Here is a 72,089-nt window from a genome sequence, read left to right as displayed (position 1 = left end):
GTGCCGCAGGGATCGGTGTTTGTCTCTCACTATGACCCAGGAGGGACCGGCGGAGTGCCGCAGGGATCGGTGTTTGTTTCTCACTCTGTCCCAGGAGGGACCGGCGGAGTGCCGCAGGGATTGGTGTTTGTTTCTCACTATGTCCCAGGAGGGACCGGCGGAGTGCCGCAGGGATCGGTGTTTGTTTCTCACTCTGTCCCAGGAGGGACCGGCGGAGTGCCGCAGGGATCGGTGCTTGTTTCTCACTCTGTCCCAGGAGGGACCGGCGGAGTGCCGCAGGGATCGGTGTTTGTTTCTCACTATGTCCCAGGAGGGACCGGCGGAGTGCCGCAGGGATCGGTGTTTGTTTCACACTCTGTCGCAGGAGGGACCGGCGGAGTGCCGCAGGGATCGGTGTTTGTTTCTCACTCTGTCCCAGGAGGGACCGGCGGAGTGCCGCAGGGATCGGTGTTTGTTTCTCACTATGTCCCAGGCGGGACCGGCGGAGTGCCGCAGGGATCGGTGTTTGTTTGTCACTATGTCCCAGGAGGGACCGGCGGAGTGCCGCAGGGATCGGTGTTTGTTTCTCACTCTGTCCCAGGAGGGACCGGCGGAGTGCCCCAGGGATCGGTGTTTGTATCTCACTCTGTCCCAGGAGGGACCGGCGGAGTGCGGCAGGGATCGGTGTTTGTTTCTCACTATGTCCCAGGCGGGACCGGCGGAGTGCCGCAGGGATCGGTGTTTGTTTCTCACTCTGTCCCAGGAGGGACCGGCGGAGTGCCCCAGGGATCGGTGTTTGTATCTCACTCTGTCCCAGGAGGGACCGGCGGAGTGCCGCAGGGATCGGTGCTTGTTTCTCACTATGTCCCAGGAGGGACCGGCGGAGTGCCGCAGGGATCGGTGTTTGTTTCTCACTATGACCCAGGAGGGACCGGCGGAGTGCCGCAGGGATCGGTGTTTGTTTCACACTATGTCCCAGGAGGGACCGGCGGAGTGCCGCAGGGATCGGTGTTTGTTTCTCACTCTGTCCCAGGAGTGACCGGCGGAGTGCCACAGGGATCGGTGTTTGTTTCTCACTCTGTCCCAGGGGGGACCGGCGGAGTGCCGCAGGGATCGGTGTTTGTTTCTCACTATGTCGCAGGAGGGACCGGCGGAGTGCCGCAGGGATCGGTGTTTGTTTCTCACTCTGTCCCAGGAGGGACCGGCGGAGTGCCGCAGGGATCGTTGTTTGTTTCTCACTATGTCCCAGGCGGGACCGGCGGAGTGCCGCAGGGATCGGTGTTTGTTTGTCACTATGTCCCAGGAGGGACCGGCGGAGTGCCGCAGGGATCGGTGTTTGTTTCTCACTCTGTCCCAGGAGGGACCGGCGGAGTGCCCCAAGGATCGGTGTTTGTATCTCACTCTGTCCCAGGAGGGACCGGCGGAGTGCCGCAGGGATCGGTGCTTGTTTCTCACTATGTCCCAGGAGGGACCGGCGGAGTGCCGCAGGGATCGGTGTTTGTTTCACACTATGTCCCAGGAGGGACCGGCGGAGTGCCGCAGGGATCGGTGTTTGTTTCTCACTCTGTCCCAGGAGTGACCGGCGGAGTGCCACAGGGATCGGTGTTTGTTTCTCACTCTGTCCCAGGGGGGACCGGCGGAGTGCCGCAGGGATCGGTGTTTGTTTCTCACTCTGTCCCAGGAGGGACCGGCGGAGTGCCGCAGGGATCGGTGTTTGTTTCTCACTCTGTCCCAGGAGGGACCGGCGGAGTGCCGCAGGGATCGGTGTTTGTTTCTCACTATGTCCCAGGAGGGACCGGCGGAGTGCCGCAGGGATCGGTGCTTGTTTCTCACTCTGTCCCAGGAGGGACCGGCGGAGTGCCGCAGGGATCGGTGTTTGTCTCTCACTATGTCCCAGGAGGGACCGGCGGAGTGCCGCAGGGATCGGTGTTTGTTTCTCACTATGTCCCAGGAGGGACCGGCGGAGTGCCGCAGGGATCGGTGTTTGTTTCTCACTATGTCCCAGGAGGGACCGGCGGAGTGCCGCAGGGATCGGTGTTTGTTTCTCACTATGTCCCAGGAGGGACCGGCGGAGTGCCGCAGGGATCGGTGTTTGTTTCTCACTCTGTCCCAGGAGGGACCGGCGGAGTGCCGCAGGGATCGGTGTTTGTTTCTCACTCTGTCCCAGGAGGGACCGGCGGAGTGCCGCAGGGATCGGTGTTTGTTTCTCACTCTGTCCCAGGAGGGACCGGCGGAGTGCCGCAGGGATCGGTGTTTGTTTCTCACTCTGCCCCAGGAGGGACCGGCGGAGTGCCGCAGGGATCGGTGTTTGTTTCTCACTCTGTCCCAGGAGGGACCGGCGGAGTGCCGCAGGGATCGGTGCTTGTTTCTCACTATGTCCCAGGAGGGACCGGCGGAGTGCAGCAGGGATCGGTGTTTGTTTCTCACTGTGACCCAGGAGGGACCGGCGGAGTGCCGCAGGGATCGGTGTTTGTTTCTCACTGTGACCCAGGAGGGACCGGCGGAGTGCCGCAGGGATCGGTGTTTGTCTCTCACTCTGTCCCAGGAGGGACCGGCAGAGTGCCGCAGGGATCGGTGTTTGTCTCTCACTCTGTCCCAGGAGGGACCGGCGGAGTGCCGCAGGGATCGGTGTTTGTTTCTCACTATGTCCCAGGAGGGACCGGCGGAGTGCCGCAGGGATCGGTGCTTGTTTCTCACTATGTCCCAGGAGGGACCGGCGGAGTGCCGCAGGGATCGGTGCTTGTTTCTCACTATGACCCAGGAGGGACCGGCGGAGTGCCGCAGGGATCGGTGCTTGTTTCTCACTATGTCCCAGGAGGGACCGGCGGAGTGCCGCAGGGATCGGTGTTTGTTTCTCACTCTGTCCCAGGAGGGACCGGCGGAGTGCCGCAGGGATCGGTGCTTGTTTCTCACTCTGTCCCAGGAGGGACCGGCGGAGTGCCGCAGGGATCGGTGTTTGTTTCTCACTCTGTCCCAGGAGGGACCGGCGGAGTGCCGCAGGGATCGGTGCTTGTTTCTCACTCTGTCCCAGGAGGGACCGGCGGAGTGCCGCAGGGATCGGTGCTTGTTTCTCACTATGTCCCAGGAGGGACCGGCGGAGTGCCGCAGGGATCGGTGTTTGTCTCTCACTATGTCCCAGGAGGGACCGGCGGAGTGCCGCAGGGATCGGTGCTTGTTTCTCACTCTGTCCCAGGAGGGACCGGCGGAGTGCCGCAGGGATCGGTGTTTGTTTCTCACTCTGTCCCAGGAGGGACCGGCGGAGTGCTGCAGGGATCGGTGTTTGTTTCTCACTATGACCCAGGAGGGACCGGCGGAGTGCCGCAGGGATCGGTGTTTGTTTCACACTATGTCCCAGGAGGGACCGGCGGAGTGCCGCAGGGATCGGTGTTTGTTTCTCACTCTGTCCCAGGAGTGACCGGCGGAGTGCCACAGGGATCGGTGTTTGTTTCTCACTCTGTCCCAGGGGGGACCGGCGGAGTGCCGCAGGGATCGGTGTTTGTTTCTCACTCTGTCCCAGGAGGGACCGGCGGAGTGCCGCAGGGATCGGTGCTTGTTTCTCACTCTGTCCCAGGAGGGACCGGCGGAGTGCCGCAGGGATCGGTGTTTGTTTCTCACTATGTCCCAGGAGGGACCGGCGGAGTGCCGCAGGGATCGGTGTTTGTTTCACACTCTGTCGCAGGAGGGACCGGCGGAGTGCCGCAGGGATCGGTGTTTGTTTCTCACTCTGTCCCAGGAGGGACCGGCGGAGTGCCGCAGGGATCGGTGTTTGTTTCTCACTATGTCCCAGGCGGGACCGGCGGAGTGCCGCAGGGATCGGTGTTTGTTTGTCACTATGTCCCAGGAGGGACCGGCGGAGTGCCGCAGGGATCGGTGTTTGTTTCTCACTCTGTCCCAGGAGGGACCGGCGGAGTGCCCCAGGGATCGGTGTTTGTATCTCACTCTGTCCCAGGAGGGACCGGCGGAGTGCGGCAGGGATCGGTGTTTGTTTCTCACTATGTCCCAGGCGGGACCGGCGGAGTGCCGCAGGGATCGGTGTTTGTTTCTCACTCTGTCCCAGGAGGGACCGGCGGAGTGCCCCAGGGATCGGTGTTTGTATCTCACTCTGTCCCAGGAGGGACCGGCGGAGTGCCGCAGGGATCGGTGCTTGTTTCTCACTATGTCCCAGGAGGGACCGGCGGAGTGCCGCAGGGATCGGTGTTTGTTTCTCACTATGACCCAGGAGGGACCGGCGGAGTGCCGCAGGGATCGGTGTTTGTTTCACACTATGTCCCAGGAGGGACCGGCGGAGTGCCGCAGGGATCGGTGTTTGTTTCTCTCTATGACCCAGGAGGGACCGGCGGAGTGCCGCAGGGATCGGTGTTTGTTTCTCACTATGACCCAGGAGGGACCGGCGGAGTGCCGCAGGGATCGGTGCTTGTTTCTCACTATGTCCCAGGAGGGACCGGCGGAGTGCCGCAGGGATCGGTGTTTGTTTCTCACTCTGTCCCAGGAGTGACCGGCGGAGTGCCACAGGGATCGGTGTTTGTTTCTCACTCTGTCCCAGGGGGGACCGGCGGAGTGCCGCAGGGATCGGTGTTTGTTTCTCACTATGTCGCAGGAGGGACCGGCGGAGTGCCGCAGGGATCGGTGTTTGTTTCTCACTCTGTCCCAGGAGGGACCGGCGGAGTGCCGCAGGGATCGGTGTTTGTTTCTCACTATGTCCCAGGAGGGACCGGCGGAGTGCCGCAGGGATCGGTGTTTGTTTCTCACTATGACCCAGGAGGGACCGGCGGAGTGCCGCAGGGATCGGTGTTTGTTTCTCACTATGTCCCAGGAGGGACCGGCGGAGTGCCGCAGGGATCGTTGTTTGTTTCTCACTATGTCCCAGGCGGGACCGGCGGAGTGCCGCAGGGATCGGTGTTTGTTTGTCACTATGTCCCAGGAGGGACCGGCGGAGTGCCGCAGGGATCGGTGTTTGTTTCTCACTCTGTCCCAGGAGGGACCGGCGGAGTGCCCCAAGGATCGGTGTTTGTATCTCACTCTGTCCCAGGAGGGACCGGCGGAGTGCCGCAGGGATCGGTGCTTGTTTCTCACTATGTCCCAGGAGGGACCGGCGGAGTGCCGCAGGGATCGGTGTTTGTTTCTCACTATGACCCAGGAGGGACCGGCGGAGTGCCGCAGGGATCGGTGTTTGTTTCACACTATGTCCCAGGAGGGACCGGCGGAGTGCCGCAGGGATCGGTGTTTGTTTCTCACTCTGTCCCAGGAGTGACCGGCGGAGTGCCACAGGGATCGGTGTTTGTTTCTCACTCTGTCCCAGGGGGGACCGGCGGAGTGCCGCAGGGATCGGTGTTTGTTTCTCACTCTGTCCCAGGAGGGACCGGCGGAGTGCCGCAGGGATCGGTGTTTGTTTCTCACTATGTCCCAGGAGGGACCGGCGGAGTGCCGCAGGGATCGGTGCTTGTTTCTCACTCTGTCCCAGGAGGGACCGGCGGAGTGCCGCAGGGATCAGTGTTTGTCTCTCACTATGTCCCAGGAGGGACCGGCGGAGTGCCGCAGGGATCGGTGTTTGTTTCTCACTATGTCCCAGGAGGGACCGGCGGAGTGCCGCAGGGATCGGTGTTTGTTTCTCACTATGTCCCAGGAGGGACCGGCGGAGTGCCGCAGGGATCGGTGTTTGTTTCTCACTCTGTCCCAGGAGGGACCGGCGGAGTGCCGCAGGGATCGGTGTTTGTTTCTCACTCTGTCCCAGGAGGGACCGGCGGAGTGCCGCAGGGATCGGTGTTTGTTTCTCACTCTGTCCCAGGAGGGACCGGCGGAGTGCCGCAGGGATCGGTGTTTGTTTCTCACTCTGCCCCAGGAGGGACCGGCGGAGTGCCGCAGGGATCGGTGTTTGTTTCTCACTCTGTCCCAGGAGGGACCGGCGGAGTGCCGCAGGGATCGGTGCTTGTTTCTCACTATGTCCCAGGAGGGACCGGCGGAGTGCAGCAGGGATCGGTGTTTGTTTCTCACTGTGACCCAGGAGGGACCGGCGGAGTGCCGCAGGGATCGGTGTTTGTTTCTCACTGTGACCCAGGAGGGACCGGCGGAGTGCCGCAGGGATCGGTGTTTGTCTCTCACTCTGTCCCAGGAGGGACCGGCAGAGTGCCGCAGGGATCGGTGTTTGTCTCTCACTCTGTCCCAGGAGGGACCGGCGGAGTGCCGCAGGGATCGGTGCTTGTTTCTCACTCTGTCCCAGGAGGGACCGGCGGAGTGCCGCAGGGATCGGTGTTTGTTTCTCACTCTGTCCCAGGAGGGACCGGCGGAGTGCCGCAGGGATCGGTGCTTGTTTCTCACTCTGTCCCAGGAGGGACCGGCGGAGTGCCGCAGGGATCGGTGTTTGTTTCTCACTATGACCCAGGAGGGACCGGCGGAGTGCCGCAGGGATCGGTGTTTGTTTCTCACTCTGTCCCAGGAGGGACCGGCGGAGTGCCGCAGGGATCGGTGTTTGTTTCTCACTATGACCCAGGAGGGACCGGCGGAGTGCCGCAGGGATCGGTGTTTGTGTCTCACTCTGTCCCAGGAGGGACCGGCGGAGTGCCACAGGGATCGGTGTTTGTTTCTCACTATGACCCAGGAGGGACCGGCGGAGTGCCGCAGGGATCGGTGTTTGTGTCTCACTCTGTCCCAGGAGGGACCGGCGGAGTGCCGCAGGGATCGGTGTTTGTCTCTCACTATGACCCAGGAGGGACCGGCGGAGTGCCGCAGGGATCGGTGTTTGTTCCTCACTCTGTCCCAGGAGGGACCGGCGGAGTGCCGCAGGGATCGGTGCTTGTTTCTCACTCTGTCCCAGGAGGGACTGGCGGAGTGCCGCAGGGATCGGTGCTTGTTTCTCACTCTGTCCCAGGAGGGACCGGCGGAGTGCCGCAGGGATCGGTGCTTGTTTCTCACTATGTCCCAGGAGGGACCGGCGGAGTGCCGCAGGGATCGGTGTTTGTCTCTCACTGTGTCCCAGGAGGGACCGGCGGAGTGCCGCAGGGATCGGTGTTTGTGTCTCACTATGTCCCAGGAGGGACCGGCGGAGTGCCGCAGGGATCGGTGTTTGTTTCTCACTCTGACCCAGGAGGGACCGGCGGAGTGCCGCAGGGATCGGTGCTTGTTTCTCACTATGTCCCAGGAGGGACCGGCGGAGTGCCGCAGGGATCGGTGTTTGTCTCTCACTATGTCCCAGGAGGGACCGGCGGAGTGCCGCAGGGATCGGTGTTTGTTTCTCACTATGTCCCAGGAGGGACCGGCGGAGTGCCGCAGGGATCGGTGCTTGTTTCTCACTCTGTCCCAGGAGGGACCGGCGGAGTGCCGCAGGGATCGGTGTTTGTGTCTCACTCTGTCCCAGGAGGGACCGGCGGAGTGCCGCAGGGATCGGTGTTTGTTTCTCACTCTGTCCCAGGAGGGACCGGCGGAGTGCCGCAGGGATCGGTGTTTGTTTCTCACTATGTCCCAGGAGGGACCGGCGGAGTGCCGCAGGGATCGGTGCTTGTTTCTCACTCTGTCCCAGGAGGGACCGGCGGAGTGCCGCAGGGATCGGTGTTTGTTTCTCACTCTGACCCAGGAGGGACCGGCGGAGTGCCGCAGGGATCGGTGTTTGTTTCTCACTCTGTCCCAGGAGGGACCGGCGGAGTGCCGCAGAGATCGGTGCTTGTTTCTCACTCTGACCCAGGAGGGACCGGCGGAGTGCCGCAGGGATCGGTGTTTGTTTCTCACTCTGTCCCAGGAGGGACCGGCGGAGTGCCGCAGGGATCGGTGTTTGTTTCTCACTCTGTCCCAGGAGGGACCGGCGGAGTGCCGCAGGGATCGGTGTTTGTTTCTCACTCTATCCCAGGAGGGACCCGCGGAGTGCCGCAGGGATCGGTGTTTGTTTCTCACTCTGTCCCAGGAGGGACCGGCGGAGTGCCGCAGGGATGGGTGTTTGTTTCTCACTATGACCCAGGAGGGACCGGCGGAGTGCCGCAGGGATCGGTGTTTGTTTCTCACTCTGTCCCAGGAGGGACCGGCGGAGTGCCGCAGGGATTGGTGTTTGTGTCTCACTATGTCCCAGGAGGGACCGGCGGAGTGCCGCAGGGATCGGTGTTTGTTTCTCACTCTGTCCCAGGAGGGACCGGCGGAGTGCCGCAGGGATCGGTGTTTGTTTCTCACTCTGTCCCAGGAGGGACCGGCGGAGTGCCGCAGGGATCGGTGTTTGTCTCTCACTCTGACCCAGTGGGGACCGGCGGAGTGCCGCAGGGATCGGTGCTTGTTTCTCACTCTGTCCCAGGAGGGACCGGCGGAGTGCCGTAGGGATCGGTGCTTGTTTCTCACTCTGTCCCAGGAGGGACCGGCGGATTGCTGCAGGGATCGGTGTTTGTCTCTCACTATGTCCCAGGAGGGACCGGCGGAGTGCCGCAGGGATCGGTGCTTGTTTCTCACTCTGTCCCAGGAGGGACCGGCGGAGTGCCGCAGGGATCGGTGCTTGTTTCTCACTCTGTCCCAGGAGGGACCGGCGGAGTGCCGCAGGGATCGGTGTTTGTCTCTCACTATGTCCCAGGAGGGACCGGCGGAGTGCCGCAGGGATCGGTGCTTGTTTCTCACTATGACCCAGGAGGGACCGGCGGAGTGCCGCAGGGATCGGTGTTTGTTTCTCACTATGACCCAGGAGGGACCGGCGGAGTGCCGCAGGGATCGGTGTTTGTTTCTCACTATGTCCCAGGAGGGACCGGCGGAGTGCCGCAGAGATCGGTGTTTGTCTCTCACTCTGTCCCAGGAGGGACCGGCGGAGTGCCGCAGGGATCGGTGCTTGTTTCTCACTATGTCCCAGGAGGGACCGGCGGAGTGCCGCAGGGACCGGTGTTTGTTTCTCACTCTGTCCCAGGAGGGACCGGCGGAGTGCCGCAGGGATCGGTGTTTGTTTCTCACTCTGTCCCAGGAGGGACCGGCGGAGTGCCGCAGGGATCGGTGCTTGTTTCTCACTATGTCCCAGGAGGGACCGGCGGAGTGCCGCAGGGATCGGTGCTTGTTTCTCACTCTGTCCCAGGAGGGACCGGCGGAGTGCCGCAGGGATCGGTGTTTGTTTCTCACTCTGACCCAGGAGGGACCGGCGGAGTGCCGCAGGGATCGGTGTTTGTTTCTCACTATGACCCAGGAGGGACCGGCGGAGTGCCGCAGGGATCGGTGTTTGTTTCTCACTATGACCCAGGAGGGACCGGCGGAGTGCCGCAGGGATCGGTGCTTGTTTCTCACTATGACCCAGGAGGGACCGGCGGAGTGCCCCAGGGATCGGTGTTTGTTTCTCACTATGACCCAGGAGGGACCGGCGGAGTGCCGCAGGGACCGGTGTTTGTTTCTCACTCTGTCCCAGGAGGGACCGGCGGAGTGCCGCAGGGATCGGTGCTTGTCTCTCACTATGTCCCAGGAGGGACCGGCGGAGTGCCCCAGGGATCGGTGTTTGTTTCTCACTCTGTCCCAGGAGGGACCGGCGGAGTGCCGCAGGGATCGGTGCTTGTCTCTCACTATGTCCCAGGAGGGACCGGCGGAGTGCCCCAGGGATCGGTGTTTGTTTCTCACTATGACCCAGGAGGGACCGGCGGAGTGCCGCAGGGACCGGTGTTTGTTTCTCACTCTGTCCCAGGAGGGACCGGCGGAGTGCCGCAGGGATCGGTGCTTGTTTCTCACTATGTCCCAGGAGGGACCGGCGGAGTGCCGCAGGGATCGGTGCTTGTTTCTCACTCTGTCCCAGGAGGGACCGGCGGAGTGCCGCAGGGATCGGTGCTTGTTTCTCACTCTGTCCCAGGAGGGACCGGCGGAGTGCCGCAGGGATCGGTGTTTGTTTCTCACTCTGTCCCAGGAGGGACCGGCGGCGTGCCGCAGGGATCGGTGCTTGTTTCTCACTCTGTCCCAGGAGGGACCGGCGGAGTGCCGCAGGGATCGGTGTTTGTTTCTCACTATGACCCAGGAGGGACCGGCGGAGTGCCGCAGGGATCGGTGCTTGTTTCTCACTCTGTCCCAGGAGGGACCGGCGGAGTGCCGCAGGGATCGGTGTTTGTTTCTCACTATGACCCAGGAGGGACCGGCGGAGTGCCGCAGGGATCGGTGCTTGTTTCTCACTATGACCCAGGAGGGACCGGCGGAGTGCCGCAGGGATCGGCGCTGGCTCCGTCGCTGTTTGTCTTCGATATGAACATTCTGGATGATAGAGTGGTTAACTGGCTCAGCAAGTTTGGGGTCGACACCGAGATTGGAGGTGTAGTGGGCAGCTGGAGAAACAGGGGTTAATGCAGACAAGCGTGAGGTATTGCACCTTGATAGGGCCAATCTGGGCCGGACCTACACAGTGAATGGTAGGGCGCTGAGGAGTGAGGTAGAACAAAGGTATCTGGGAATACAGGTCCATCATTCATTGGAAGTGGCCTCACAGGGAGGGAGGATCAGAAAGAAATCTTCTGCCACGTTGGCCTTCCTAAATCAAAGTACTGAATACAGGAGATGGGATCGTGTGTTGAAGTTGTATGACGTTGGTGAGGCCTAATTTGGAGGATTGTGTGCAGTTTTGTTCACCAACCTACAGGAACAGTGAGGCTGTCTACAAGATGGTCAGAGTCGTCTCTACTTCCTGAGGAGACTGAGGTCCTTTCACATCTGCCGGACGATGCTGAGGATGTTCTACGAGTCTGTGGTGGCCAGTGCTATCATGTTTGCTGTTGTGTGCTGGGGCAGCAGGCTGAGGGTAGCAGACACCAATAGAATCAACAAACTCATTCGTAAGGCCAGTGATGTGGAACTGGACTCTCTGACGGTGGTGTCTGAAAAGAGGATGCTGTCCAAGTTGCATGCCATCTGGGACAATGTCTCCCATCCACTCCATAGTGTACTGGTTAGGCACAGGAGTACGTTCAGCCAGAGACTCATTCCACTGAGATGCAACACTGAGCGTCATAGGAAGTCATTCCTGCCTGTGGCCATCAAACTTTACAACTCCTCCCTTGGAGTGTCAGACACCCTGAGCCAGTAGGCTGGTCCTGGACTTATTTCCACTTGGCATGATTAACATTATTATTTAATTATTTATGGTTTTATATTGCTATCTTTCTACACTATTCTTGGTTGGTGCAGCTGTAACGAAACCCAATTTCCCTCGGCATCAATGAAGTACGTCTGTCTGTCTGAAATATGTAAATAAGTTTGAAGAAGTGCTGAGAGACTTACCATGATGTTGCTGACTCTTGAGGAACTGAGTTAGAGGGAAAAGTTGAATAGGTGAGGATTACCTTCCCTGGGGAATGAGGGAGATTTGATATACAAAATGATGAGTGGTATGGACATTTCCCACTGAGGTTGGGTGAGACCAGAACTAGATGTCGTGGGCTAAGGGTGGAGGGTGAAATGTTTAAGGGCAGCACGAGGGGGAGCTTCTTCACTCAGAGGGTGGGATGAGCTGCCGGCCAAAGTGGGGGATGGGTTTGATTTCAACTTTTAACAGAAGCTTGGATAAAGACATGGATGGGAGGGGGTACGATCCGGGTCACATGGACAAGGCCAGTTAACAGTTCAGCACGGGCAAGATGGGTCAAATGACCTGTTTCTGTGCTATATTATACACGTGGTCAGCTCCTGCAGTTTGGTCCAACAACATGGTTTAAGACCACCTGCACCCCCTCCTCTGTATAATTAGAGAGGGTGCAGAGGAGATTCACCAGGGTGCTGTCTGGATTAGAGAGGGTGCAGAGGAGATTCACCAGGGTGCTGCCTGGATTAGAGAGGGTGCAGAGCGGATTCACCAGGATGCTGTCTGGATTAGAGAGGGTGCAGAGGAGATTCAGCAGGAAGCTGCCTGGATTAGAGAGGGTGCAGAGGAGATTCACCAGGATGCTGTCTGGATTAGAGAGGGTGCAGAGGAGATTCAACAGGATGCTGTCTGGATTAGAGAGGGTGCAGAGGAGATTCACCAGGATGCTGTCTGGATTAGAGAGGGTGCAGAGGAGATTTACCAGGATGCTGTCTGGATTAGAGAGGGTGCAGAGGAGATTCACCAGGATGCTGTCTCGATTAGAGAGGGTGCAGAGGAGATTTACCAGGATGCTGTCTGGATTAGAGAGGGTGCAGAGGAGATTCATCAGGATGCTGTCTGGATTAGAGAGGGTGCAGAGGAGATTCACCAGGATGCTGTCTGGATTAGAGAGGGTGCTGAGGAGATTCACCAGGATACTGCCTGGATTAGAGAGGGTGCAGAGGAGATTCACCAGGATGCTGTCTGGATTAGAGAGGGTGCAGAGGAGATTCACCAGGATGCTGTCTGGATTAGAAAGGGTGCAGAGGAGATTCACCAGGAAGCTGTCTGGATTAGAGAGGATGCAGAGGAGATTCACCAGGGTTATGCCTGGATTAGAGAGGGTGCAGAGGAGATTCACCAGGATGCTGCCTGGATTAGAGAGGGTGCAGAGGAGATTCACCAGGATGCTGCCTGGATTAGAGAGGGTGCAGAGGAGATTCAACAGGATGCTGCCTGGATTAGAGAGGGTGCAGAGGAGATTCAACAGGATGCTGCCTGGATTAGAGAGGGTGCAGAGGAGATTCACCAGGATGCTGTCTGGATTAGAGAGGGTGCAGAGGAGATTCACCTGGATGCTGCCTGGATTAGAGAGGGTGCAGAGGAGATTCACCAGGATGCTGCCTGGATCAGAGAGGGTGCAGAGGAGATTTACCAGGATACTGCCTGTATTAGAGAGGGTGCAGAGGAGATTCACCTGGATGTCTCCTGGATTAGAGAGGCTGCAGAGCAGATTTACCAGGATGCTGCCTGGATTAGAGAGGGTGCAGAGGAGATTCACCAGGATGCTGCCTGGATCAGAGAGGGTGCAGAGGAGATTTACCAGGATACTGCCTGTATTAGAGAGGGTGCAGAGGAGATTCACCTGGATGTCTCCTGGATTAGAGAGGCTGCAGAGGAGATTTACTAGGATGCTGTCTGTCTTTTGAGGATGGGTATAGATACTCTGCTGTAATTTTCTAAGAGTAGGTGAGGGGCATCTGGCCCCTGAGGTCTGCCCCATTCCCACGATCAAGTCTGATCTCCTCTCTCAGCTCTGCTTCCCAGACTTTAAACCCTCCAGTTTTTGTCCGCCCTTCCCAACGTTCCCTGTAATTATTCTGCACCGCTCTGCAGCAACACGGGCTATGAGCTGGGGAGTATTTGCATAACTGAGTGGACACGCAGCCCAGAGGGAACAATGCCCCTTGCGATGGTACAACAATGTGGCCATCAGCCCTATCTGATTTTAAAACCCTCCACAAGGCCTCCCTTCAGAACCTCCTCTCCAAGGAAAACACGTTCTAATAAATCCCCGCTCTCTGTTTGTTTGACAGTCGTCCGTCCTCGGCCCACTCTTTGCTGCAGAACAGGGGGCAGAGTTGAAAACCGTACACTTGTGTGTTCGCATCGAGGCTGCCCATGACCACAATAGCAATGTACTGTATACGGGTGAACACCCTGCAGAGGAAGGAGCGTGGAGAACGAGGAGGGGACAGCCCGCCGCTGGGCTGGTACGGAAGAGTCTGAAATGACAGCAGGATGCTGTGGAAGGGAACGGGCCCGAGACTCTGAAGCGGTGCACCTCCCGCTCTGTGAATAGATTCATTTCTAAACATCTCCAGTTGTCGGCACCCCCGTATGCAACATCAGTCCCAAAGCTCACCCCTCACCACCTTCCTTATGTCTGTTACGCTCTCGTGAAGCAAGGACCAGAATGGAGAAGTATGATTAAACGGGTTTTTAAAACTCAGTCGTGTTAGCAATGGTTCATGCTGGTAACTAACATTGCGGCCATTTGTTCAGGAAGACCAATCATAAAGACTTGGGAGCAGAATTAGGCCAGTTAGCCCATCGTCCGCTCTGTAATTTCCATCCATTCCCCTCTCACCCCCATTCATCTGCCTTCTCCCATAACCCTTCACACCCCGGCTAATCAAGAACCCATTTACCTCCGCCTGAAGTACACCCACGGCCATCTATCTGTGATGATGAATTCCACAGATTCACCACACTCTGTAAAGAAATTCCTCCTCATCTCCGTTCTATTCAGAGTTTGTGTCCTCTGGTCCTGGACTCTCCCCCACAGGAAACAGCCTCTCCTCTACCCAGGCGGACATCTGATGCACTTCAAAGAGATCTCCCAACACCCCAATCTTTTAAAGTCTAGTGAGTGCAGTCACTGGAATGGTTCTTGTGAATCCTCTCAAATGTCCGCAAACCCTTTCTTAAACGACAATACTCCAAGTGAGGCGTCACACATCCTCGCTTTTCTCTTGACCTCCTGAAATGAATGAGAAAATTGCATTTGCCCTCCTCAACACCGATCCAACATGCACATTAACCCGTTGGGAATCCTGCATCCACTTAACCCTCACAGTCCCTGCTTCTGTCCCTTCTGCCAAAGCGCATGGCACTGTATTGCATCCGCCACCTCCCCCGCCCAGTCACTGCGATTACAGCCCGCCATTGCTGACATGGTCGCGGCTGAGCAATGCCGGTCTCAACCCGTCTGCCAGCTTGCCCGCGTACTGTAGAGCAGATGGCAAGGCCATTGCTGACATGGTCGCGGCTGAGCAATGCCGGTCTCAACCCCTGTCTGCCAGCTTGCCCGCGTACTGTAGAGCAGATGGCAAGGCCATTGCTGACATGGTCGCGGCTGAGCAATGCCGGTCTCAACCCCTGTCTGCCAGCTTGCCCGCGTACTGTAGAGCAGATGGCAAGGCCATTTCTCGACTTTGGGTTTGAGAGCCTGGGTCTCTGGAAGCACCAAAGTGATAATTTAACTCCTCGTAAGACCAGAGGACGCAGGAGCAGAATTAGGCCATTTGGCCCATTGAGACTGCTCCACCTTTCCATCACGGCTGATTTATTGTCCCTCTCAACCACACTCTGCCTTCTCCCCATAACCTTTGACCATCTAGGACCTATCAACCTGCAATTTAATTTCACCCAATGACTTGGCGTCGGTGCTGATGAATTCCACAGATCCACACACTCGTCATCTCTGTTACATGCGTGCCTGACCTCCATCACTTCTCTGCCGCGACAGGCACCGCAGAAGCCCAAGGGAAGGGCCAGCCTTCAACGCCAGCAGTGAGGAGGTATCGAGGTACTACTGGTTTTAGCAGTCCACGGTTTAAAGCAGAGGCTCGGAATGCCATGGGCCGATGAATCTGTGGAACTTGTTGCCACAGACGGCCGTGGAGGCCAAGTCATTGGGTAAATTTAAGGTGGTGGTTGATGTTGATTCATCAAGGTTAGGGGGAGAAGGCAAGGTAAAAGGGGTTGAGAGCAAAATGCATCAGCCATGATCAAATGGCACAGCAGACACGATGGCCTCATTCTGTTCCTGTGCCTCACGGTCAGATCCAATGCAGCATAAAAATTTCCATTAACAATTTTTAAAAAGTCTGTCATCCCCTCCCCCAGTCGTGGCGGGAAACCACACAGCGCCGGAGGCTGGAATCGAAACGGGATCTGGAAGGTACTGTGCTGCCACATTGTAGATGGGGATGTTAAACCATGCCATGCCATGCCAGTGTGGAGAGGCAACTCTTAAATATTGCAGCTGAGCTTCAATCCTATCTAAGCAGCCCTGCCTCCTACCTGGCAGCGGAAGAGAGGGGCTGTCCCGGACCGACAGTGTGTGATGGTGAATCGAGAAATTCTACCAACCTCCAGCTTTATGAGAAAGGACCGACAAAACTCCATGTCTGAACGACAGATGTATGCACGGTACATGCTTTATTGGGGAGGGGGAGCTAAACTCGAGAGGGAAAGTTAGTACATATCATACAATAGCTTTTATAAATTTGGTCTATATAAAGTACAAAAGTGCTTCAAACACAGACACGGACTTCAGAGCAGAGAGAAAGTCACAGCCGTAGGACACTTTCCGTGCCGATTCAGTCAGAATCTCCTCCCTCATATCCGCCGCCTGCCATTGACACACAAGTCTTGCCTGTGTCGAAGGAGGGAGGTTTGGGTCTCCCCTAACCACCACCAACCCCCCAGCTCTGCCTATGCTTCATCACTCATGGACTGCCGTTGTAGCTGGGAGGGGAGTAAGTGAATGGTGACGGTGGGAATGAGGTGATAATCAGGTCACTGGGGGAAACTTTGTGAGTTTAACACAGTGGAAGGGAGACTGGTGGGGTTGGGTTCCGCATATAGATACAAACTGAACAAATTTCTCCACCGAAGCAGTGGGACAGGCCACCGTGTGTACAGTTTGACAGAGTGCCGGCTTGTTTCTGGGGAAGAAAAGCAGAACTGGGGAGAGGCCTGGTGCAGCAAACCAGAGGTTGCCTCTGAGCCCGGCTGCAGAACCACCACCATAAGCCACAGGAGCAGAATTAGGCCATTCAGCCCATCGAGTCTGCACTGCCATTCCATCATGGCTGATCCTGGATCTCAACCAATCCCATAATATAGTGAGGTCACTGTGTATCGTGCCCAAGCTTTCCTCATCTCGCAGACCTTGCAGTCTCCTCTCACCCCGAGCACACCCAGCTCCGCATTCTAATTCTCGCCTCCCGACACCGCAGTTAGCAGCACAGTCACGAATGTGGAGGTGGGGAGGTAGGAAGCTGGTAGAACGCTCTTCTGTGACACGAGGATCCAGAGCCGGGAGCCGGGAGCCGGGAAGCGTTCGGCATATCCCGTGGAATACTCATCACGGTTTGTCGCTTGAACTATGGAGAGCTATACAGGCACTGGACTCCAACTGAAACCTACCAAGATGGAGTGGATGTGGAGAGGATGTTTCCTATACTGGGGGAGTCTAGGACCAGAGGACACAGATAGAGTGGATGTGGAGAGGATGTTTCCTATAGTGGGGGAGTCTAGGACCAGAGGACACAGATAGAGTGGATGTGGTGAGGATGTTTCCTATAGTGGGGGAGTCTAGGACCAGAGGACACAGATAGAGTGGATGTGGAGAGGATGTTTCCTATAGTGGGGGAGTCTAGAACCAGAGGACACAGATAGAGTGGATGTGGTGAGGATGTTTCCTATAGTGGGGGAGTCTAGGACCAGAGGACACAGATAGAGTGGATGTGGAGAGGATGTTTCCTATAGTGGGGGAGTCTAGGACCAGAGGACACTGATCGAGTGCATGTTTCCTGTAGCAGGGGAGTCTAGGACCAGAGGACACAGCCTCAGGATGGAGAGACGTACATTTAGAACAGACATGAGGAGGAATTTCTTTAGCCAGAGGGTGGTGAATCTGTGGAATTCGTTGCTGTTGAGTCTGTGTCAGTGAGTGGTTAGGGTTATGGGGAGAAGGCAGAGATTGGGGCTGGGAGGGAAGTGGATCTGTCATCAGAGAATCCGCTCCTCTTTCTTATGGTCTTGTTGGAATTAGTTAATTTTAAATTGGAGATAAATACATCTTTTAAATCTATCAATTAAAACTAAGAAAAAAATCCCCTTCAAAATATTAAAAATGCTTAGAGCAGAGGCTAGCTCAGCTCTGAGAGGCATTCTTTCTGCAAGTTCACAGTAACGGATGGATTGAGCTCCCGTTCTTGCTGGCGTGCTCGCCACCCTGCAGAGTTGGAGCTTGGCAGAAAGGGGCAGTGGCGGGGCAGCACTCGGACGTGCAAATTACAGACCGTGCTCTGCTGGAGGAGAGGGGCTGAACCGTGCTGGGCACAGCCGTCAGAAATCACCTCTCCCCGCCGCCTCAGCGAGAGGGAAGGCGGCCACTCCAACCGTGTGGAGTTTGCACGTTCTGCCCCCGGGGCCTTTCCAGCATCCCCCCGCTGGTTAATCATTCAGTGCCACCCCTCCCTGCGCCGTGTATGTGGGCGAGGGGTAGAATCTGTATGTGTGAGAGTGTGTGTGGGGGGGGGGGGGGGAATTTGCTGGGAATGCGGGGAGAATGGGTGCTCGACAATCAGGAGGGTTGAACGGCCAACTCTGCACCTTCCATTGAAATGGGGAGAGAAGCAAGCCCTTTCTCCTCCCTTGCTGATACTCTACTCTGGAACTGATGGTGAGGGGACAAGACAACCAGACAGACTGCTCGCTCCCTGCAGAAATAACAAAATGGTTACTGACCGTGGTTAGCTAACCCTCAGCAGAAAATTTCATTTATTTGTCGAAGGTAGACAATTTACAGAATCATCCGGAGCATTGTCAGGACTCATTTTCTTGGTATCTCCTTGGCTATCGAGTAACCAGCACACTTTCTTAACTGGGTGGATCTGAGAGAGCAGCAGAGAGGGGTCATTAATATGGAAACACTGTTCGTGATGGAACGACCCAGTTTTTACCAACTGGCCTCCAATTCAGGGCACCTTGAGAACCAGTTAGCGGCTTTGACACAAAGGATGGAAAATAAAATGCAAGAGATATGGTGGTGCGGTGGGGGGGGGGGGGGGGGGGATTCTTTTTCTGGGAAAGATGGGGGACCCAGGTAGGTTCACTCAAAGTCTCTGGTCTAGTCCCAGTCCCTGTTACAAAATTAAAGTGTGAAGAACACATCACCTTGATTTTAGAGGGAGGAGAAGATGAAGTTTAAATTAGACCCTGAATATACAGCTCAAAGTCGCAAATCAGATCAGCAGTCCCTGGTCATCTTGAGCTGCTGGTAACCGCCAAACTTCAAGATGCCTCTTCGGTGCCGATCCTTGGACTTAACAAGGAATTCAGTTGCCACTGACAGACGGCCACGATTGTCGGCAAAGTCTGAATGAACAGCTGTCCTTGCCGGGGAAAGTTAACCTCCTCAGCGACTTCCAACAGCAACGAAGGGTCCAGCTGGCTCGGCGGTCTACAGAGAAGAAAACACTATGAACAGGGCGAGGGAGAGGGACAGACTGAGGGAAGGAGTGAGAGTGGTCACAGTAACTGATGTCCGTGGGCCCGCTGCACACTTCCAGCATTTTTGGCTCATCGCGGGCCACAGCTGGCACCGGTGGGGTTAGAATGGGTAAAGGGGGCGGCTGGCCGAGACCAGCAACACCCCAAAGACAGCAGCGCCATTGGATTCCAAGGTCGATCCCGCCGCGTGCCCTTCCGTGTCCTTCAGCACCATCCGCGGAGGAGGAGAGCACGCAGGTGGGGGCTCCAGGAGCGGTTCTAGGCCAGGAACACCACGAACACAACAAAGAAGACGGCGAGGATGAGGAAGATCTTGATCATGAGCCAGCGGTTGGAGGTAACAGACTGGAAGTACTTCAGGATCTCTGAGTGAGCTGCCTCCACGTTCAGCTGGGTGTCCTCGATGTTGGTGTCGATCCTGCAGATAGAGCACAGGTCAGCAAGCACAGTCGTCACCCAATCCTCCCTACGCTCAACCTATTGCACCACAGGAGACCATTCGGCCCAGAGAGCCTACGCTGGCCCTCTGCAGGAACTCAGCTTGGGCAGCACCCACGGAGGGGAATAACCAGTAGGCGTCTTGGGCCAACAGCCTTCATCAGTGCTGATACACCAACTGCTCAACTCTTTTCCGACCTGCTGAGTTCATCCAGCATTTTACGCATTGCTCGAAATCTGCAGGGCCTTTTGTGTCTTAAACCTACTTTCTGACGTGCCCATTAATCCCCTCCAGCACCCCTGTATGGCCACACACACACACGATGGCAGGTGGATTGATCCAATCCCGCTGTGGACCGAGATTCTACCCCAGGCCGCTGCAGGGAAGAAGCAGGGGCTGAGAGCTAACCCAGCCTCAGGCAGGGTGCTCCCTCCATCAGAGGGACAGACACCAGCAGTCTCGTCAACACACAGAACACCTTCGCCCAGCCTACCTCTGTATGGTCTCCTCCTGTTCCTTGACCATGTGGGCCAGCTGCTGGAATATGGAGCCCAGCTCGACGATGGTGGCTTCAATGTTCTGCATGGTGTCTGCTCTGCTCTGGATGTAGGAATCCTGTGGGGGAAACAACAGCAGTCACACGGACTCATTCCTGGTGGGGCTCCACCAGTGGATGAATCTGGGATTTATTCATGTACAGATAGAGCATGGACAGGCCCCTCCGACCCAACCAACCGTACCACACAGCAATCTCTGATTTAACCCCAGTCTAATCACAGGCCAATTTACAATGCCCAATTAACCTCCTAACCGGTCCGGTTGGTCTTTGGGAAGTGGGAGGAAACACAGGCATTCTACGGGGAGAAAACATAAAATCTCCTTACAGAGGACACTGGAACCGAACTCCGACGCCCCGAGCTGTAATAACGATGTACTAACCACGACACTACCATGGCGAAGTTGTTAACGCAAATGACGTGATTATTAAGTCCGAATCAGATCAGAAAGACAGGATGGAACATTCACTGACTCCACGTTCACTCGTTTAAGACCTGTCAGCATTTTGATAAGTTTCAATGAGATCCTCTCCTCCAGACGTTTGAATTCCAGTGAGTACAAGACCAGAGGCTTCAATCGGTCCTCATACGGTAGCCCCTTCACTGCTGGAATCACTCTGCTTTGAACCCTGTCCAATGTCAGCACATCCCTTCTTAGATAAACGGCTCACAATACGCAGCAGTGCTTTATAAAGAAAGCCTCAACTTTCCCTCCACCCCAACAGAAGACAGAGACCTCCGGTGGACAGAAGGGAATCATTCTTGGTTCAGACTGTTTAATTGTTATTTTCTTCAATTCTCCTCTTGTATCTTAGGCGTAACAGTTTAATATGCCTCCCCTGATTGTAAAAGGTATAATTCTGGGAGCTCACATGTTGTACATTTAGAGAGTAAGTGTTTTCACCTTGGTTCATTTTTTACTGCAGTATTGACTAACTGGTTAATTTTATTAATATAATTTTGCATGGAGTTTTTCTCATCTCTGCTCAACACAAAGTAGCGTCAATTTAATCGTCTGTAAGCTACTGGAGGTATAGAAAACTGCAGCACAGAAACAGGCCCCTCCTCCCACCCCCCGCTTCCACACTACCTCCATCTGAGTGAAGCATCCCCTCTCATGTTCCCCGTAAACATTTCACTTTTCACCCTTGACCCATGACCTCTGGTTCTAGTCTCAGTGGAACAGGTCTATCTGTACCCCTCATTTGGGTGACAGGGTGGGGGGGGGGGGGGAGATACGTCTCTACCAATGGAGGTGTGAGGGGCTCCTTCCCTCTGCCGGCCTGCAGGTCACCCTCGGGCAAGGTGTAGCTCCTGCTTAGCCCCTGATCAGGGTCACGTGAAGCCGTGGGAGAAGGTGGTGGACGGTCGTACGAGCAGCCGGTGCAGATCCAGTCCTGGTTATGTGACCACTGACCCCAGGCAGACAATCTCTGACCAGTGTTGATAACGGCTGGGGTCACCCGTCTTGTAAAGACACTGCCCAGAAGGAGGCAATGGCAAACCACTTCTGCAGGAAGATTTGCCCAGAGCAATTTGACATGGCACATAACAAACGAGGCAGCTACGAAGGACGTTGTGAGATAAATACAAAGCAGACTCGCAGCTTCTGCCCCTCTTTCCCCAGTTCTATAGTAAAACGATTATGAAGCAACAGGTTTTGTGCCTCGTTCCTGACTTCTGAAAGCACCTTAGACTGAAACACAGAAACCCAGGACGACCCTCCTTACCTGCTCGTCGATGAGCTGCAGCTGCTGGCTGGACCTGGCGTCCATGTCAATGGCGACGTCCCCTGACCTGCGTGCGTCGTCCTTCAGCAGCACCGACCCACCTGCGGACGGGAAGAGCGAGATGTGGGTGGAGGCGCCAGGACTCTCCTCGGCTTTGTGCCAATGTGAGCATTGGGCCGGGGTTGCTGGCGATCCGGCATTAGGGTAGCATTCGGAGTGACTTATTGAGAGCATGAGGGCGTGACCCTTCGGAGGCTTGTCAAACCATGAGAGATGCAGAGAATGAATGACAGTCTTTCTCTCCAATGCGGGGGAGTCCAAAACCGGACGGCACTGGTGAGGGGTAAGAGGAGATACCTGATGTGTGCGATAAAGTCCCTTCCATCCACCCACCCAGGCGGGAGCACAGCTGAGGAAGGAGGGACTTCTTCCCCACAGAGCAGTGGGAGACCTGCAACTCCTTCCCCCCCACCCCACCCCGTCAGCCCCAACCTGTTGGGATCGGGATGGATGGATTTTGGTGTGACGGGAGTTTTCAGGGTGGCTGGGGTCAAGACTCAGACCAAATCAGCAGAGCTTCTGCCCTACGGCGCCTGGGTTCAATGTGACCTCACGGGCTGGCTCTCACATCCCCAGGAGCTAATTGACCCCAATGTGGAGGTGCCTCGGTTGGGGGGGGGGCGGGTGAGTGCAGGAGAAACAATGGGATCGATTCGGATGTAGATCCATTTATTAATCACGGGTAGGTGGGAACATGCGTTGAAATGTATAGTTGGTGTGAACAACCAAGACAGCTGGGGGCAGCCTGCGAGAGTCACCTCACACTCCTACGCCAACAGAACCCAGCACTGACTGATGGGTGGAAGGGCCTGTTCTGGTGAAGGGGACTGTTTGGGAGCAGCTGAACTGGTTTGCCCTGTTCCTGCACGCCAACGGCTGAGGACTGCAACATTATTCCACACATAGATAATGACAAAACACTGCTCTCAGGGAAGCTTTTACTCCCAACCTCTTCTACCCCAATTCCCTGTTCGCCAGCGGTGGGGCACCGGTAGAAAGGCCGCTGAGCCTGATTCTACAGGTGCAGGTCAGGCAGCATCTTGGGAGGGGAACGGACAGTTGACGTTCCTTCCTCAGGACGGGGCAGAAGAAGGGGGAGGCGGGCGAGGGAGGCTGGCAGATGATAGTGGAAGGGCTGACGGAGGAACCTGAGAGGGGACCATGGTAGAAAAGAAAGGAGGAGGGGCTCCAGATGGTGGTGGGAAGACATTATCGGAAGCTGTAAGATTTACCGTTGGTGCCATCAGGTTGGAGGCCAGCCAGACAGAATGTGACGGTTTGCCCCTCCAACCTGAACGTTGCCTCACTGTGGAGGCCATGTCGGAATTGGAATCCAAACTGAAACGGGTGACACCAGGAAATCCCACCTTTTACGGTGCACGGAGCAGGCCATCAGGTCACACCAGACAACCCCAAAGCAGGCAAAATGTCGCCTCACTGCTGGGGGGGGGGGGGGGGGGGGGGGGCGGCAGAGGTCAGAGGGCAGGAACGAGTGGACGAGGGACTCGTGGAGAGAGTCCTGGCCTGGGTAGAGTGCCACAGATGGCGGAATTAGGCGGAATGACCAGCTGGACACTGAGGCTCAGTGAAGGCTCTCAGCCCCGATTCACTGAAGGAACACATCGTGATGGAGGCTGATCAATTTACACCAGACCTCACTGATGTAGGGGAGGTCACAGCGCTGCTCCTGGGTCCCCCTGTCCACAATGGCCAGAACTCTGCTCTGACGTCGCTCCCCGACGTGCGACAATCGAGAATGCAAGGCGCTTACCATAACCATTAGCGGCCGAAGGAGGGAGACTGGATACCGTGGCTAGTGAAAACTGTTCTCTCCTGTTCCGTTGCATTTTGAGGTTCTGTTGGTCGAGGAGAGAACAAATAACTTTAAGAGGTCAAACGACCCCCCCCCCCCCACCCACCCAGTGTCTGCTCCACATTGCCACCCCTTTCACACTGAACTGTGTTGGTCCTGTTCTCCCTGTCTATACCCCTCATACAGTGACCCGTGTCCCAGAGACAGCACCCCTGCTTCCAGTGTTGATTCTGGGGCAGCCCGGTAGTGTAGCGGTTACAGCACCAGTGAACTAGGGTCGATTCCCAGCACCGTCGTTCTCCCTGTGACTGCAGGGGTTTCTTCCAGATGCTCCAGTCCAGAGTTTATCGTCATCTGACTGTACATATGTACAACCAAACAACACTCCTCTGGACCACGGTCACCCCTATAGCACAGACACCAACATAATAAGATACAATTCAAACTGCCTGTAGCGTACTGCACAGTAAGCAGCTCGCTGTGGAAGTGACGGCTGGCAGGGGAGAAGCTGGTACCCCGTCTGATGCTCCTGTACCTCTCTCCTGAGGGCAGGGGAGAAGCTGGTACCCCGTCTGATGCTCCTGTACCTCTCTCCCGAGGGCAGGGGAGAAGCTGTTACCCCGTCTGATGCTCCTGTACCTCTCTCCCGAGGGCAGGGGAGAAGCTGTTACCCCGTCTGATGCTCCTGTACCTCTCTCCCGAGGGCAGGGGAGAAGCTGTTACCCCGTCTGATGCTCCTGTACCTCTCTCCCGAGGGCAGGGGCGAAGCTATTACCCCATCTGATGCTCCTGTACCTCTCTCCCGAGGGCAGGGGAGAAGCTGTTACCCCGTCTGATGCTCCTGTACCTCTCTCCCGAGGGCAGGGGAGAAGCTGTTACCCCGTCTTTTGCTCCTGTACCTCTCTCCTGAGGGCAGGGGAGAAGCTGTTACCCTGTCTGATGCTCCTGTACCTCTCTCCTGAGGGCAGGGGAGAAGCTGTTACCCCGTCTTTTGCTCCTGTACCTCTCTCCTGAGGGCAGGGGAGAAGCCGTTACCCCATCTGATGCTCCTGTACCTCTCTCCTGAGGGCAGGGGGTCAGAGAGATTGCGGGATGGGATGGATGCTCGGGCCCTTTGTCCACAATGTTCCCAGTAAATGTCACTATTCGGGGAAGGGAGACCCAGCCATCCTCTCAGTGTTTTTCCCATCCGCTGTAGGGTCCTGCCTGGCCGCCTTCACACCACAAAATGATGCAGCCGCTCCCGAAGACATCCGGGTTATGGCCATTTGGGTGTAACAGGGGTGGCTTGGCCTCGTTGGGTGGGGAGGGGCACTTGGGAAACTCATCGAGTGTCCACATTCTTTGCACATCCCTCCGCCCAACACACACCAGCTGTTTAGATACCTGCTCTGATTCGGATTTGTAAGCCCTTCTGCTACACAGAAGAGTTCCTCTGGCCAAGAGTCACTTATAAGTTAGTCACATCAAAATTGCAGTGCATAGTACATTAACTGGTTATGCCCCCGCCTGGTGTGGAAACACCAATGCTCTTGAATGGAAGATCCTACAAGTAGTGGATACGGCCCAGTCCATCACGGGTAAAGCCCTCCCCACCCCTGGGCACATCGACATTAGGATTAGGGTTTGGTGTTGTAGGAAAGCAGCATCCACCAGCAAGGACCCACCTTTCAGGACCTGCTCTCTTCTCAGGTACAGGAGCCTCAGGTCCCACACCTCCAGGTTCAGGAACAGTTATTACCCCTGGTTCAGGAGCCTGATGGTTGAGGGTAATAACTGTTCCTGAACTGGTGGTGTGGGACCTGAGGCTCCTGTACCTCATTCCCAATGGAATCAGTTCAGAGTTGAGGTTATCCTCACTGGTTCAGGAGCCTGATGGTTGAGGGGTAATAACTGTTCCTGAACCTGGTGGTGTGGGACCTGAGGCTCCTGTACCTCCTTTCTGATGGAATCAGTTCAGAGTTGAGGTTATCCTCACTGGTTCAGGAGCCTGATGGTTGAGGGATAATAACTGTTCCTGAACCTGGTGGTGTGGGACCTGAGGCTCCTGTACCTCCTTCCCGATGGAATCAGTTCAGAGTTGAGGTTATCCTCACTGGTTCAGGAGCCTGATGGTTGAGGGGTAATAACTGTTCCTGAACCTGGTGGTGTGGGACCTGAGGCTCCTGTACCTCCTTCCCGATGGAATCAGTTCAGAGTTCAGGTTATTCCCTCTGGTTCAGGAGCCTGATGGTTGAGGGGTAATAACTGTTCCTGAACCTGGTGGAGTGGGACCTGAGGCTCCTGTACCTCCTTCCCGATGGAATCAGTTCACAGTTGAGGTTATTCCCTCTGGTTCAGGAGCCTGATGGTTGAGGGGTAATAACTGTTCCTGAACCTGGTGGTGTGGGACCTGAGGCTCCTGTACCTCCTTCCCGATGGAATCAGTTCAGAGTTCAGGTTATTCCCTCTGGTTCAGGAGCCTGATGGTTGAGGGGTAATAACTGTTCCTGAACCTGGTGGTGTGGGACCTGAGGCTCCTGTACCTCCTTCCCGATGGAATCAGTTCACAGTTGAGGTTATTCCCTCTGGTTCAGGAGCCTGATGGTTGAGGGGTAATAACTGTTCCTGAACCTGGTGGTGTGGGACCTGAGGCTCCTGTACCTGATTCTATTGCTTTCTCTACCACCACCCTTCTTGTATTTCAAAGACCCTGCCACTCCCAGTCACAGCACACTAAACACACTACAGGAAAAGCAATGTCCATTACCTCTGTCCTCACTTCAAGAACCGATTTGAAGTCGTTTGACATGGAGGCCAGTCTGGACTGCAAGAGGGAAGGAAGGAACAGGTTAAACGTTTTTCAGCACAGGCACGGCTGGGCTCCGTGCAGACGGGACGATTGCGTGCCTCGCGGGCTCTGGGTCGGTTTACCTGCAGTGAGACCACGATGGTGTTGGAATGTGTCTGTAAGTGCCGCCCGTTTTGGCTCCCCTTGGCTCTGACAAAGTCTTGCAGTTGTGCGATCTGTTTGTTCAGGCTGTTGATATCCTGGAGGAGACAGGAGTGAATGAGGTGGTGAACAACCCCGCAGATCCCGCCGTTCGGCCCTCTGGGGCCCCTGACCTCTGTTTGAACGTGACGTACTGCGTACGGAACAGTCAGACTGCATCAGCTTCTTGTCACTGACTGATAGACAGAACTTATGGCTTTGAGTATGATACAGAGCCCAGTGGAGGGGAGGTAGTGTTGAGGAAGGACTCAGGCAGATGGACAAAGTGACAGAAGGAGATGGCCATGCGCTTTAGTACAGGGAATAAAGGCGCAGATTACTTTCTAAATGGAGACGGTGGTGAGGTCACGTAAGCATTCATTTCCAGGCGACTAGCATATAAAGCAAAAATGTAATGCTGAGGCTTTGTAAGGCATCGGTCAGACCACATCTGCACTGTAGTGAGCGATTTTAGGCCCTTATTTGAGAAAGGATGTGCTGCCAGTAGAGAGGACACAGAGGAGGTTCGTGAGAATGACCCCAGGAATGAAAGGGGTAACGCAGGAGGAGTTTTTGATGGCTCTGGGCCTGTACTCACTGTACTCTGCTCCTAGACTCCCCCCCACTATAGGAAACACCCTCTCCACATCCACTCTATCTGTGTCCACTGGTCCTAGACTCCCCCACTATAGGAAACATCCTCTCCACATCCACTCTATCTGTGTCCTCTGGTCCTAGACTCCCCCACTATAGGAAACATCCTCTCCACATCCACTCTATCTGTGTCCTCTGGTCCTGGACTCCCCCACTATAGGAAACATCCTCTCCACATCCGCTCAATCTGTGTCCACTGGTCCTAGACTCCCCCACTATAGGAAACATCCTCTCCACAACCACTCTGTGTCCCCTGGTCCTAGACTCCCCCACTACAGGAAACATCCTCACCACATCCACTCTATCTGTGTCCTCTGGTCCTAGACTCCCCCACTATAGGAAACATCCTCTCCACATCCACTCTATCTGTGTCCACTGGTCCTAGACTCCCCCACTATAGGAAACATCCTCTCCACATCCACTCTATCTGTGTCCACTGGTCCTAGACTCCCCCACTATGGGAAACATCCTCTCCACATCCACTCTATCTGTGTCCTGTGGTCCTAGACTCTCCCACTATAGGAAACATCCTCTCCACATCCACTCTATCTGTGTCCTCTGGTCCTAGACTCTCCCACTATAGGAAACATCCTCTCCACATCCACTCTATCTGTGTCCTCTGATCCCAGACTCCCCCACTATAGGAAACATCCTCTCCACATCCACTCTATCTGTGTCCTCTGGTCCTAGACTCCCCCACTATAGGAAACATCCTCTCCACATCCACTCTATCTGTGTCCACTGGTCCTAGACTCCCCCACTATAGGAAACATCCTCTCCACATCCACTCTATCTGTGTCCACTGGTCCTAGACTCCCCCACTATGGGAAACATCCTCTCCACATCCACTCTATCTGTGTCCTGTGGTCCTAGACTCTCCCACTATAGGAAACATCCTCTCCACATCCACTCTATCTGTGTCCTCTGGTCCTAGACTCTCCCACTATAGGAAACATCCTCTCCACATCCACTCTATCTGTGTCCTCTGATCCCAGACTCCCCCACTATAGGAAACATCCTCTCCACATCCACTCTATCTGTGTCCTCTGGTCCTAGACTCCCCCACTACAGGAAACATCCTCTCCACATCCACTCTATCTGTGTCCTCCGGTCCTAGACTCCCCCACTACAGGAAACATCCTCTCCACATCCACTCTATCTAGGCCATTCAATATTTTATAGATTTCAATAAGGACTCCTCCCTCACCTCCATTTTTCTAAAGTCAGCAAGTACAGGCCCAGAGCCATCAATTCGTTCATGTTAACCCTTTCACTCCTAGCATCATTCTCACCCACAAAGGAGGTAAAAAGCCCTGATTTGCAAGCCAGTCGTGCCCTTTGAAAATACTTTGCGAGAGAAGATGCAGATGGTGTTGTGTCAATGGTTCCTGACATGCTGTAAAGGGATTGGGCAGTACAGTTTAACAAAACAAGCCCGAAGGCATTTTAACTGCCCAAACCTGTTTGATGATGTAGGTCAGTTCTTCAATTTCAACTGCTTTGTCATCGAAGAGTGATTTGCGCTTTGCAACTGCAATGAAACCAGAAGACACTGTCAGTGCGAGCTGGGACTAATGGAAAACAAGAGACTCTCCCACAACCGCACCACGGGCTGGGGCTCATATTCCACAACAATGGATAACACTTCCGATGCAGTGGGAAAGGTCAGAGCCTCAGGGCCACACCCACCCTGCTCCCATCACAAACCCACCCATCACCTGGTGTACCCTAGTGTACATACTGTCACCTACCCCGTGACCGGGTTACTAAACCAGCAGAAATGGAATGATACGTTGGGGTCTGGTGGTACTGTAACTAAAGGTGTTTATTAGTAAACTAAATAATACAGTATCAAACATGCAAATACACATATAAAACAGGTCAGCAATGATAAATACAGAAGTGTAGGAACAAGAATCAAAACCAAGCTCTATCGTAGTCTAGGGATAAACGAATAGTCTTAAGATAATGCGGAGTTCAGTTCTGTTCAGATTGGATTGAGGTAGTTGCTGTTGTGACGTTGGAGAGAGAGAGAGAGAGCGAGAGATGAGCAGCTGCAGCAGGCACACCTTCTGTCGTCTTGTTCCGTTGTACTGTTGTGGTCATTCGGTTATGACCCTTCCATTCCCTGCTAGACCATTCTTCAGTGGGGAGCCTGTCACCCAGGAGAGGAAGGACACACACACAAGCCCCCACCGGTCTGCCTTCACACATTGTGAGCTTCGGACCGATTCCGCCGAATTCCCACCTTCCTGTGGGTGCACAACACTCGTTCAGTGTCCAGTGGCGTGTCTGCCAGTGTCTCAGCAGACTCATCTTTTATCTCCCCAGCTGGGGTACCAGCCATCCATCAAACTGGGTCACTCCCTCCTGTCTCAGCAGGCACCTGGCATCACTCTGCAGTGTCAGCAAGGATTCACACAAGCAGGCAAAGTCCTTGAAAGTAAAGTCAACAATCAGAGAAGAAGCCATAATTTTAAATCCTTGTGTCTCTCTCATTATCAGCATGTGCAGCATGGCGCCTCTCCCCCTCTTTCTCTCTCTCTCGTTAGCAGCACAGTTCACGGGGGGTCAACGCTGGACCCCATCTCCCCATGGTTTTCTCATCACACATAACAATACAGTGAATGTGTGACGGAGTGAGAGGGAGAGAGCGCGAGTGTGTGTGTGTGAGAGTGAGTGCGTGCGAGGGAGTGAGTGTGTGAGTGTGTGTGTCTGAGAGTGAATGTGTGACAGAGTGCCGAGTGAGTGTGTGTGTGAGTGAGAACGTGCGAGGGAGTATGTGTGTGAGTGAGAGTGAGTGCGTGCGAGGGAGTGTGTGTGAGAGAGTGAATGTGTGACAGAGTGCCGAGTGAGTGTGTGTGTGAGAGTGAGTGCGTGCGAGGGAGTGTGTGTGTGAGAGTGAGTGCGTGCAAGGGAGTGTGTGTGTGAGAGTGAGAGTGAGAGTGTGTGTGTGTGTGTGTATGAGCAAGAGTGAGAGTGAGTGTGTGTGTGTGAGATTTGTACAGTGTGGTCTATAGGATTGCTTTCATACCTATACTTCTGTCTAACAATAGGTCATACTCGGCCTAACAATTATTTCATTCTCATTTACACTCGTGTGTTGAATCTTGCAACTCCTAAAGACTCAAAGAGGTGGCATCCATCAGGAAGGACCCCCACCACACAAGACATGCCCTCTTGGCATTGCTACCATCCCAGAGGAAGTACAGGAGCCTGAAGACACACACACTCAATGTTCGGCACAGCCTCTGCTATCAGATTTCTGAACAGACAACAAACCCACAGGCACTACCTCTGTCAGCCTCTGCTTCGTTACCCTTCCAGCTTTCCAGTTGTAACTAAATGTTCCAATGTCTCTCTTTGCATGACGTGTCCAAAGAATACTGATCGCTGTTTTCTGATTTTTTAAAGTAATGTACGTTTGTTTTTGTTCTCTGTAGGACTTCTTCGTTGGTGATCCTGTCCTGAGGAACCACATCTCTGCTGTTTTGATTCCTTTTCCCACTGATTTTGTGATGGTCCGTCGCGCAGCCGTACATCTGTATAGGGAGAATGTAGCAGCTGAGGGTTCGAACGTGGACGTCAATTGCTGTTTTCTTGTCCGTCAGGATGTTTCTCGTTCCTGTAAACACCGTTCCTGCTTTTATGTCTGTTTGACATTTGCCATCAGATGTTACCCACGATCCAAGGTACCTGGAGTTGTGAACTTGTTTCAGGATTTCATCTCCCAATACGATCCGACAGTCTGGGATATCAGGTTTCTTTTTGTTTAAGCTTAGTGTTCTATTACATTCCCTAAAACCAACAGGGACTCAGGTGGCTGCTGGGGTTGGGACACAGTAATTGAGGGGCCTCCTCGCCCAGCCCAATCCTCCCTCTCCAATAGCCCAGGAACCCTTGTGATGGCTGCACTGAGCGCGTTCCCCTACACTACAGACACGTTGTGTGAATGAACCGGCTTCAGATCTGCAATCTGGCAAAGGGTCGGCTGAAGGAAGGTCTGATAATGCGGACCGAAGGGAGTTGATGATCCGCCTGTCCCTGCCCACAGATCATTGCTCACAACACTGGCGCCATCTGCTGCTCGGTGGAGGAATTTCTTCCTCTTCAGATCAACAGCGGCGACCCAGAGTCACAGTGACACGAGACCGTAAGACGTAGGAGCATAACTCGGCCTTACAGCCCATCGAGTCCGCTCTGCCATTCCATCGTGGCTGATCCTGGATCCCATTCAATCCCTTACACCTGCCTTCTCACCATATCACTTGATGCCCCACCAACCAGGAATCTATCAGCTTCCGCTTTAAATATTCCCGCAAGTTGTGGCAGAGCATTCCACAGATTCACCACTCTGGCTAAAGAAAACCCTCCTGACCTCTGTTCTAAAAGGTTGCCCCTCAATTCTGAGGCTGTGCCTTCTAGTTCTGGTTACCCCACCACAGGAAACACCCTCTCCACATCCACCCTATCTAGTCCTTTCAACATTTGTTAGGTTTCACTCCAGTGAGTACAGGCCCAAAGCTGCCAAACCCACTCATCCCACAATCACCCTCATCATCTCCTCTGGAGTCCCTCCAATGACAACATCCTTTATGAGATCTGTTGATAATACTCCAAGTGAAATGCAGGTGGGAGTGTCAATGCAGTGTGATGGGATTTCTCCCACGCCAAGTCGCGCTGACTAAACCTCATGTAATGGACTAGAGGAGAAATTTCTTCCCCACACACCAGTCCGGCATGCTTTCTTCCACAAAAGGCATTCCGGCCTGCAAGTCACCAGAATTACTGACGCACAGAAGGCTGAACCTTAAAGAGCGGACAAACTGCTGGAGGAACTCAGATGGGATGGGATGGGTCGAGACCCTGCACAACACTAACGTTCCACAGGAATATCGACACTAACAGATGGGATTCATGGAGGGGATGGGATGGGTCGAGACCCTGCACAACACTGGCATTCTACAGGAATATCAACCATCCCTTTGCCTTCACAGAAGCTGCTTGACCTGCTAAGTTTTGCACCGGAATTTTAAAATTCAATTTAGTGTTACACCCTGGGCGTGGACTTGAAATTTCACCCTAATTCAGCCTTGTGTATTTTTAAGCACTTTGTCCAAAGGTGACCGATCAGAACGTGGGTGCGTCCCTTCGGCCTGACCAGCCAGGTGTCGGGGTAGCCCTAATTCCGCTTGGCGGTAATACTTACGTATAGTGAGCTTTTCCAGTTTGGAGAATGTGTTACTCAAATCTTTGCCAATTCGTCTGCAATGAAAAACAAAGTGGCATTTACAGACACAACTTTGTAAAGAAGCCTTTTAATTATTGTTCATAAGCACAAGAGATTCTGCAGCCAGAGCAATGCACAAAATGCTGGGGGATCTTAGCAGGTCAGGCAACTTATACAGCTCCCTGCAAAAATCTGAGGACACGAGGGCGAGCTTGGGTGCAAGACTTTTACACAGTCCTGTATTTGTCAATGTGAAGCGGAGAGCGAGTCTGCAAATCTGGCGGGAGGAAAGGGTGTTGGGAATGGTGAGGGTGGAGGGGCGTGGGTCAGGTGGTAGAGTAGGAGTGCCAGGGGTAAGTGTGGGTGCAGGCACACACAGCCCTGAGTTACCAGGTAAGGTAATTTGATTTTCACTCCCCTCTCCCTTCCCCAATCCTCCATTTTACTATCATCAATGTACCCATCTCAGAATCTCTTAAATATACCCAATCATGGTTGGGAAAAGGGGAAGGGAGAGGGGAGGGAGCAGGAAGTACCAGAGACACATTCTATAATGATCAATAAACTGATTGTTTGGAATCAAATTATCTGCACCCACGTCACCCTACCCTGGTCACTCCTTCTCTGCCCCCTGTCCCACACCCCTCCACCCTCACCATTCCCAACACCCTTTCCTCCCGCCAGATTTACAAACTCGCTCTCCACTCCACATTGACAGATAGAGTACAAGTAAAAGTCTCAGGCACCCCAGAGATGTACAATACCATGTGCCTAAGGTTTTTGTGCAACACTGTTCACTCCAACAGCTGAGCAACAGCCAGCAGGGATACCTTGATGGCAGTACTGAAGAAACATGGAGGGGGACCGACATTGGGGAAGATGTGATGGAGATCTGCCCAAAGTGTTGAACTGGGGCCCAGCTGCTCAACACCTGAGAGTGGCACAAGGATTAATTTTGGCTCTGAGCTGCGAACATTTGGACTTCTGTGACTGACAAGTGAAGTATTTTCAAAGCTGAATAAAGATTTCAGCATGACCAAGGCTTCAGGACTGGGCAGGAAAGTAGACCTCAGGCAGAAGCTCAAATCAGCCCCAGTGGAACTAGTTCAAAAGAACGCGGTGTAAGGGAGTGTACGGTCATGCACTTCGGCAGAAGGAATAAAGGTTCTAAACAAGGAACAGATTCAGAAGTCAGTGGTGTGAAGGGTCGGGAGTCCGAGTGCAGATTCCATGAAGGTTAACTTGCAGGTTGAGTCTGTGGTGAGGAAGGCAAATGTGAAGTTAACATTCGTTTCGAGATGAAGAGAATACAACAGCAAGGATGTAATTCTGAGGCTTTTTAAGGTGTTGTTCAGATAGTGAGTAGTTTTGGGCCCCGTATCTAAGAAAGGATGTGCTGGCTTTGTAGAGGGTTCATGGTGCAGGGAGGAGGATCATGGGAATGATCCCAGGAATGAAAGGGTTAACATCTGAGAAGCGTCTGATGGCTCTGGGCCTGTACAGACAGACAGACAGACATACTTTATCGATCCCGAGGGAAATTGGGTTTCGTTACAGCCGCACCAACCAAGAATAGTAAAGAAATATAGCAAAGTAAAATCATAAATAATTAAATAATAAGTTAATCATGCCCAGTGGAAATAAGTCCAGGACCAGCCTATTGGCTCAGGGTGTCTGACACTCCGAGGGAGGAGTTGTAAAGTTTGATGGCCACAGGCAGGAATGACTTCCTATGACGCTCAGTGTTGCATCTCGGTGGAATGAGTCTCTGGCTGAACGTACTCCTGTGCCTAACCAGTACACTATGGAGTGGATGGGAGACATTGTCCAAGGTGGCATGCAACTTGGACAGCATCCTCTTTTCAGACACCACTGTCAGAGAGTCCAGTTCCACATCACTGGCCTTACGAATGAGTTTGTTGATTCTGTTGGTGTCTGCTACCCTCAGCCTGCTGCCCCAGCACACAACAGCAAACTACTGGACTCGCTGGAGTTTAGAAGAATGGGGGAGGGGGGGTCTCGTTGACATCTACCGAATATTGAAAGACCTCAATAGTGTGGACGTGGAGAGAATGTTTCCTATCGTGGGGTGGAGGGGCAGAGAAGATTCAAAGGCACGGGAGACTGCAGATGCTGAAGTGAAAATTCATCCCGAGGCATTGACGATAGCCCCTCCAACCCGCCAAGCTCCTCCAGCGGAGGCTTGCTGCTCAGGCCAGCCCCGCGCCCACGCCCACGCCCACTCCCAAACAATGTGTCCGTAGTCACACTCACTTGGCCATGACCGTGAATTCACTCCGCTGACGCACTGCATTCAGGTGAGGTTTGTTAACCGGTAATCCATTCTGAGAAAGAAACATCGGAACTTTATAACAAAAGGCAACAGCCTCTCTCCCTTCTCCAAATCACCCTGATCAAATTAATCCCGCCCCCACAATAATCTTATAAATTCCAGAGAACAGAGCTCCATTTTGCACACCCCCACCCTCAAGGATGCTTTTCTCCAAGCATTTTTTTCCTGCTCTCAAATATGATGCAGAATTTCTTTTCCTTTGAATTCCACCTAGACCTTAAGATTTTTAAACTTCTTTCCCTAACTGACCACGAGGTTTTTTTTAACAGACGCACCACCCTGACTTTTCTTTGGACATTCCCTATTTCCAGCTTCTCATGGTTTAGAACGGAAAGCCCCAGTTTAAGGTGGGGGGGGAGACTCCTGGTTTACTCAACACATTTTAGCAAGAACACTGCCAAACTCCCAAAGTGCAAGCGACCAGCAGACAGAACCAAGCCCACGGCCGCGAAGCCAGTTCACTGCTGCAGCCGAACCAGGAGCCCTTCGGTTGCAGGTCACATGGCCAGCTCAGCGCAGAGCAGAGAGGCGAATCCCACACCTCCGGCCCGGTGCTCAAATCAATCGTCCAAAACTCGGGTTGTTCCGGGTGCCACCACCACGGCGCAACCATCCTGCATCTCCCAGACCTCAGTTCACACCGCAAAAACACCACGTCTTACAAGTGGTTCACACCGCAAAAACACCAGGTCGTACAGGTGGTTCACACCTCAAAAACACCAGGTCGTACAGGTGGTTCACATCTCAAAAACACCAGGTCGTACAGGTGGTTCACACCTCAAAAACACCAGGTCGTACAGGTGGTTCACACCTCAAAAACACCAGGTCGTACAGGTGGTTCACATCTCAAAAACACCAGGTCGTACAGGTGGTTCACATCTCAAAAACACCAGGTCGTACAGGAGGTTCACATCTCAAAAACACCAGGTCGTACAGGTGGTTCACACCGCAAAAACACCAGGTCGTACAGGTGGTTCACACCGCAAAAACACCAGGTCGTACAGGTGGTTCACACCTCAAAAACACCAGGTCGTACAGGTGGTTCACACCGCAAAAACACCAGGTCGCACAGGTGGTTCACATCTCAAAAACACCAGGTCGTACAGGTGGTTCACATCTCAAAAACACCAGGTCGTACAGGTGGTTCACACCTCAAAAACACCAGGTCGTACAGGTGGTTCACACCGCAAAAACACCAGGTCGTACAGGTGGTTCACACCGCAAAAACACCACGTCGTACAGGTGGTTCACACCGCAAAAACACCAGGTCGTACAGGTGGTTCACACCGCAAAAACACCACGTCGTACAGGTGGTTCACACCGCAAAAACACCAGGTCGTACAGGTGGTTCACACCGCAAAAACACCAGGTCGTACAGGTGGTTCACACCGCAAAAACACCAGGTCGTACAGGTGGTTCACATCTCAAAAACACCAGGTCGTACAGGTGGTTCACACCTCAAAAACACCAGGTCGTACAGGTGGTTCACACCGCAAAAACACCAGGTCGTACAGGTGGTTCACACCGCAAAAACACCAGGACGTACAGGTGGTTCACACCTCAAAAACACCAGGTCGTACAGGTGGTTCACACCTCAAAAACACCAGGTCGTACAGGTGGTTCACACCGCAAAAACACCAGGTCGTACAGGTGGTTCACACCGCAAAAACACCAGGACGTACAGGTGGTTCACACCTCAAAAACACCAGGTCGTACAGGTGGCTCACACCTCAAAAACACCAGGTCGTACAGGTGGTTCACACCACAAAAACACCAGGTCGTACAGGCGGTTCACACCTCAAAAACACCAGGTCGTACAGGCGGTTCACACCACAAAAACACCAGGTCGTACAGGCGGTTCACACCACAAAAACACCAGGTCGTACAGGCGGTTCACACCGCAAAAACACCAGGTCGTACAGGCGGTTCACACCACAAAAACACCAGGTTGTACAGGCGGTTCACACCACAAAAACACCAGGTCGTACAGGCGGTTCACACCGCAAAAACACCAGGTCGTACAGGCGGTTCACACCGCAAAAACACCAGGTCGTACAGGCGGTTCACACCGCAAAAACACCAGGTCGTACAGGCGGTTCACACCGCAAAAACACCAGGTCGTACAGGCGGTTCACACCGCAAAAACACCAGGTCGTACAGGCGGTTCACACCGCAAAAACACCAGGTCGTACAGGTGGATCACATCTCAAAAACACCAGGTCGTACAGGTGGTTCACACCGCAAAAACACCAGGTCGTACAGGTGGTTCACACCGCAAAAACACCGGGTCGTACAGGTGGTTCACATCTCAAAAACACCGGGTCGTACAGGTGGTTCACACCGCAAAAACACCGGGTCGTACAGGTGGTTCACACCGCAAAAACACCGGGTCGTACAGGTGGTTCACACCGCAAAAACACCGGGTCGTACAGGCGGTTCACACCTCAAAAACACCGGGTCGTACAGGCGGTTCACACCGCAAAAACACCGGGTCGTACAGGCGGTTCACACTGCAAAAACACCGGGTCGTACAGGCGGTTCACATCTCAAAAACACCAGGTCGTACAGGCGGTTCACATCTCAAAAACACCGGGTCGTACAGGTGGTTCACACCTCAAAAACACCGGGTCGTACAGGCGGTTCACACCACAAAAACACCAGGTCGTACAGGCGGTTCACACCACAAAAACACCAGGTCGTACAGGCGGTTCACACCGCAAAAACACCAGGTCGTACAGGCGGTTCACACCGCAAAAACACCAGGTCGTACAGGCGGTTCACACCGCAAAAACACCAGGTCGTACAGGCGGTTCACACCGCAAAAACACCAGGTCGTACAGGCGGTTCACACCGCAAAAACACCAGGTCGTACAGGCGGTTCACACCGCAAAAACACCAGGTCGTACAGGTGGATCACATCTCAAAAACACCAGGACGTACAGGTGGTTCACACCGCAAAAACACCAGGTCGTACAGGTGGTTCACACCGCAAAAACACCGGGTCGTACAGGTGGTTCACATCTCAAAAACACCGGGTCGTACAGGTGGTTCACACCGCAAAAACACCGGGTCGTACAGGTGGTTCACACCGCAAAAACACCGGGTCGTACAGGTGGTTCACACCGCAAAAACACCGGGTCGTACAGGTGGTTCACACCGCAAAAACACCGGGTCGTACAGGCGGTTCACACCTCAAAAACACCGGGTCGTACAGGCGGTTCACACCGCAAAAACACCGGGTCGTACAGGCGGTTCACACTGCAAAAACACCGGGTCGTACAGGCGGTTCACATCTCAAAAACACCAGGTCGTACAGGCGGTTCACATCTCAAAAACACCAGGTCGTACAGGCGGTTCACATCTCAAAAACACCAGGTCGTACAGGCGGTTCACATCTCAAAAACACCAGGTCGTACAGGCGGTTCACATCTCAAAAACACCAGGTCGTACAGGTGGTTCACACCGCAAAAACACCAGGTCGTACAGGTGGTTCACATCTCAAAAACACCAGGTCGTACAGGTGGTTCATACAGCAAAAACACTAGGTCGTACAGGTGGTTCACACCTCAAAAACACCAGGTCGTACAGGTGGTTCACACCGCAAAAACACCAGGTCGTACAGGTGGTTCACACCTCAAAAACACCAGGTCGTACAGGCGGTTCACACTGCAAAAACACCAGGTCGTACAGGTGGTTCACATCTCAAAAACACCAGGTCGTACAGGTGGTTCACATCTCAAAAACACCAGGTCGTACAGGCGGTTCACACCGCAAAAACACCAGGTCGTACAGGCGATTCACACCGCAAAAACACCAGGTCGTACAGGCGATTCACATCTCAAAAACACCAGGTCGTACAGGCGGTTCACACCGCAAAAACACCAGGTCGTACAGGTGGATCACACCGCAAAAACACCAGGTCGTACAGGTGGATCACACCGCAAAAACACCAGGTCGTACAGGTGGATCACACCGCAAAAACACCAGGTCGTACAGGTGGTTCACACCGCAAAAACACCAGGTCGTACAGGTGGTTCACACCGCAAAAACACCAGGTCGTACAGGTGGTTCACACCGCAAAAACACCAGGTCCTACAGGTGGTTCACACCTCAAAAACACCAGGTCGTACAGGTGGTTCACACCTCAAAAACACCAGGTCGTACAGGTGGTTCACATCTCAAAAACACCAGGTCGTACAGGTGGTTCACACCGCAAAAACACCAGGTCGTACAGGTGGTTCACATCTCAAAAACACCAGGTCGTACAGGTGGTTCACACCTCAAAAACACCAGGTCGTACAGGCGGTTCACACCGCAAAAACACCAGGTCGTACAGGCGGTTCACACCTCAAAAACACCAGGTCGTACAGGCGGTTCACACAGCAAAAACACCAGGTCGTACAGGTGGTTCACACAGCAAAAACACCACGTCGTACAGGTGGTTCACACCGCAAAAACACCAGGTCGTACAGGTGGATCACATCTCAAAAACACCAGGTCGTACAGGTGGTTCACACAGCAAAAACACCAGGTCGTACAGGTGGTTCACACAGCAAAAACACCAGGTCGTACAGGTGGTTCACACAGCAAAAACACCAGGTCCTACAGGTGGTTCACACCGCAAAAACACCAGGTCGTACAGGTGGTTCACACCGCAAAAACACCAGGTCGTACAGGTGGTTCACACCGCAAAAACACCAGGTCGTACAGGTGGTTCACACCTCAAAAACACCAGGTCCTACAGGTGGTTCACACCTCAAAAACACCAGGTCGTACAGGTGGTTCACATCTCAAAAACACCAGGTCGTACAGGTGGTTCACACCACAAAAACACCAGGTCGTACAGGTGGTTCACATCTCAAAAACACCAGGTCATACAGGTGGTTCATACAGTAAAAACACTAGGTCGTACAGGTGGTTCACACCTCAAAAACACCAGGTCGTACAGGTGGTTCACACCGCAAAAACACCAGGTCCTACAGGTGGTTCACACCGCAAAAACACCAGGTCGTACAGGTGGTTCACACCTCAAAAACACCAGGTCGTACAGGCGGTTCACACCTCAAAAACACCAGGTCGTACAGGCGGTTCACACCGCAAAAACACCAGGTCGTACAGGCGGTTCACATCTCAAAAACACCAGGTCGTACAGGTGGTTCACACCGCAAAAACACCAGGTCGTACAGGTGGTTCACACCGCAAAAACACCAGGTCGGACAGGTGGTTCACACCGCAAAAACACCAGGTCCTACAGGTGGTTCACACCGCAAAAACACCAGGTCGTACAGGTGGTTCACACCGCAAAAACACCAGGTCGTACAGGTGGTTCACATCTCAAAAACACCAGATCGTACAGGTGGTTCACACCGCAAAAACACCAGGTCGTACAGGCGGTTCACATCTCAAAAACACCAGGTCGTACAGGTGGTTCACACCTCAAAAACACCAGTTCGTACAGGTGGTTCACATCGCAAAAACACCAGGTTGTACAGGTGGTTCACATCTCAAAAACACCGGGTTGTACAGGTGGTCCAAAAACACAACTCCAAAAGGGAGGTTACAGGCTATAAATTACAGTGATCATTGACCAGAAAATGTGGGATTGATTACCGACAAGTAGTCGATGTGTTCACCTTATGTGAACTTCAAAGCATTGGCAAAACAAAACAAACTACTGACTACTTTCTCAATGAAACCCACCTGAACAGATGGGCTGCAGCCATGAACTGGCTTTGTGGCCGTGGGCTCACTTATGTGAACTTCAGTTCTGAATGTCAGTCGCTTAGACTTATTGTTTGGGAGCTTGGCAGACCACTTTTTCTTAAAATGGGGTCTGTTGTGTGTCTTTGTTTCGTGGCTGCCTGTAAGGAGACGAATCCCGATGTTGTGCATAGTATATGTACTGCAATAATAAATATATTGTATAACCCATCCTAAGTACAGAGTGATGAGCTGAAAGATTATCCTCAGCACTTGCAGTATTGACAGCAGTTTGAGCTACTTCTCTAAGAACGCGTTGGCACCGGAAAGGGACCAGGTGAGTTGCTGGGAGGGGGCTTATACAAAATTCAGCCGTGTTCTCTGGATTTTATAAGATTATTTGGGAGAAATTTGGTCAGTGTGATATGCAGAAGAATGAAAGGGTTGATGTATGAGGGCCATTTGATGGCTCTGGGCCGGTACTTGCTGGAATTTAGAAGAGGGGCGGGGGGAGATTACTTGAAAGAAAATGGCTGAAGTGGCCATTACAAGGAGAATGGCCAGACTGGTACAAGCTAACAGGAAGGCAACATTAAGTCAAATAATGTCGTGCTACAGCAGTGGTGTGCAGAAGGGCATCTCTGAACACACAACATGTTGAACAGTGATCACACTGCGTTCCAGTCCTCTACCCAATACAGTGAGTCTGAGTGTCTAACAGATACACCCGCAGACAGCTTTTGAGCCAACGTGTCTGTTATAAATTTGACATAATTCTTGGCAAAGATTGTGATTGCCAGACAGGAGTCAGAGAAGCCTGTGATACGTTCTTTGTCTGGGTTGGAGTCTGGGCAAGAGGCCCACTTGGGATATGGCATCATCTGACATCTCGTTCACTGGATCGTTGATGTAACGCTCTGTGTACATTAATTTTTTCCATCCTCTGTAGCCCCACCATTTCCCCACACACCAATCCGCCCCACCTCCGCGCGCTGGTAAATGGAAGTTGCTGAGCACTCACCTGTCTGCTCTGCATTGACTTGCAGGCAGCGAAGAACTCCTGCGTGCGATCGCGACACGACATGTTGTCCTCGAGAATGGAAGAGGCGGGGGCTGACGAGGAGGAGCTGGAGGAGAGTACTTGTGTCTGTGTTGGCCCGAGGTACACTCCCTGATCAGTACTGGAGGGACCGTGACGTCTTCGCGTATTCATTGAGGCTCATAACCTCTGCCTGGGGTTGAGAATACACCTTGTGAGAAACTTGCACAGCTCCGGACAGTTACTGAGCACCCCACAGATTTACCAATAAAGGGACGTTGAAACCGGCTCAAAGTAAACTGACAACCAGGAGATTCGTTTCCTTGGAGGTAATTACAATAAAGTAAAGAAATACAATAGGATGTATGAAAAACGATAAATAAAAACTGACAATAGAACAGCATGCAAAAGAGGGCAAATCATCATCAAAGAATAAGTAAACAGATAATAAGTCATAGAAAAGTACAGCACAGAAACAGGCCCTTCGGCCCATCTAACCCACACCAAACCATTTAAACTGCCCACTCTCATCGATCTGCTCAGGGACCACAGCCCTCCACATCCCTCCCATCCATGTACTTCTCTTCAATATTGAAATCCAGCCCGCGCCCACCACTTGCACTGGCAGCTCATTACACACTCTCACCACCCTCTGATTCTATCAAATACTGAGTTGTAGAGTCCGTGGCAGTGAATCTGTAGGCTGTGCAATCAGTTCAGAGTTGAGGTTATCCTCACTGGTTCAGGAGCCTGATGGTTGAGGGTAATAACTGTTCCTGAACCTGGTGGTGTGGGACCTGAGGCTCCTGTACCTCCTTCCCGATGGAATCAGTTCAGAGTTGAGGTTATCCTCACTGGTTCAGGAACCTGATGGTTGAGGGTAATAACTGTTCCTGAACCTGGTGGAGTGGGACCTGAGGCTCCTGTACCTCCTTCCCAATGGAATCAGTTCAGAGTTGAGGTTATCCCCTCTGGTTCAGGAGCCTGATGGTTGAGGGTAATAACTGTCCCTGAACCTGGTGGTGTGGGACATGAGGCTCCTGTACCTCCTTCCCGATGGAATCAGTTCAGAGTTGAGGTTATCCTCACTGGTTCAGGAGCCTGATGGTTGAGGGGTAATAACTGTTCCTGAACCGGGTGGTGCGGGACCTGAGGTATATTTTATTTTATCACACAAGGTAACTCAAATAAAATCATTTGTACCATTTGTATCACAGTCACTGCACTCACGCTCCGAAGTTACAGATCATTTATATGTCGACACTAAATAACCCAGGCCCCACGCAGACTTGCATCACACTATTCACAGAAATATCATGTGACCACAGTATTCAGCTCTGGTAATAATCCTGCTGCTGGCCATCATTAGTCATCAAGTTCATTGTCAAACTGTTCAGAGGAACTACACCAGATTTGTTACTGAAATCCACCACCCAGTTCCTTTGTCAGCCCCCAAGTTAAAGTGGGCCTCCCCGACATGATAATTTTGGTTATATTTTGATTTTATTTCAGTCCAATGCTCAGATCCTCAGATTCAGAACCATTTATCATGTGTACGTCAAAACATACAGTGAAATATGCAGTTTGCATTAGTAACCAACACGCCCGGGGTGGGAGACACACATTCTGGTATGGTCACATTGTTGGTAGAATCTCAGGTGGTGACAAGAGGGCGGACAGGAGTGAGATATGCCAACTAGTGGAATGGTGCCACAGCAACAACCTGGCACTCAACTTCAGAAAAGTTAAGACAAATGAAGACATACCAGTCCTCATAGAGAGATCAGAAGTGGAGAGAGTGAGCAGCTTCAAGTTCCTGGGTGCCAAGATCTCTGAGGATCTAACCTGGTCCCAACATATCGATGCATTCATAAAGAAGGCAAGACAGCGGCTATACTTTATTAGGAATTTGAAGAGATTTGGCATGTCAACAAATACACTCAAAAACTTCTATAGTACCATGGAGAGCATTCTGATAGGCTGCGTCACTGCCTGTTATGGAGGGGCTACTGCATTCTGACAGGCTGCATCACTGTCAGGTACGGAGGGGCTACTGCATTCTGACAGGCTGCATCACTGTCTGGCATGGAGGGGCTACTGCATTCTGACAGGCTGCATCACTACCTGGTATGGAGTGTCTACTGCATTCTGACCGGCTGCATCACTGTCTGGTATGGAGGGGCTACTGCATTCTGACAGGCTGCATCACTGTCTGGTATGGAGGGGCTACTGCATTCTGACCGGCTGCATCACTGTCTGGTATGGAGGGTCTACTGCATTCTGACCGGCTGCATCACTGTCTGGTATGGAGGGGCTACTGCATTCTGACAGGCTGCATCACTGTCTGGTACGGAGGGGCTACTGCATTCAGACAGGCTGCATCACTGTCTGGTATGGAGGGGCTACTGCATTCTGACAGGCTGCATCACTGTCTGGTACGGAGGGGCTACTGCATTCAGACAGGCTGCATCACTGTCTGGTATGGAGGGGCTACTGCATTCTGACAGGCTGCATCACTGTCTGGTATGGAGGGGCTACTGCATTCTGACAGGCTGCGTCACTGTCTGGTATGTAGGGGCTACTGCATTCTGACAGGCTGCATCGCTGTCTGGTATGGAGGGGCTACTGCATTCTGACCGGCTGCATCACTGTCTGGTATGGAGGGGCCACTGCATTCTGACAGGCTGCATCACTGTCTGGTATGGAGGGGCTACTGCATTCAGACAGGCTGCATTACTGTCTGGTATGGAGGGGCTACTGCATTCTGACCGGCTGCATCACTGTCTGGTATGGAGGGGCCACTGCATTCTGACAGGCTGCATCACTGTCTGGTATGGAGGGGCTACTGCATTCAGACAGACTGCATCACTGTCTGGTATGGAGGGGCTACTGCATTCTGACAGGCTGCATCACTGTCTGGAATGGAGGGGCTACTGCATGGGACCGAAAGAAGCTGCAGAGGGTTGTAAATCTAGTCAGCTCCATCTTGGGCACTAGCCTACAACGTACCCAGGACATCTTTAGGGGGCGGTGTCTCAGTAAGGCAGCATCCATTATTAAGGACCTACAGCACCCAGGGCATGAACTATTTCACTGTTACCATCAGGGAGGAGGTACAGGAGCCTGAAGACACACACTCAGCAATTCAGGAACAGCTTCGTCCCCTCTGCCATCAGGGAGGAGGTACAGGAGCCTGAAGACACACACTCAGCAATTCAGGAACAGCTTCGTCCCCTCTGCCATCAGGGAGGAGGTACAGGAGCCTGAAGACACACACTCAGCAATTCAGGAACAGCTTCTTCCCCTCTACCATCAGGGAGGGGGTACAGGAGCCTGAAGACACACACTCAATGATTCAGGAACAGCTTCTTCCCCTCTGCCATCAGGGAGGAGGTACAGGAGCCTAAAGACACACACTCAACGATTCAGGAACAGCTTCTCCCCCTCTGCCATCAGGGACGGGGTACAGGAGCCTGAAGACACACACTCAACGATTCAGGAACAGCTTCTCCCCCTCTGCCATCAGGGAGGGGATACAGGAGCCTGAAGACACACACTCAACGATTCAGGAACAGCTTCTTCCCCTCTACCATCAGGGAGGAGGTACAGGAGCCTGAAGACACATACTCAATGATTCAGGAACAGCTTCTTCCCCTCTACCATCAGGGAGGAGGTACAGGAGCCTGAAGACACACAATCAATGATTCAGGAACAGCTTCGTCCCCTCTGCCATCAGGGAGGAGGTACAGGAGCCTGAAGACACACACTCAGCAATTCAGGAACAGCTTCTTCCCCTCTACCATCAGGGAGGGGGTACAGGAACCTGAAGACACACACTCAATGATTCAGGAACAGCTTCTTCCCCTCTGCCATCAGGGAGGAGGTACAGGAGCCTAAAGACACACACTCAACGATTCAGGAACAGCTTCTCCCCCTCTGCCATCAGGGACGGGGTACAGGAGCCTGAAGACACACACTCAACGATTCAGGAACAGCTTCTCCCCCTCTGCCATCAGGGAGGGGATACAGGAGCCTGAAGACACACACTCAACGATTCAGGAACAGCTTCTTCCCCTCTGCCATCAGGGAGGAGGTACAGGAGCCTGAAGACACACACTCAATGATTCAGGAACAGCTTCTTCCCCTCTGCCATCAGGGAGGAGGTACAGGAGCCTAAAGACACACACTCAACGATTCAGGAACAGCTTCTCCCCCTCTGCCATCAGGGACGGGGTACAGGAGCCTGAAGACACACACTCAACGATTCAGGAACAGCTTCTCCCCCTCTGCCATCAGGGAGGGGATACAGGAGCCTGAAGACACACACTCAACGATTCAGGAACAGCTTCTTCCCCTCTACCATCAGGGAGGAGGTACAGGAGCCTGAAGACACATACTCAATGATTCAGGAACAGCTTCTTCCCCTCTACCATCAGGGAGGAGGTACAGGAGCCTGAAGACACACAATCAATGATTCAGGAACAGCTTCTCCCCCTCTGCCATCAGGGAGGAGGTACAGGAGCCTGAAGACACACACTCAATGATTCAGGAACAGCTTCTTCCCCTCTGCTATTTGATTCCTAAATGGACAGTGAACCCTTGGACACAAGCTCACTTTTTAAAAAAATATACAGTATTTCTGTTTTTGCACATTTTTAAAGTCCATTCAATATACGTAACTGATTTACTTGTTTAATTATTATTTTCTTCTCTCCTTGCTGGATTACGAATCACACTGAACAGTTGCTGCTAAGTTGACGCCGCATGCCGGTGATCATGTACCTGATTCTGCCGACACAGTCGGCCCACCACTAAGATTTTCACAAACACAAGCCGAGGTGGACATCAAGAGTCTCTGAAGTTCTGGGTTCACAGTCAGGGTGGTGGGGTTGTCAGTGGAGACAAGCTCCCACTACCTATTAAACGCTCCCAATGGCATGTGTCTCAATAGCCTCTGACAATCAAATCCAGCTCCTCGCCTTCACATCTCGCTTTACCGATAGAAGGGGCAAAGGGGGGCTACCGTCACTTAAAACCAGTCGCTTCGGGCAGATGGGGCTCGTTGGCAGCTCATCCAGAAGGAAAACTGATCTCAAGCCTCCACTGCCTTGTGGCTGTACACACTCAAGAGGAGAGCTTCAGGAGTAAACCTCGAGGAAGACTCCAGAGCTGGAGTCGCTAAGTGCGATGTTGCTGGTACCAGCCTCGGCCGTTCAGCTGCGTGGAGAGGGGGAGTCTGCCACACAGGTAGCAGATTACTATACATCGTACTGTCCTGACTTGCGTATCATGTAAACAGCTAGAATGCAACGTCCACAGTCGGCCCCCAACTCCCTCCAGTTCGAGATTTGCAGGGTTCCTGCAGTGGAACACGTTGTTATCTGATCTCCGAGATTACTCTGCCTCGCCTGCACAGCTGCTCACCAGTCACGCAGATATTGACATGAACGGTCGTCATTGACCTGGGCAACACCCTTCTATCTGCACCTAGTTCCTTCTTGGCAGACATCCACTCACTCTGCCACTGTGACGTTGATTGTGCTCGTAAATGGGCCACATCAGAAACACTATCTGATTTTTAAAAATCTGACCGCACGACAAGGAAAGCTGAATAGCCAGGGGGCACGGTCAGCTAACAGCATCAGCGAACCCGGCTGGCTTTCAATTCCCGCTGCTGTCTGTGAGGAGTTTGCACGTTCTCCCCGCGACCGTGTAGGTTTCTTCCCACAGTCCAAAGATGGACACTTCGGGTTAGCGAGTTGAGGGCGTCACCCCGCGCTGCTCACTGTCAATCTTCAGGGTGTTTCACTCAAGGACTTGTGTTAATGTAATCTGTCAGTGTAACTGCCTGCATTGTGTGTGCTGTCTTCTATACCTCACTTAGCTGTCTATGAACGAGACTGGGACGCTGACACCGGAAGCACAGCCACACTTCCGGGCGACATTCACTGATTCGATTTGACATAAATGATGCACTGTATGATTTGATGCACTTGTCACAAATAAAGCTAATCTTTATTTTATTGAGCTACAACGTGGAAAGGCCGTTGCAACTGAACCTCAAAGCAAACCCTGATTTAACCTCAGCATAATCACAGGACAATCTACAATGACCAGTTAACCTTCTTCAGACTGTGGGAGGAAACCAGAGCACCAGGAGGAAACCCACGCGGTCACGTGAAGGGAGCTACAGCAGGAATTGAACCCGGGTCACTGGTACTGTAAAACCTTGTGTTAATCACTACACTACCGTGTGATGGGAATCGAACCCGGGTCACTGGTACTGTAAAACGTTGTGTTAATCACTACACTACCGTGTAATGGGAATCGAACCCGGGTCACTGGTACTGTAAAACGTTGTGTTAATCACTACACTACCGTGTGATGGGAATCGAACCCGGGTCACTGGTACTGTAAAACGTTGTGTTAATCACTACACTACCGTGTGATGGGAAACGAACCCGGGTCACTGGTACTGTAAAACGTTGTGTTAATCACTACACTACCGTGTGATGGGAATCGAACCCGGGTCACTGGTACTGTAAAACGTTGTGTTAATCACTACACTACTGTGTGATGGGAATCGAACCTGGGTCACTGGTACTGTAAAACGTTGTGTTAATCACTACACTACCGTGTGATGGGAATTGAACCCGGGTCACTGGTACTGTAAAACCTTGTGTTAATCACTACACTACCGTGTGATGGGAATCGAACCCGGGTCACTGGTACTGTAAAACGTTGTGTTAATCACTACACTACCGTGTGATGGGAATCGAACCCGGGTCACTGGTACTGTAAAACGTTGTGTTAATCTCTACACTACCGTGTGATGGGAATCGAACCCGGGTCACTGGTACTGTAAAACGTTGTGTTAACCACTACACTACCGTGTGATGGGAATCAAACCCGGGTCACTGGTACTGTAAAACATTGTGTTAACCACTACACTACCGTGTGATGGGAATCGAACCCGGGTCACTGGTACTGGGCAATCACTGGAAACAAATTATCAGGCTAATTGTTGCATTGCTTGAGAAGCAACAGAGAGAAGGTGGTTCAAACTCTGAACTAAAAGCAGATGTGCCGCAAATACTCCGCAGTTCAGCCAGCATCTGTGGAGAGTGAACCGAGTAACTGTTCCAGACTGAGCATCATGTGCCGTCAGCGATCAGCGTCTTCCATCTGTCGTTAATCTCAGTTCGAATGAGTCCTTCAAACCCTGTATTAACTACGCGAATGGTCACAACATTATTTTATCCAGAAAAATGTGACACCCATTTCTTCCTTGAAAATACGTTGGTATTTATCTAATTGTGGCAGGTGGAAGTTTGCCACCAGCAAATTACAGAAATAAATGTATTTCAAGTACTTTGGTGGCTTTCTGGGACATTCTGACATCATCAACGCAAGAAATTCTTACCAGCGCTTTTTTAAAAAAAAGCTGTATACAGTTCTGTGTAAAAGACTTAGGCACAAATCTATACCTGGTGAGCCTGAGACTTTCACACAGTCCTGTATTTGTCAATGTGGAGCGGAGAGTGAGTTTGTAAATCTGGCAGGAGCAAAGGATGTGTTGGGAATGGTGAGGGTGGAGTGCTGCGGGAGGGGTGTGGGACAGGGGGCAAAAAAAAAACAAATTTCCTGACAGGTGTGAGTGATGATAAACCTGATTCTGATCCGGGTCTCTATTGGGGACTGAGAGTGGGAAGAGGGCAGGGAGAGGGGAATCATGGTTGGGAAAAGGGGAAGGGAGAGGGGAGGGAGCGGGAAGCACCAGAGAGACATTCTGTAATGATCAATAAACCGATTGTTTGGAACCAAATGACCTTGCCTGGTGTCTCAGGGCTGGGTGTGTCTGTACCCACTCCTGTCACTCCTTCTCTGCCCCCTGTCCCACACTCCACACAGCTCTCCACACTTACCACCCCAACAGAGTTTCAAAATCATTCACTATGGGTCTCCAGGCTCCTGATCTCTACCCCAATGAGAGCGGTGACCAGGACAGGGTTTGTAGTGAGACACTGCCTCTTGAAGAATTTTCAGAGGTGGGGAGGATTGTGCCTGTGATGGAGCTGGCTGAGTTTTCAAAGTGAATTCGACTTTTCCCACGCATAGCTCTAAGTTTCCTCCTCATTGCCTAACTCCCAACACCTCAGGATGTGAACGGCCTCAATCCTAACCACATCACTGATCTGTATCGCAACGATTCAACATTGGGGAGCGCTCTTCGCTCTCATGGCCAAACAGCAAACGCAGCTCCCAAAAGATGCAGAGCAGAATTCCAAAACAAAGGCAACCCTATCAGTATTCTGAGGTGTAATTTATTCCGGATCATCGAGTCATAGTGCACAACAGCAGAGAGATGATGGTGGCAGAGCCGAGACAGAGTTTTTGTGATGTGCGCTGAGACAGCAAATTCAAAACGTAAATCTGAAGGTGAGTTCCCGGTTGCAATATCCCTTAAAACGTGCACATCAGTCAGGTTCCCTGATTTCTTCATCACTCCTATCCATCAGTATCAGTATGATCTGATAATCACAGTCAGACTGATATCGGCCGCTGACTGTTCACTGTGACAGTCACTTCAGTATGATCTGGTAATCACAGTCAGTCTGCATAACGGCCGCTGACTGTTCACTGACAGTCACTTCAGTATGATCTGGTAATCACAGTCAGTCTGATATCAGCCGCTGACTGTTCACTGTGACAGTCACTTCAGTATGATCTGGTAATCACAGTCAGTCTGATATCGGCCGCTGACTGTTCACTGTGACAGTCACTTCAGTATGATCCGATAATCACAGTCAGACTGCATAACGGCCGCTGACTGTTCACTGTGACAGTCACTTCAGTATGATCCGATAATCACAGTCAGACTGCATAACGGCCGCTGACTGTTCACTGTGACAGTCACTTCAGCAGTGTCAAGTCTGCCAGGATCTCCTGAGATTATTTACTATACTACATCTATGTAAACTCTCTTCCTGCAGGGTCGAGGATGCTGATTCCACTGGAGAAAGGAAACCAGGCAGACTTGAAAATCATTACCGAGAATTCTCAATATCTGCAACCAACAGGACTGCATCCTCAGCCCCCGCTATACGAGGGCAAACTGAAGTTATGATGAAAGTGTTGGTGGCAGGGTGGAGACACGTCGAAGGAGTTGTAAGGTGCACCATCCCTCTGCTAGCCTTGAGGTCACCCTCAGGCAACGTGTAGCACATACTTAGCCTCCCCCATTCCGATCAGGGTGAGGTGAACCCGTGGGAGCAGGTGGTGGACGGTCCTATCAGCAGCCGGTGCAGATCACAAGTCCTGGTTAAGTGACCACTGACACCAGGCAGACAATCTCTGAAGAGTATTGATAATGGCTGGGATCACCCTTGTCCCTAGAATGATTAAGATCGACTCTTGACCTTCCAATCTACTTTGTTATCTACCTTGCACCCGATGATCTGTGTGCGGTGCACATTCTGTGTGACTGTAACGACCTATTCTGCATTGCGTTATTGCTTCTCCCTTGAAGTACCTCGATGTACTGGTGTGAGGAGATGATGTTGATGGTTGGAATGCAAAACCAAGTTTTTCACTGTACCCTGGTGTATCTGATAACAATAACACAACAGGAATTCACTGTACCCCTGTATATCTGATAACAATAACACAACAGGAATTCACTGTACCCCGGTATATCTGATAACAATAACACAACAGGAATTCACTGTACCCCGGTATATCTGATAATAACAACACAACAGGAATTCACTGTACCCCGGTATATCTGATAACAATAACACAACAGGAATTCACTGTACCCCGGTATATCTGATAACAATAACACAACAGGAATTCACTGTACCCCGGTATATCTGATAACAATAACACAACAGGAATTCACTGTACCCCGGTATATCTGATAACAATAACACAACAGGAATTCACTGTACCCCGGTATATCTGATAACAATAACACAACAGGAATTCACTGTACCCCGGTATATCTGATAACAACAACACAACAGGAATTCACTGTACCCCGGTATATCTGATAACAATAACACAACAGGAATTCACTGTACCCCGGTATATCTGATAACAATAACACAACAGGAATTCACTGTACCCCGGTACATCTGATAATAACAACACAACAGGAATTCACTGTACCCCGGTATATCTGATAACAATAACACAACAGGAATTCACTGTACCCCGGTACATCTGATAACAATAACACAACAGGAATTCACTGTACCCTGGTATATCTGATAACAATAACACAACAGGAATTCACTGTACCCCGGTATATCTGATAACAATAACACAACAGGAATTCACTGTACCCCGGTACATCTGATAACAATAACACAACAGGAATTCACTGTACCCTGGTATATCTGATAACAATAACACAACAGGAATTCACTGTACCCCGGTATATCTGATAACAATAACACAACAGGAATTCACTGTACCCCTGTATATCTGATAACAATAACACAACAGGAATTCACTGTACCACCGTATATCTGATAACAATAACACAACAGGAATTCACTGTACCCCGGTATATCTGATAACAATAACACAACAGGAATTCACTGTCCCTCAGTATGTCTGATAACAACACAACAGGAATTCACTGTACCCTGGTATATCTGATAATAACAACACAACAGGAATTCACTGTACCCCGGTATATCTGATAACAACACAACAGGAATTCACTGTACCCCGGTATATCTGATAACAACACAACAGGAATTCACTGTACCCCGGTATATCTCATAACAATAACACAACAGGAATTCACTGTACCCTGGTATATCTGATAACAATAACACAACAGGAATTCACTGTACCTCGGAAGAGCTGATAACAATAACACAACAGGAATTCACTGTACCTCGGTATATCTGATAACAACACAACAGGAATTCACTGTACCCTGGTATATTTGATAATAATAACACAACAGGAATTCACTGTACCCTGGTATATCTGATAACAACACAACAGGAATTCACTGTGCCCCGGTATATCTGATAACAATAACACAACAGGAATTCACTGTACCCCAGTATATCTGATAACAATAACACAACAGGAATTCACTGTACCCCGGTATATCTGATAACAACACAACAGGAATTCACTGTACCCCAGTATATCTGATAACAATAACACAACAGGAATTCACTGTCCCTCGGTATATCAGATAACAATAACACAACAGGAATTCACTGTACCCCGGTATATCTGATAACACAACAGGAATTCACTGTACCCCGTTATATCTGATAACAACACAACAGGAATTCACTGTACCCCGTTATATCTGATAACAACACAACAGGAATTCACTGTACCCCAGTATATCTGATAACAACACAACAGGAATTCACTGTACCCCAGTATATCTGATAACAATAACACAACAGGAATTCACTGTCCCTCGGTATATCTGATAACAATAACACAACAGGAATTCACTGTACCCCAGTATATCTGATAACACAACAGGAATTCACTGTACCCCGTTATATCTGATAACAACACAACAGGAATTCACTGTACCCCGTTATATCTGATAACAACACAACAGGAATTCACTGTACCCCGTTATATCTGATAACAACACAACAGGAATCCACTGTACCCCGTTATATCTGATAACATTAACACAACAGGAATCCACTGTACCCCAGTATATCTGATAACAATAACACAACAGGAATTCACTGTACCCCGGTATATCTGATAACAATAACACAACAGGAATTCACTGTACCCCGGTATATCTGATAACAATAACACAACAGGAATTCACTGTGCCCCGGTATATCTGATAATAACACAACAGGAATTCACTGTGCCCCGGTATATCTGATAATAACACAACAGGAATTCACTGTGCCCCGGTATATCTGATAACAATAACACAACAGGAATTCACTGTACCCCGGTATATCTGATAACAATAACACAACAGGAATTCACTGTACCCCGGTATATCTGATAACAATAACACAACAGGAATTCACTGTACCCCGGTACATCTGATAACAATAACACAACAGGAATTCACTGTACCCCGGTATATCTGATAACAATAACACAACAGGAATTCACTGTGCCCCGGTATATCTGATAATAACACAACAGTTATTCACTGTGCCCCGGTATATCTGATAATAACACAACAGGAATTCACTGTACCCCGGTATATCTGATAACAATAACACAACAGGAATTCACTGTACCCCGGTATATCTGATAACAATAACACAACAGGAATTCACTGTACCCCGGTATATCTGATAACAATAACACAACAGGAATTCACTGTACCCCGGTATATCTGATAACAATAACACAACAGGAATTCACTGTACCCCGGTACATCTGATAACAATAACACAACAGGAATTCACTGTACCCCGGTATATCTGATAACAATAACACAACAGTAATTCACAGTGCCCCGGTGTATCTGATAACAATAACACAACAGGAATTCACTGTGCCCCGGTATAACTGATAACAATAATACAACAGGAATTCACTGTACCCTGGTATATATGATAACAACACAACAGGAATTCACTGTGCCCCGGTATATCTGATAACAATAACACAACAGGAATTCACTGTACCCCGGTATATCTGATAACACAACAGGAATTCACCGTACCCCGGTATATCTGATAACAATAACACAACAGGAATTCACTGTACCCCAGTACATCTGATACTAACACAACAGGAATTCACTGTACCCCGGTATATCTGATAATAACACAACAGGAATTCACTGTACCTCGCTATATCTGATAACAAAACAGGAATTCACTGTACCCTGGTATATCTGATAACAATAACACAACAGGAATTCACTGTACCCCGGTATATCTGATAACAATAACACAACAGGAATTCACTGTACCCCGGTATATCTGATAACAATAACACAACAGGAATTCACTGTACCCCGGTATATCTGATAACAATAACACAACAGGAATTCACTGTACCCCGGTATATCTGATAACAATAACACAACAGGAATTCACGGTGCCCCGGTATATCTGATAATAACACAACCGGAATTCACTGTACCCCGGTATATCTAATAACAACACAACAGGAATTCACTGTGCCCCGGTATATCTGATAACAATAACACAACAGGAATTCACTGTACCCCGGTATATCTAATAACAACACAACAGGAATTCACTGTGCCCCGGTATATCTGATAACAATAACACAACAGGAATTCACTGTGCCCCGGTATATCTGATAACAGTAACACAACAGGAATTCACTGTGCCCCGGTATATCTGATAACAGTAACACAACAGGAATTCACTGTGCCCCGGTATATCTGATAACACAACAGGAATTCACTGTACCCCGGTATATCTGATAATAACACAACAGGAATTCACTGTACCCCGGTATATCTAATAACACAACAGGAATTCACTGTACCCCGGTATATCTGATAACAATAACACAACAGGAATTCACTGTACCCCGGTATATCTGATAACAATAACACAACAGGAATTCACTGTGCCCCGGTATATCTGATAATAACACAACAGGAATTCACTGTACCCCGGTATATCTGATAACAATAACACAACAGGAATTCACTGTACCCCGGTATATCTGATAACAATAACACAACAGGAATTCACTGTACCCCGGTATATCTGATAACAATAACACAACAGGAATTCACTGTACCCCGGTATATCTGATAACAATAACACAACAGGAATTCACTGTACCCCGGTATATCTGATAACAATAACACAACAGGAATTCACTGTACCCCGGTATATCAGATAACAATAACACAACAGGAATTCACTGTACCCCGGTACATCTGATAACAATAACACAACAGGAATTCACTGTACCCTGGTATATCTGATAACAATAACACAACAGGAATTCACTGTACCCTGGTATATCTGATAACAATAACACAACAGGAATTCACAGTGCCCCGGTATATCTGATAACAATAACACAACAGGAATTCACTGTGCCCCGGTATAACTGATAACAATAATACAACAGGGATTCACTGTACCCTGGTATATCTGATAACAACACAACAGGAATTCACTGTGCCCCGGTATATCTGATAACAATAACACAACAGGAATTCACTGTACCCCGGTATATCTGATAACACAACAGGAATTCACCGTACCCCGGTATATCTGATAACAACACAACAGGAATTCACTGTACCCCGGTATATCTGATAACAATAACACAACAGGAATTCACTGTACCCTGGTATATCTGATAACAACACAACAGGAATTCACTGTACCCCGGTATATCTGATAACAACACAACAGGAATTCACTGTACCCCGGTATATCTCATAACAATAACACAACAGGAATTCACTGTACCCCGGTATATCTGATAACAATAACACAACAGGAATTCACTGTGCCCCGGTATATCTGATAACAATAACACAACAGGAATTCACTGTGCCCTGGTATATCTGATAACAATAACACAACAGGAATTCACTGTACCCCGGTATATCTCATAACAATAACACAACAGGAATTCACTGTACCCCGGTATATCTGATAACAACACAACAGGAATAATTGCAAACATGAGAATTGCTGACGATTCTGGAAATCCAAAGCAACAGACACAAAATGCTGGAGGAATTCAGAGGACCAGGCAGCAACAATGGGAAAGACATTCTGGGCGAAGACCCTTCTTCGAACAACTGCAAGACTGGTTGATAAGGAGACTGCAAAAGTCATGGGGGGGGGTTACATTTTAAACTACAATTCCCTGATGGAAATGTAGCTCTGTCATAGCTCTGGGACATGGTGTAAGGAACTTGGCGTGGTGTATGACAGACATCCCACCTCTCCCGGATGTTACAGGAGTCTCCTGCATACTGACCGCAGCTCCGACGCCCGCAAATTATATACAATATCCTGGAAATCGACTTTTTTGGGAGGGAGGGGTGGGGGGAGAGGGAGGGCATTCTGATTGGTCTCTCTTTGTGCTAAGTCGACCTATCAGTTTTCTCTGTGGGCGGGCTTTACAGTCGACCTCCCTCTCTTTCTTTGTCCATCAGTTCAGTCCAGTGCCCTGCAGCACCGTGGCAGGGTGTTCCAAAAAAATGAATATAAAACGTCCTTCACCCCAGACCACACTAAAGTGTCCCCCTGCCTAATAGGGGTCAAAGATAATGACAGTGTTGCTCGCTGCACTGTTGGCAGATGCAAGAGAACAAGTCCGCTTGGAACTCCTGGACGACCTTGAAGGACTGGTGCCAAGCTGGAGAAGCTTTCCAGTTGAAGATTCTGGGGGAAGCTGTCCAATGTAAAATCTGTCAGCACGGGGTTCTGCCGGTTGATGAAGCTGCTTTTTCCAATTGTGATGTTGGGGTGGGGGGGGGGGGGGATACGGGGTTGCAGTAGTGGTGCTACCTCCCTGAAACCAGTTTTTGCAGGGTGGGATGTCTGCTATGACATAAACTGCAGTTTTGTCCTCCCGATTCAGAACTGATTTACTCACAACCAATACACACCCTCATTCTTTAGGTGTGCACAAGAAACTAAATGAATCGCCTACGGAGCTAACTCTGACTAGATTAACCCTAGTGTTTTTCATACGTACCAGATGATGATAATTCACAGATGAGTTAATGAGACTATTATATTACCTCAAAAGCATTTCTGTTTCACTTTCAAATCTCTAATTCGCCAGAAAATTGCACAATGTCCTCACTTACAGATTCTCTTTCACTTTGTCTATTTTATGATTTCAACGACCTCTACTCAAGACTTGGAAGTGCCGATGGCTCTGTGTGACGGGTTAGCCCAGGAAGGAAACAGACCGTGCGGGGGTGACACCGAGTGCAGTGGTTAGCACAGAAGTTTACAGTACAGACGGCCCAGGTGCAATTCTCACCCCTGCCTGGAAGGAGTTTGCACTGCATGGGTTTCCTCTGACAGTCCAAAGGCGTACCGGTTGGTAGGTTGCAAATTCACCTGCGATTACGCTCGGGTTAACCCGGGGGGTGCAGCTTGAATTCCGCACCGCCCTTCAATTAATAAATGCACTGATGACGTTGCCTAGCCGGGCAACGGTGCATCTGCAAGCGAACAAGCCGGCTCGTCGGGCCACTCAGCAGCAACTGGGATATCTGTGTGGTTCACCGGCGCTCAGTTTCCAGTCAAAATGGCCTGTTTCCATTCCCCAGTACGTTGGCGCCACACTCATTTCCCTTTGACCCTGGGACGAGCGGAAGCCTCTCGCCCCGAGCACAGCAGCTTCACGGCCACAGTCTGGAACATCTAGAACTGCTTGCCGAAGCAGAACAGCAACAGCACTTCCCCTTTTCTCACTGGACACTAAAATGCCATCCTCGACACGGCTCTCAAAGGTTCCCCTCGCAGAATGAGGGAAGATTTCATAGGGGTATATAACATAATGAGGGGTATTGAGAGTGTAAATGCTTTTCCCACTGAGACGACAACTAGAGCTGATAGGTTACGTGTGAAAGGTTAAATATTTAAGGGGAACTACTTCACTCAAGAGCATGGTGTGAGTCTTTAGTGGATGACTGAAGAAATTGGGATGGAAGGGCTATTGAGTGCTATGGTCCAGATGGGATGAGGCAGAATAACAGTTCAGCACAGACTAGAAGTGCTGAAGGGTACGTTCCTGTCCTGTACTGCTTTCTGGCTCCATGTCCAGGACATTTAGTACCAACCTATCGAATGCTGAAAGGCCTAGATAGAGTGGATGTGCAGAGGATGTTTCCTATAGTGGGGGAGTCTAGGACCAGAGGACACAGATAGAGTGGTTGTGGAGAGGATGGCCTCTTTGGAACAAAGATGAGGAGCAATTTCTTTTGCCAGATGGTGGTGAATCTGTGGCATTCATTGCCCCAAATCAGCCATGATTGAATGGTGGGGCAGGCTTGATGGGCAGAATGGTCTAATTACGGTCCTCACTGACTGGGTTATCGCTCCGTCCGCCTGCCTGTAAGACTCTGCAATTCCACACGGTTACAGCTGCATCTGCTCCCAACCGTTCAAAGCACAGATCCCATACGCAAATCCCAAACTGGACAAGCCATTGTGGCCAAATCTGCCTGCATCCATACCAAGTAATTAGGCAGAAAACCATACCCAGTCCAATAAATCAGTACGAGTCCCACCAAACACTGAAAGAAGAGCAAACCTGTAAAAATGACTCTATTCATATCCCCAACCACCTCACTACATGAGGAATAATTTGAGTGCAGCCAAACAGCAGACAGTATTATCACACAAACTGCAGTGTCTGTGTTGGAGAAGGAAGAAAAGAAGCACCTGTCTTACATTCTACCGAATGTGCAGATGAAAGTTAAATACTGTACCTTCCTCCGGGTTATCAGACTAGACCGTTCAGTAGCCACTTTATCAGCATCCTCCTGTACCTAATAAAGTGGCCACTGAGTGTATGTCCATGGTCTCTGCTGCTGTAGCCCATCCCCTTCAAGGCTCAACATGGCATACGTTCAGAGATGCTCCTCTGCCGACCACTGTTGTAACGTGTCGTTATCTGAGTCACTGTCAGCGTGAACCAGCCTGGCCATTCTCCCCTGACCTCTCTCATTAACGAGGTGTTTTCACCCACAGAACTGCCCCTCACTGGATGGTTTTTGTTTTTCACACCATTCTCTGTAAACTCTAGAGACTGTTGTGTATGAAAATCGCAGGAGATCAGCCGTTTCTGAGATACTCAAACCACCCCGTCTGGCACCACAATCAAAGTCACTCAGATCACATTTCTTCCCCACTCTGCTGTTTGGTTTGAACAACAACTGAACCGCTTGACCACGTCTGTGTGCATTTAGATATTTGCATGAACAAGCAGGTGTACCTAATGACTGTAGATGCTCAACACCCCGTAGAAACTCAAACTTTCAGCTTCCTGGTCTAAAGGCAAGAGGACACCACCACACAAAGACAATGGACGAATTTAGCAACAGTTACATCAATTTAGCACTGAAGTGCTGCCTTGAAGAAAACATGCAGTACTTTTAAACGGAGCATGACGCAATTTCATACAAATACCCAGTGCAAGGTTCACTTCCGCTCAAAGACTAGCGGGTGATACCATGCAACGAGTCTGTCTATTCATAACTGTGAAATAGCAATATTGAAATAGACAATTACCACAATTTGAAGTCCCTCCCCAATAACTAACGGGGAATTGCAGAACCCATTTCGAGTTCTCACAACCCTAAATAACTGCAGCTAATGAGTTGTGCCAAACTCCATCGCTTTTAATCCCCAAATTCGACAACAGTCAAAGGTAAACATACTTGTATCTCACCATATTTTCAACCCAGCGATACATTTTCTTGTGGACATACTCTATAAATCTTATAACCGTAACAGAATCAACGCAAGCCTGCACCCAGCAGGATGGACAGACAACCGGTGTGCAAAAGACAACAAACTGTGCAAAAGAAAAGAAAAAATCTAAGTAATAAAAATAAATAAATAAGCAATAAATATTGAGAACATGAGATGAACAGTCCTTGGGTTGTGGGAACATTTCAGTGATGGGGTAAGTGGAGTTGAGTGAGGTTCTCCTCACTGGTTCAGGAGCCTGATGGTTGAGGGGTAATAACTGTTCCTGAACCTGGTGGTGTGGGACCTGAGGCTCCTGTACCTCCTACCCGATGGAATCCGTTCAGAGTTGATGATACCCTCACTGGTTCAGGAGCCTGATGGTTGAGGGGTAATAACTGTTCCTGAACCTGGTGGTGTGGGACCTGAGGCTCCTGTACCTCCTACCCGATGGAATCCGTTCAGAGTTGATGATACCCTCACTGGTTCAGGAGCCTGATGGTTGAGGGGTAATAACTGTTCCTGAACCTGGTGGTGTGGGACCTGAGGCTCCTGTGCCTCCTTCCCGATGGAATCAGTTCAGAGTTGAGGTTATCCTCACTGGTTCGGAAGCCTGATGGTTGAGGGGTAATAACTGTTCCTGAACCTGGTGGTGTGGGACCTGAGGCTCCTGTACCTCCTTCCCGATGGAATCAGTTCAGAGTTGAGGTTATCCTCACTGGTTCAGGAGCCTGATGGTTGAGGGGTAATAACTGTTCCTGAACCTGGTGGTGTGGGACCTGAGGCTCCTGTACCTCCTTCCCAATGGCAGCAGTGAGAAGAGAGCCTGACCTGGGTGGTGGGGGTCCCTGACATTGACTGCTGCTTTCTGACCTCAGTGCCTTTGTAGTCCATCAGTGAAGGCAGATAGAGGCACAAGTACAAGACAGGAGCAGAATTAAGCCATTTAGCCCGTTAAACCCTGGTTTAAGCTCTCATCCAGCACCATACGACAAGAGCACAAAGCAGTACGTGTGCACTTGCCCTGAACGCAGGGACCAATGTATCTCAGCGGGGCATGGAAGGGGGGAAAGGAAAGGGAAGCTCCCCCTTTGTCCAGACTCAAGCACCATCATTAAAAACAGACCATCCATGTAATATCGCTGTTCATGGGATGGCTGGCAAATTGCAACGAGGAATCGACTTCACAGCAAGTTGCTGGGTACAGGACACAGAAGCAGAATTGAGCAATTCAGCCCATCAAGTTTGCTCCACCATCCGATCATCGCTGATCCCTCTTAACCCATTCTCCTGTCTTCTCCCCATAACCTTTGAAGCCCTGACTAATCAAAAACCCATCAGCCTCTTAAATACACCAGCTGTTCTGGCAATGAATTCCAGATTCATCGCCCTCTGGCTAAAGAAATTCTTCCTCATATCCATTCTAAATGTACATCCCTCCATTCTGAGGCTGCGGTCACTGGTCCCAGACTCCCCCACTATAGGAAACATCCTCTCCACATCCACTCTATCGGTGTCCTCTGGTCCTAGACTCCCCCACTATAGGAAACATCCTCTCCACATCCACTCTAGCTGTGTCCTCTGCTCCGAGACTCCCCCACTATAGGAAACATCCTCTCCACATCACTCTATCTGTGTCCTCTGGTCCTAGACTCCCCCACTATAGGAAACATCCTCTCCACATCCACTCTACCTGTGTCCTCTAGTCCTAGACTCCCCCACTATAGGAAACATCCTCTCCACATCCACTCTATCTGTGTCCTCTGGTCCTAGACTCCCCCACTATAGGAAACATCCTCTCCACATCCACTCTACCTGTGTCCTCTAGTCCTAGACTCTCGCACTATAGGGAACATCTTCTCCACATCCACTCTATCTGTGTCCTCTGGTCCTAGACTCCCCCACTATAGGAAACATCCTCACCACATCCACTCTGTCTGTGTCCTCTTGTCCTAGACTCCCCCACTATAGGAAACATCCTCTCCACATCCACTCTACCTGTGTCCTCTAGTCCTAGACTCTCGCACTATAGGGAACATCTTCTCCACATCCACTCTATCTGTGTCCTCTGGTCCTAGACTCCCCCACTATAGGAAACATCCTCTCCACATCCACTCGATCTGTGTCCTCTTGTTCTAGACTCCCCAACTACGGGAAACATCCTCTCCACATCCACTCTATCTGTGTCCTCTGGTACTAGACTCCCCCACTACAGGAAACATCCTCTCCTCATCCACTCTATCTGTGTCCTCTGGTCCTAGACTCCCCCACTACAGGAAACATCCTCTCCACATCCACTCTATCTGTGTCCTCTGGTCCTAGACTCCCCCACTATCTGAAACATCCTCTCCACGTCCACTCTATCTGTGTCCTCTGGTCCTAGACTCCCCCACTATAGGAAACATCCTCTCCGCATCCACTCTATCTGTGTCCTCTGGTCCTAGTCTCCCCCACTATAGGAAACATCCTCTCCACATCCACTCTCTCTGTGTCCTCTGGTCCCAGTAGAACCATGCTGTGTCAAAGAGACTGCATTGCCTGTATTTGCAGCAACTGTAGATTTTGTCCAGCCCGTTCCACGTTAGCCAGACGGCCTCAGGCCAAGCTAGATGACAGAACCGCAGCCGGACATGTTTAAATGGGAGAAAACAGCCTCTGTACCGGAATTGGGCAGACTGTCGCCTCGGGAGCGGGCAGAGGAGATGAGGGCAGAAGAGAGAGGAGGGGGAAGAGAGGAGAGGAGAGAAGAGGAGAGGAGGGGAGAGGAGAGAGGAGGGGAGAGGAGAGAGGAGAGAGGAGGGGAGAGGAGAGAGGAGGGGAGAGGAGAGAGGAGGGGAGAGGAGAGAGGAGGGGAGAGGAGAGAGGAGGGGAGAGGAGAGAGGAGGGGAGAGGAGAGAGGAGGGGAGGGCAGAGGCGAGGAGGGGAGGGCAGAGGCGAGGAGGGGAGGGCAGAGGCGAGGAGGGGAGGGCAGAGGCGAGGAGGGGGGAGGGGAGGGGAGGGGAGAGGAGGGGAGGGGAGGGGAGGGGAGAGGAGGGGAGGGGAGGGGAGGGGAGAGGAGGGGAGAGGAGGGGAGGGGAGGGGAGGGGAGAGGAGGGGAGGGGAGGGGAGGGGAGGGGAGAGTAGGGGAGAGGAGTGGAGGGGAGGGGAGGGGAGGGGAGGGCAGAGGAGAGGAGGGGAGGGGAGGGGAGGGGAGGGGAGAGGAGGGGAGGGGAGGGGAGGGGAGAGGAGGGGAGGGGAGGGGAGGGGAGAGGAGGGGAGGGGAGGGGAGGGGAGAGGAGGGGAGGGGAGGGGAGGGGAGGGGAGAGGAGGGGAGGGGAGGGGAGAGTAGGGGAGAGGAGTGGAGGGGAGGGGAGGGGAGGGCAGAGGAGGGGAGGGGAGGGGAGGGCAGAGGAGGGGAGGGGAGGGGAGGGCAGAGGAGGGGAGGGGAGGGGAGGGGAGGGGAGGGGAGGGGAGGGCAGAGGAGAGGAGGGGAGGGCAGAGGAGAGGAGGGGAGGGGAGGGGAGGGGAGGGGAGGGGAGGGGAGGGGAGGGGAGGGCAGAGGAGAGGAGGGGAGAGGAGTGGAGGGGAGGGGAGGGGAGAGGAGTGGAGGGGAGGGGAGGGGAGGGGAGGGCAGAGGAGGGGAGGGGAGGGGAGGGGAGGGCAGAGGAGAGGAGGGGAGGGGAGAGGAGGGGAGGGGAGGGGAGGGGAGGGGAGGGGAGGGGAGGGGAGGGAGAGGAGGGGAGAGGAGGGCAGAGGCGAGGAGGGGAGAGGAGTGGAGAGGAGGGGAGGGGAGGGGAGAGGAGGGGAGGGGAGGGGAGAGGAGGGGAGGGGAGGGGAGAGGAGGGGAGGGGAGAGGAGGGGAGGGAAGGGGAGGGGAGGGGAGGGGAGGGGAGGGGAGGGGAGGGGAGGGGAGGGGAGGGGAGGGGAGGGGAGGGGAGGGGAGGGGAGGGGAGGGGAGGGGAGGGGAGGGGAGGGGAGGGGAGGGGAGGGGAGGGGAGGGGAGGGGAGGGGAGGGGAGGGGAGGGGAGGGGAGGGGAGGGGAGGGCAGAGGAGAGGAGGGGAGAGGAGGGGAGGGGAGGGGAGGGGAGGGGAGGGGAGGGCAGAGGAGGGGAGGGGAGGGGAGGGGAGGGCAGAGGAGGGGAGGGGAGGGGAGAGGAGGGCAGAGGAGAGGAGGGGAGCAAGGAGATTAAATACATTACAACGGACTCACGGGCTCTGACTCGGGGCGACATCCTCCTGTGGAGTGACGGCCACCTCACCTGCCTTCTCGCCCTTTGATTGGACGCTGCAGGGCAGGGCCGCGCAGCTATTGGCCGCGCCGAGCGTCCATCAGCTGCCCCGCTCCCGCCCACCTCCCTTTAACGGCCGGGACGCGGAGGACTCACCGCCCCGGGCTCGGAGTTTCCCCGATGGCTGACCGGAAGTCTCGCCGGCTCCCCGATGGCTGACCGGAAGGCTCCCCGGCCTCCGGCCTGTCTCCCTCGGCGGCACCGGACACGTCTCCCCGGTCCCCTCCCCCCCCGCGCTCGGCCGGCGACCCGCTGGCGTCAGCAGAACCCACGTGACTGCCACGTCTCCCGACGCATGCGCGCCTCTCGCTGAACCCCTCCCCCGCCGCCGCGCAAGGGCGGGGCCACGATTTAAAGGGATACGGTCCTCAGAAGCCAGTTTAATATCAAAGTTCCCATTAAATTGATCATGATCGTATAAACAAAGCCTTTGACATCCAGCCCTTGCGAGAATACTCATAACAGAATGATAATCATAACAGAATTAAAAGTTAGCAAGGCTAACTTTGAGGGGATGCGAAGGGATTTAGAGAGAGTGGATTGGGTCAAGTTGTTTTATGGGAAGGATGTAATAGAGAAATGGAGGTCATTTAAGGGTGAAATTATGAGGGTACAGAATCTTTATGTTCCTGTTAGGGTGAAAGGAAAGGTTAAAGGTTTGAAAGCACCATGGTTTTCCAGGGATATTAGAAACTTGGTTCAGAAAAAGAGGGATGTCTACAATAGATATAGGCAGCATGGAGCAAAGGAATTGCTCAAGGAATATAAAGAATGTCAAAGGAATCTTAAGAAAGAGATTAGAAAAGCTAAAAGAAGATACGAGGTTGATCTGGCAAAGAAGGTTTCCGAAAGGTTTCTACAGTTATATTAAAAGCAAGAGGATAGTGAGGGATAAAATAGGCCCCTTAGAGAATCAGAGTGGTCAGCTATGTGTGGAGCTGAGGGAGATGGGAGAGATTTTGAATGATTTCTTCTCTTTGGTATTCACTAAGGAGAAGGATATTGAATTGTGTAAGGTATGGGAAACAAGTAAGGAAGTTATGGAACCTATGACAATTAAAGAGGTGGAAGTAATGGCGCTTTTAAGAAATTTAAAAGTGGATAAATCTCCGGGTCCTGACAGGATACTCCCCAGGACCTTGAGGGAAGTTTGTGTAGAGATAGCAGGAGCTCTGACGGAGATCTTTAAGATGTCATTAGAAACGGGGATTGTGCCGGATGATTGGCGTATTGCTCATGTGGTTCCATTGTTTAAAAAGGGTTCTAGAAGTAAGCCTAGCAATTATAGACCTGTCAGTTTGACATGAGTGGTGGGTAAATTAATGGAAGGTATTCTTAGAGATAGTATTTATAATTATCTGGATAGACAGGATCTGATTAGGAGTAGCCAGCATGGATTTGTGCATGGAAGGTCATGTTTGACAAACCTTATTGAATTTTTTGAAGAAGTTACGAGGAATGTTGACGAGGGTAAGGCAGTGGATGTAGTCTATATGGACTTCAGCAAAGTCTTTGACAAAGTTCCACATGGAAGGTTAGTTAAGAAGGTTCAGTCGTTAGGTATTAATGCTGGAGTAATAAAATGGATTCAACAGTAGCTAGATGGGAGATGCCAGAGAGTAGTGGTGGATAATTGTTTATCGGGATGGAGGTCGGTGACTAGCGGGGTGCCTCAGGGATCTGTTTTGCGCCCAATGTTGTTTGTAATATACATAAATGATCTGGTTGATGGGGTGGTAAATTGGATTAGTAAGTATGCCGATGATACTAAGGTAGGAGGTGTTGTGGATAATGAGGTGGGTTTTCAAAGCTTGCAGGGAGATTTATGCCATTTAGAAGAATGGGCTGAACGTTGGCAGATGGAGTTTAATGCTGAGAAGTGTGAGGTTCTACATTTTGGCAGGAATAATCCAAATAGAACATACAGGGTAAATGGTAGGGCATTGAGGAATGCAGTGGAACAGAGAGATCTAGGAATAACAGTGCATAGTTCCCTGAAGGTGGAGTCTCATGTAGATAGGGTGGTGAAGAAGGCTTTTGGAACACTGGCCTTTATAAATCAGAGCATTGAGTACAGAAGTTGGGATGTAATGTTAAAATTGTACAAGGCATTGGTCAGGCCAAATTTAGAATTTTGTGTGCAGTTCTGGTCACCGAATAATAGGAGAGATATCAATAAATTAGAGAGAGTGCAGAGACAATTTACTAGGACGTTACCTGGGTTTCAGCACTTAAGTTACAGAGAAAGGTTGAACAAGTTAGGTCTCTATTCATTGCAGCGTAGAAGGTTGAGGGGGGATTTGATCGAGGCATTTAAAATTTTGAGGGGGATAGATAGAGTTGACGTGAATAGGCTGTTTCCATTGAGAGTAGGGGAGATTCAAACTAGAGGACATGATTTGAGAGTTAGGGGGCAGAAGTTTAAGGGAAACACGAGGGGGTATTTCTTTACTCAGAGAGTGATAGCTGTGTGGAATGAGCTTCCTGTAGAAGTAGTAGAGGCCAGTTCAGTTGTGTTATTTAAGGTAAAATTGGATAGGTATATGGACAGGACAGGAGTGGAGGGTTATGGGCTGAGTGCGGGTAGGTGGGACTAGGTGAGATTAAGAGTTCGGCACGGACTAGGAGGGCCGAGATGGCCTGTTTCCGTGCTGTGATTGTTATATGGTTATAATTAATGAAAGACAACGCTAACTTAGGCGTTGAATCAGTTTGCACAAGACCACACACTGCGGAAATACAAAAGGAGGGAAATAATACTAGGTAAGGAAGCAATAAATAAAAACATGAGGGGAAGAGTCCTTGAAAGTGAGTCCAGAGATTGTGGAGGTTCAGGAGCCTGATGGTTGAGGGGTAATAACTGTTCCTGAACCTGGTGGTGTGGGACCTGAGGCTCCTGTACCTCCTTCCCGATGGAATCAGTTCAGAGTTGAGGTTATCCCCTCCAGTTCAGGAGCCTGATGGTTGAGGGGTAATAACTGTTCCTGAACCTGGTGGTGTGGGTCCTGAGGCTCCTGTACCTCCTTCCCGATGGAATCAGTTCAGAGTTGAGGTTATCCTCACTGGTTCAGGAGCCTGATGGTTGAGGGGTAATAACTGTTCCTGAACCTGGTGGTGTGGGACCTGAGGCTCCTGTACCTCCTTCCCGATGGAATCAGTTCAGAGTTGAGGTTATCCTCACTGGTTCAGGAGCCTGATGGTTGAGGGGTAATAACTGTTCCTGAACCTGGTGGTGTGGGATCTGACGGGGAGAAGGCAGGAGTACGGGGTTGGGAGTGATGATAAATCAGCACAACTCCAAAGCTGTGCTCAGCCTCACAGTCGTGGGTGTAACGTGTAAGGGGGGTAAGCACACAGTCCTGAGGCTGTGCAGGAGATGTTGGTGCCAACACGAACTGACTGGAGTCTGCAAGTGAGGAAATCCAGGATCCAACTGCCCAGGGAGGTATTGAGGCCAACTCCTTGAAGCTGACTGATTGGATTTGAGGTCAGGTACTGTGGCGGAGTCTCGGACCAGAGGACATGGCTTCAGAACACAAGGACATCCCCTTTGGAACAGAGATGAGGAAGAATGCTGTCAGCCAAGCCCATCAATCCAATATTCTGCTCAAGACCCATCGGGGGTTTGATCGATGGTAATAATCGTATTAGAAACTAGCAATAGGTGGTGAATCTGTGGAATTCATTGCCACAGGTGGCTGTGGGTGTAGGTAAAGCAGAGTGTGATCGGCTCTCCATTAGTCGGGGTGTTGAATGTTACGGGAGGAGGCAGCGGAATGGGGTCGAGGGGGCTGATGGTAGAATGGTGCGACAGGCTCGATGGGCCACATGGCCTGAATCTGCTCCTGTTTTGTGGTCAGAAAGCTCAATTCCCTTTCAGTTCCCAGATCCTCTGCCCCCTGGTCGTGACCTCTCTCTCACCCGCTTCTGCGTTGCTCCTGAGGTCCGGTTCTGTCCGAGAGGAAGCTGGGCCCCGAACCACTCCCGTCGGTAACCACGGCATCAGAGATTGCATCCAGGGCAGACGCAGGCCGAAGTGGCTGATAAACTGGACCCCAAAACCACGTCTGCTTCCCCAGCTTGAACCGATTCTGCACTTCAGCGCAGACAGAGCAATGCCGGAGGAAAACAGCATCCAGGGAGAGGAACTTCAGGACGCTGAGTCCCGGTGAAGAGTCTGGGCCTGAAACACGGACTCTTTATTCCTCTCCATGGCTGCCGCCCGGCCACTCCCCGCTCCCTTTCCAGTACTTTCTTGGCCCAAAGCTTCAACTCCACAGACACTGCCCGACCTGCTGACCCCTCTAGCGTGTTGCTCTGTGTGTCCAAGATCTGCAGGATCCCCCAGTCCGTCCCCGTGCACGTTGGCCATCGAGAGACACAGGATCTGTCAGACTCACTGGTTTATAATTTCCTGGGCTATCTCTACTCCCTTTCTTGAATAAAGGAACAACATCCACAACCCTCCAATCCTCCGGAACCTCTCCTTTCCCCATTGATGATGCAAAGATCATTGCCAGAGGCTCCGCAATCTCCTCCCTCGCCTCCCACAGTAGCCTGGGGTACGTCTCATCCGGTCCCGGTGACTTATCCAACTTGATGCTTTCCAAAAACTCCAGCACATCCCCTTTCTTAATATTTACATGCTCAAGCTTTTCAGTCTGCTGCAAGTCATCCCTACAATCACCAAGATCCTTCTCCATAGTGAATTCTGAAGCAAAGTATTCATTAAGTACCTCTGCTATTTCCTCCGGTTCCATACACACTTTCCCATTGTCACATTTGACAGGTCCTATTCTTTCACGTCTTACCCTCTTGCGCTTCACATACTTGTAGAATGCCTTGGGGTTTTCCTTAATTCTGCTTGCTAAGGCCTTCTCATGGCCCCTTCTGGCTCTCCTAATTTCCTTCTTGAGCTTCTTGCTGTTAGCCTAATAATCTTCTATATCTCTAACAGTACCTGGCTCTCTGAACCTTTCTTAAGCTTTTCTTTGCTTCTTGACTGGATTGACAAGTCTTTGTACACCACGGTTCCTTCACCTTGCCATGACTCCCGTCTCACTGGAATGTACCCATGCAGAACTTCACCCAACTATTCCCTGAACATTTGCCACATTTCTTTCGTACTTTTCCTTGAGAACGTTTCCAATTTAAGCCTCCAACTTCCTGCCTGATAGCCTCATAATTCCCCTCACTTCACTTAAACACTTTTCTAACTTGTCTCTCTCCAATGCTATTGTAAAGGAGACAGAATTGGGATCATTATCCCCAAAATTCTCTCTGACTGAGAGATCTGACACCTGACCAGGTTCATTTCCCAATACCAGATCAAGTACAGCCTCTCCTCTTGTAGGCTTGTCTACATACTGTGTCAAGAAACCTTCCTGAACACACCTAACAAATTCCACCACATCTAAACCCCTTGCCCTAGGGAGATGCCAATTGATATTTTGGAAATCAAAATCTCCCATCACGACAACTGTTATTATTACTCCTTTTGAGGATCTGTTTCCCTATCTGCTCCTTGATATCCCTGTTACTATTGGGTGGCCTATAAAAAACACCCAGTAAAGTTATTGACCCCTTCCTGTTTCTGACCTCCACCCACAGAGACTCTGTAATAGACAATCCCTCCATGATGTCCACCTTTTCTGCAGCTGTGACACTATCTCTGATCAACAGCGCCACGCCCCCACCTCTTTTGCCTCCCTTCCTGAGCTTGCTGAAACATCTAAAACCTGGCATTTGAAGTAACCATTCCTGTCCCTGAGCCATCCAAGTCTCTGTAATGACCACCACATCATGTCTCCAAGTACTGATCCACACTCTAAGCTCATCCGCTTTGTTCACAACACTCCTTGTGTTAAAATAGACACAGTTCAAACCTTCGGTCTGAGTGCGTCCCTTCTCTATCACTTGCCTATCCTCCCTCACACACTGTCTCTGACCTTTCTGTATTTGAGAGCCAGATGCCTCTTCCCCAGTCTGTGCAGTTTGGTACCTGAGAACATTTCTATCACATACAAACCTTTGATTTCTGTCCACACAAGCAGTCCTCGCATGACCTTTATCCTCCTCCACCTCACCATCTGCACTAACACTCTGGTTCCCAGGCACCTGCAAATCTAGTTTAAACATCCAGAGCAGCACTAGCTAACCTACCCCCCAAGGATGTTAGTCCCCCTCCAGTTCAGGTGCAAACCGTCCCATCAGAACAGGTCCCACCTCCCCTGGAGCAAAGCCTAATTGTCTAGAAACATGAAGCCCTCCCTCCTGCACCATCTCCTTAGCCATGTATTTAGCTCCATTATCTTCCTAGTTCTGGCCTCTCTGGCACATGGCACAGGTAGCAATCCTGAGATTGCAACCCTGAAGTCCTGTCCTTCAACTTTGTATCTAACTCCCTAAGCTCTCTTTGCAGGACCTCCTCCTTCTTCCTACCAACGTCATTGGTCCCTACATGGACCACGACATCTGGCTGCTCACCCTCCCTCTTGAGAATACTGAGAACTCGATCCAAGATGTCGCAGACCCTGGCACCAGACCATCCGGGATTCTCGATCTCTTCCACAGAACCTCTTATCTGTCCCCCTAACTATCGAATCTCCTATCACTACTGCTCTCCTCTTTTCCCCCTTCCCTTCTGAGCTGAGGGTCCAGTCTCGGTGCCAGAGACGCAACCACTGCAACTTGTCCCTGGTAGGTCCTCCCCACCAACAGTATCCAAAACGGTATACTTATTGTTGATGGGAACAGCCACAGGGGTGCTCTGCTCTCTCTGTCTATTCCCCCTCCCTCTCCTGACAGTCACCTGTCTCCTGACTCCTAGGGGTGACTATCTCCCTGAAACTCTATTTCTGCCTCTGCCTCCCGAATGATCTGAAGTTCATCCAGCTCCAGTTCCCTGACACGGTTTGTCAGGAGCTGCAGCTGGATATGCACCTTTTACAGGTGTAGACATCAGGGACAGCTGTGCTCGCCCTGACTTCCCACATACTGCAAACGGAGCACTCAACTGCCCTAACCGCTGCCTCCATTACCTACTCCTAAGCTAATTAGATTAATTGAAGGCACTTAGCCGGCCTTACCTCACTTGGAGCAAGCTCGTCCTCAGCCTGAAAGCTCCACTCCTCCCCTGAGCCACTCACACACTGACTGCTCCCCCTCAGTGACCCTGCCAATTGCCCCACGAGCCCCTCCTGCTGTAACGGCCTCTCGATCACACCGAGCAACAGTTTCCCAAAACGGAATGAAGATAATACTTCTGGCTGGTGCCAAAGCCAAAAGGTAAACTCGGGAGCTTGGCCTTCCCCCTTGTAAAATCAGAAGTAACAAGCCTAAATTCAGATTTGAATTTTAAATCCCGCAGAAAGGAAGTGATCAGAGTGGTATTACTACACTTGAGAAATATTCTAAAAGTACGTCTGTTTCTGTCAAGTAATGATGCTGTAAAATTAATTCACGCCTTTGCATCAAAGACTAGATCACTGCAGTGCCTTTCGAAAGCACGCGGTTGACAAGCTTCAACTCGCACAGGATGCCACTGCTAGGCTCTTAACTCCAACCAGGGCGAGGGGGCAGATCGCTCCCATCCCAGCTACTCTGCCGTGGCTCCCCGTACCTCGTAGAGTTGATGTTCTCCTCCTCGTTTTTCAAGCTCTGCGACCAGAGCACACCACAGAACCGTTTTATAATCCTGCTCGAGACCAAAGTGCTCCATAAATAAAATTGTCAGTGTTTGTGTGAAGTTTTTTTCACTGACTCCTTTGTTCTGAGAATGCCCGCAAGAAGGTGGATCTCGAGGTGGTGTGTACGATGGCATATACGCGCTTTGAATCTAAATTTACTCTGAGCTTGATCTTGCAGTAGGTTGAGATGGGCCGAAGAGTCTGATCTACGTTCTGGCGAGCGTTGCTCCAGATTCCAGCACCTGCAGCTCGTGTCTCAATCCGGGTTAACCCAGGCGCTCACTGTTTTCGAAGGCGGAGACAGACCAGCGTGTAGGAGGGAGATTGAAAGTCTGTCTGAGTGGT

At 51.6% G+C, this 72,089-nt stretch overlaps 1 protein-coding gene across 2 annotated transcripts; it reads right to left on the bottom strand.

Moving 5' to 3' along the window:
* Nucleotides 1–17,833: 17,833 nt before the first annotated feature.
* Nucleotides 17,834–64,326, bottom strand: stx5a (syntaxin 5A). Of its 2 annotated transcripts, none has more exons than XM_059958543.1 (11): nt 64,153–64,326; nt 41,352–41,562; nt 34,552–34,622; nt 32,257–32,312; nt 28,508–28,578; nt 26,336–26,452; nt 26,172–26,228; nt 23,381–23,465; nt 21,550–21,650; nt 19,756–19,877; nt 17,834–19,241 (listed from the first exon to the last, which is right to left on the bottom strand). In XM_059958543.1, the coding sequence occupies exons 2-11, from the start codon at nt 41,541–41,543 to the stop codon at nt 19,082–19,084; spliced, it is 1,032 nt and encodes a 343-aa protein (XP_059814526.1). In that variant the 5' UTR covers nt 41,544–41,562; nt 64,153–64,326; the 3' UTR covers nt 17,834–19,081. The 2 variants fall into 2 exon arrangements, with proteins under 2 accessions (XP_059814526.1, XP_059814527.1); XM_059958544.1 differs by lacking the exon at nt 64,153–64,326 and adding an exon at nt 63,978–64,131.
* Between the last annotated feature and the right edge of the window lie 7,763 nt (nt 64,327–72,089).

The sequence above is a fragment of the Hypanus sabinus genome, unplaced genomic scaffold (genome assembly GCF_030144855.1).
Source record: "Hypanus sabinus isolate sHypSab1 unplaced genomic scaffold, sHypSab1.hap1 scaffold_1081, whole genome shotgun sequence".
NCBI lineage: Eukaryota > Metazoa > Chordata > Chondrichthyes > Myliobatiformes > Dasyatidae > Hypanus > Hypanus sabinus.
The sequence above is the reverse complement of the archived record's forward strand: the minus strand, read 5'-3'. Positions and strand labels throughout refer to the sequence as shown.

What these genes read in the sequence shown, in the direction of transcription:
- stx5a (XM_059958543.1), bottom strand. Translation starts at nt 41,543, where the DNA reads ATGAATACGCGAAGACGTCACGGTCCCTCCAGTACTGATCAGGGAGTG. An exon ending in AGTCAATGCAGAGCAGACAG is followed by an intron (nt 34,623 to 41,351) that starts GTGAGTGCTCAG and finishes TTTCTTTCTCAG; the next exon opens with AATGGATTACCGGTTAACAA. An exon ending in TTCTTGAAGTGAGGACAGAG is followed by an intron (nt 23,466 to 26,171) that starts GTAATGGACATT and finishes CTCGACCAACAG; the next exon opens with AACCTCAAAATGCAACGGAA.